General features: G+C 41.5%; 1 protein-coding gene across 2 annotated transcripts; it reads left to right on the top strand.

Annotated features, from left to right (window-relative positions):
* Positions 1–12,276: 12,276 nt before the first annotated feature.
* Positions 12,277–63,426, top strand: Cacul1 (CDK2 associated cullin domain 1). 2 transcript variants are annotated; one of them, XM_051146870.1, is made up of 9 exons: positions 12,277–12,742; positions 29,112–29,238; positions 30,063–30,165; positions 48,484–48,579; positions 50,679–50,781; positions 55,649–55,738; positions 58,975–59,113; positions 62,624–62,667; positions 63,036–63,426. In XM_051146870.1, exons 1-9 carry the CDS (start codon positions 12,388–12,390, stop codon positions 63,074–63,076), a joined length of 1,098 nt encoding a protein of 365 aa, XP_051002827.1. In that variant the 5' UTR covers positions 12,277–12,387; the 3' UTR covers positions 63,077–63,426. The 2 variants fall into 2 exon arrangements, with proteins under 2 accessions (XP_051002827.1, XP_051002828.1); XM_051146871.1 differs by lacking the exon at positions 55,649–55,738.
* The last annotated feature ends 8,663 nt before the right edge of the window (positions 63,427–72,089 follow it).

Genomic DNA, 72,089 nt, shown 5'->3' with positions numbered 1-72,089 from the left:
TTTGCTAATGTTATCATTGTTTTTACAATTACCCACAGTTTTCTACCTAGAGAAGCTGCCATGTCTGGCCAGCTCACAACTGACATCCTCTCCGTGCTAGCTTCAAGGGTTAAGGGCACTGGCTGTTCTTTCAGAGGACTGAGGTTCAAATCCCAGCATCCACATGGCAGCTCACAACTGTCTGTAACTTCCAAGATCTGATACTCTTACATAGACACACATGTGGGCAAAACACCCCAGCATATAAAATAAAGGTTAAAAAACAAAACAAAAGTGGGGGCTGGAGAGATGGCTCAGAGGTTAAGAGCACTGGCTGCTCTTTCAGAGGTCCTGTGTTCAATTTCCAGCATCCACATGGTGGCTCACAACCATCTATAATGTGATCTGATGCCTTCTTCTGTCATGGAGATGTACATGCAGATAGAACATTCAAGTATATTAAATAAACAAACAAATAAATAAATCTTTAAAAATAATATTTAAAAAAAAGAATAATTGAGTCCAGAGGAGAGGCAGCTCCCATTAGATTACAAAACCATTGGTGTATGCCTGGTACACAGCAGATAGACAGTGACTATTGTAACAGGCCCCCAGACCTCAGAACTGACTCCATGATGGAAGGACCATTCAGGCCATAAAACTCAGCATGTAGACAGCACCACCTGCCAAAACGAAAACAAAGACCCTAACCCATCAAAGTGTATAGTTCTGGAAAAGTCTCTAAACAGACTAACTTTGCTTTTTTGCTTCTGTAGTCCTGCTTCTGGCTAACTATTTTTGTTAACTGAACTATGTCAACCCAGGACATGGGTTTTTTGTTTGTTTGTTTGTTTTAAATTTAAGACGCTCACCCTGAGAAAGGATCAGCGTTACACTGGAATCCTGAACACCCAGTGTAGTCACCGGATGGCTAACAAAGATTTTCTGTTCGCTTAAACCTACATCTGAGCAGTCTTCTCTGGCAACTACTCCACAACAACTATTAGTCACTTTCTACGTCTATGTCTGAGCAGTCTTCTCTGGCGACTATGCCACAACAACTATTAGTCACTTTCTACGTCTACGTCTACGTCTGAGCAGTCTTCTCTGGCGACTACGCCACAACAACTATTAGTCACTTTCTACGTCTACGTCTATGTCTGAGCAGTCTTCTCTGGCGACTACGCCACAACAACTATTAGTCACTTTCTACGTCTACGTCTACGTCTGAGCAGTCTTCTCTGGCGACTACGCCACAACAACTATTAGTCACTTTCTTGACTTGAAACACCCAGGCACGTTTATGACATCTCCATTCTCTTTCCAGTCAAGCCTCAGAGATACTACAGCTGTCATCTTGGAGGCATGGTACTCCAGGACAGAGGTCACCATTTGGAAGCTCTGTAGACCTCCTTAAAACATAGGTTCCTCAAAATTTTGGGCCACATGAAGCACAGAAGTTGAATGATAAAACCACATGGCCATAAGAGGCCGAGAGAGAAAGCTAAGAATATTACAAAATCTACAATTAACAACAGTCCTTCTGACAATCACTGGCAGTGCTTTATTGTCCCTCCCCTGCCCTCTTTTTGAGACCCGGTCTCACTCTGTAGTTCAGGCTAATCTGGAACTCATTATGTAACCCAAGATGGGCTCCAACTCCTGGAAATACTGCCACATACCCATAAATGCTGGAATTGCAAGTGTCACTGTGCCTGGCAAAATGACACAACTGAGTTTTTAAAGAAACCAGAAACTTCCACTTCATGTCAGGCAGCTCAAAATGGTCTTAACTCCAGCTCCAGGACATCTGACACCCTGTTCTGAACTCTGCAGGCACCTGCACATGCATCTCTCTCTCTCTCTCTCTCTCTCTCTCTCTCTCTCTCTCTCTCACACACATACACACACACACACACACAGGAGCATACCTTCTTATACACAAATAATAAATGAACAAGGAGGGAAACATGGAATTTTATCTACATGTACTAGTAGTAGATGGTGGTATATAGCACTGAGGCTGCCAGTGCTGACCTGCATTCCGGCAGGAACAGTACTGCGCTGCAGTTGGGAATGTCTGGGGTTAGAGTACAGGAGGCAGTTTCAGGTGTGTGTAAGATGCACTGACTGTCTGAAACACACAGAAACCGGGATACATTTGTATGGGCCTCCCCTTCCCAGTGACAAGACAGAAACAATCCCTCCCAAGATTATCAGCATGCTCATGAAAGGAACTCCGGTTTCTCCAGGGTTACTCTCCGGGGAGTGTTGGTGCCAAGCCCACAAAGAATCTTGGTAAACAGCTGCGCTGCTGAGGAGAATTGCATGGATGGACTCGCCATGAAAAGTCAGGTGCTTTGTGCTCAGTGATGCCAATCATGGCTACTGTGGTACCTGCTGTGCTGACTGATGGCAGAAGACCAGTCTGGCATTTCAGCTCCATCAGATCAGACCTAGCAGGGCCACAGTCGAGCTGCAGTTGGTTTGGGTACCCTCTCCCACTGAAACGCACCGGGGACAGGCATGCTGTGTCACTCTGGCTTGCAATTACCCAGAATTTCAACAACCCTGAAAACACTTCTCATTTCTCACCTCAAAGCTCCCTGTAACCCTCCCATACAAGTTTTCATTCTTCTTCTCTTGCAAGTTCTATCCCTTTTATTGTGATTATTTAAAAAAACTTTTGCATCATAGTAAGTTTATTCCTTTATTTAGAAATATTTATTTATTTTATTTTATGCATGAATGTTATGCCTGCATGTGTACTTGTGCACCGTGTGTGTGCAATTTGTACAGAGGCTAGAGGGGAGTGTCAGATCTCCTGGAACCAGAGTTACAGGCGTGACTTACTGTGTAGGTGCTCTGTAACTGCTGACCCATCTCCCCAGCTCTCCCACCCATTTTTATCCATTTTTTCAATTACTTCTCCCAGCCCCCATCTTACTTTCAACTTAACAGTTCTTTTAGTGTTGCCTTCATTGTTACCATCTGAAGACATACTGTACTCCCCCAGCAGGAAAGGTGTGATGTGGCCTCCTTGCTGCCATTCCCTTCTTTCTGTTCCTTTCCCTAAAGCTTAACCTACAGGGTTACTGTAGTATTGTAGTACTGTGGTACATTTACACTATGGAATACTACTCAGCTATTAAAAACAAGGAATTCCAGAAATTTGTGGCAAATGGATTGAACTAGAAATGATCATAATGAGTGAATTAACCCAGAAGCAGAAAGAGTCAAATGGCATATACTCACTTATATCTGGACACTAGCCCAAGGGGCATGTCCCATGAAAGTCTTCACTTACCAGGAAAGTGGGACAGACGGGAAGACTTCCTATTGGGACTCTCAGTGAGAGAAGCAAGGGAGAATGGGGAAATAGAAGGATCCAGAGAGTCCTAGAAACCTACAAGAAGAGCATTATGATGGGCGGACCTGGGCCCAGGGGTCCTGCTCAAACTATGGCACCAGCCAAGGACAATACGTGCAGTAAACTTCGAACCCCTACCCAGATCTAGTCAATGGACAGGACATTCTCCACAGTTGAGTGGAGAGTGAGGACTGACTTTCACATGAACTCTGGTACCCCATATTTGACCACGTCCCCTGGAAGGGGAGGCCTGGTGGCCCTCGCTCCTAAGGGTGACATCACCTTTATCTCTGCGCCAGTCTGACTGGTCTCATGAGGGATGCTCCAGGATCCATATGCAAAGCCCTTTTCTTTCTCGGGTCCTTTCCCGGGTCCCTTTCTGATCAGTGCAAGCAACAATCACAGTAGAGGCTCATCTGTATGGTTAAATATTTAGATCTTAAACATTCAGCCAACACACTGTTAATAGCACTTTTCCTCCCTTGATAAATAGACTTTTTATGACAAAATAAAAATAGGGGTGAAAAAAATAGGGGTGAAATATATGATTAGCTGTAACTTATGGATCACATCTGGGTGCACTTTTGATAGGCCAGGTAAGTAAAAGAGTCGTACATAACATTGTTAGTTCACAAGAGTTTTCTTGCCTAAAGTAAATTACTAATTATTTTGAAATCAAGACTTTTTACTAGCTGGTGTTTTAGTAAGAGTAATGACAAATTAGGCATCTTATCTAGCGACACTGATTTTTTGGATGATTTCCACTAATTTCAAAATGGTGAAACTTCATTTTTCTGACATCAGAGCAAATGGAATTGTGAATTAAATTGTTAAAGCAATGCTTAAATCAGAAATGAACCATAGATTTAACATAAAGTTTTTGAAAGGCAATATAAACATTTTTTAACTAATCATAATTTATAGTTTTTAGATGTTGTTTTTGTCAATTATTAAGGGCTAAAATAAGTTTCTGTCTCTAAAAATAGTAAATGCTTTGCAGGGATCCCTGCAAGTGTCATAGCAAGTAGGGAATGAACCTTGAAGAGATAAAAATATAAACTAGCAAAGTGACAGCCTACAGACTGGGAAAAGATCTTCACCAACCGTACATCTGACAAAGGTCTGATTTCCAAAATATATAAAGAACTCAAGAAATTATACACCACCAAACCAAATAACCCAGTTAAGAAATGGGGCTCAGAACTAAACAGAGAATTCTCAACAGAGGAATATTGAATGGCTGAAAAACAATTAAAGAAATGCTCAATGTCATTAGTCATCAGAGAAATGCAAATCAAAATGACACTGAGATTCCAACTTATACCCATCAGAATGGCTAAGATCAAAAATTCAAGTGATACCACATTCTGGTGAGGATGTGAAGAAAGAGGAACACTCCTTCATTGCTGGTGGGAATGCAAACTGGTACAACCACTTTGAAAATCTATCTGGCGCTTTCTCAGAAAAATGGGAATAGGACTTCCTCAAGACATAGCTATTCCACTTGTTGGAATATACCCAGGAAATGCTCCACCACACAACAGGGACATATGCTCAACCATGTTCATAATAGCCAGAACATGGAAACAGCCTAAGTGTCCCTCAGTAGAAGAATGGATAAAGAAACTGTGGTACATATACACTATGGAATACTACTCAGCTATTAAAAACAAGGAATTCTCGAAATTTGTGGACAAACGGATTGAACTAGAAATGATCATAACGAGTGAGTTCACCCAGAAGCAGAAAGAGTCAAATGGTATATACTCACTTATATTTGGACACTAGCCCAAGGGGAATGTCCCATGAAAGTCTTCACTTACCAGGAAAGTAGGACAGAGGGGAGGACATCCTATTGGGACTCTAGGTGAGAGAAGCATGGAAGAATGGGGAAATAGAAGGATCCAGAGGGTCCTAGAAACCTACAAGAAGAACATTATGATGGGCGGATCTGGGCCCAGGGGTCCTGCTCAAATTATGGCACCAGCCAAGGACAATACATGCAGTAAACTTCAAACCCCTACCCAGATCTAGTCAATGGACAGGACATTCTCCACAGGAGAGTGGGGACTGACTTTCACAGGAACTCTGGTGCCCCATGTCCCCTGGAAGGGGAGGCCTGGTGGCACTCAGAGGAAGGATAGCAGGCTATCAAGAAGAGACTTGATACCCTATGAGCATATACAGGGGGAGGAGGTCCCCCTCAGTCACAGTCATAGGGGAGGGGAGTAAGGGGAAAATGGGAGAGAAGGAGGAATGGGAGGATACAAGGGATGAGATAACAATTGAGATGTAATATGAATGAATTAATAAAATATTAAAAAAAGAATATAAACTAGCTCCAGTCCAACTTAGTTGGTATGGAATTAAACTTCTTTTTTTTCTTAATTAATTAATCAATTAATTAATTCACTTTACATTCCGATCTTAGCCCTTTCCCTCCTCTCCTCCTGGTCCCACCCTCCCTCCCTCCCTCCTTCCTGTATCCCCCCTCCCCTCCCCCTCAGAAAAGGGGAGCCCTCCTCCCGCCAGTCTCAGAACGTCAAGTTACATCAGGACAGAGAGCATCCCTGTACCACAGTGGACTGGCAAGGGAGTCATGCCAGGGGGAGGTGATTGAAAGCATGCAAGAAAATCCTTGTCAAAAAAAAAAAAAAATCCTTGCCGGGCGTGGTGGTGCACGCCTTTAATCCCAGCACTCGGGAGGCAGAGGCAGGCAGATCGTTGGGAGTTCGAGGCCAGCCTGGTCTACAAAGTGAGTCCAGGATGGCCAAGGCTACACAGAGAAACCCTGTCTCGAAAAACCAAAAAAAAAAACCTTGTCAGAGACAGCCTTGGCTCACCTTACTAGGGGACCCACATGAAGACCACGCTGCCCAATGGGTATATACATATACAGGGCCTAAATCTAGTCCATACATGGTCTTTGGTTGGTGTTTCAGTCTCTGCAAGCCTCCCTGGGCCCAGGTTAATTGGCTCTGTTGGTCTTGTGGAGCTCCTGTTCCCTCCATGTCCTTCTATCCCACTCTTCCACAAGGATCGCACTCTGCCAGTGTTTGGCTGTGAGTCTCAGTATCCTTTTCAATCTGTTGCTGGGTGGAGCCTTTCAGAGGACAGCTATGCTAGGCTCCTGTCTGCAAGCATAGCAGTGTTGTTAGTAGGGTCAGGGGTTGGCTCTCTTGCATGGTGTGGCCAGGCATTGGTTGGACATTCTCTCAGTCTCTGCTCTTTATTTATCCCTGCACATCTTGTAGGCAGGATAAAACTTGGGCTGAAGTTTTTGTGGGTGGGTTGGTGTTCCCCTCCTTCTACTAGGAGTCCTGTCTGGTTAGAGGACGTCCTCTTCAGTCTCCATGTCCGCTGCTGGGTCTCAGCTGGAGCCACCCCCATATTCTCCCAGGAGCCTACCCTGTCATTGGTCTCCAGCCTGTCTCAGAGGTGCCCCAACTATGTCCATAGCAACTTTATTTGTAATTGCCAGAAACTGGGAATAACCCAAATGTTCCTCAACTAAAGAACAGATAAAGAAATTGTGGTACATTTGCACAAGGGAAGACTACTCAGCTATTAAAAACAAGGAAAGCATGGATGGATGGATGGAACTAGAAAAGACCATCCTGAGTGAGGTAACCCAGACCCAGAAAAACACACATCGTATGTACTCAGTTATAAGTGGATACTAGTGTTGGCTCTGTTTCTTAACAATTAAACTTTATTATACAACCCAACTAGCTTACACAAGAAGGATAAAAGGTTAAAGGGAAAAAAGAGTGACCTTTCCGGTATCCATTCCACGGGACAGGTCCCTAGGTGTCTCTGGCCTGCGTGCTGGTCCGGCCTGTTCGCTGATCTTCCTTCTGATCCATGTGCGCTCAAGCCCGGTCTGAACCTGCTGCTCCCCTCTCCTGTCCGCCTGCCTGTCTCATGTGTGAAGGGCGGTCTCCTTCTCCCATTGAGGGTCGATTAGAAAAACAATAGTCCAAGTGGAGTCCCCAGGTCCGCTTCATGAATTCCAGGCCCAGGATGGCTCCCCTGAGTCTATCTCAAGGTTAATCTCAGAGAGTATCCATGGTGTGTCCAAGGATAAAGCCTGCCAAGACTGCTTTCACCTGTGACAAAGCTTACAGTCTTTCCCACATATTAGCCATATAGTACAGGATAACCATACTATAATTCACAGACCCAAAGATGTTAAATAACAAGGAGGGCCCAGGGCAGATGCATGAATCCCACTCAGAAGGGGAAATAGAACAGATAGGAAGTGCTTGGCGAGCAGCAACAGGATAGGAGAGGGGGTGCTTAGGGAAATGGGGGTAGGGGATCTGATGTGGGGAGGTGGGGGGGGCAGAGGGCTTGCAGAGAGAAATGGATCAGACTTCTGAAGAGTCTGATGCCAGGTGGTTTATTAAAAGCATATTTAAACAGGCAACAATCATTCCAATTCCAGATGCAGGATAAAGCTTAAGGCATGACTACATACAGACTCCTTTGCAAAAATACATGTAACCATGAAGATGGGTTCTTTTTCTTTTTAAAAATATTTATTTATTATGTGTACAGTGCTCTGCCTGCAGGCCAGAAGAGGGCATCAGATCTCATTATAGATGGTTGTGAGCTGCCATGTGGTTGCTGGGAATTGAACTCAGGACCTTTGGAAGAGCAGTCAGTGCTCTTAATCTCTGAGCCATCTCTCCAGGGCCCCTGAAGGTGGGTTCCATAGCTTAAGGCCTAAGATCCAGTGTGGTCTCTGACACAGATGACATAGAGATCAGCAGGCTATAAAGTACATGTGACATCTCCCCTAACAATGGGTTCTATTGAGGAGGCCTCATTAAATCTAGCTGACTCCATGACAGGCTTTAGTTTCTTGTTAGTTCAGAACAGGCCTGAGCCTCCATTCCTCTGAAATGAGCTCAGCAGTCACTGGAAGTACTGCAGAAAGATGGGCAGCCAACCAGAGATGGTGTAGCTATCTGGCCAGAGAAAGATAAGTTTGCTTAAAGGATGGCTATCCTGACTGCTTTAGAAAGATTTACTTCTGGTCTGGAAATCTCTTGTGTTATGATTAACTCATGACCACTGACTAAATTCATCTGCATTTTTTAGTTTAAATGCTCCATTCATGTTGAAGATTACCTAACCCCTTTTGGAATTCCCTGAGATGCCCTTAAAAAGAGCCTGCAAGCTCACCTTGGGGTCACCATTGTGCCTAAGTGGTGACGCCAGCATGATGGATTTCTGCAGAATAAACACTCTTCATTGCTAGCATACTATTTGAGTCTGGGTCTTTTCATCAGAGCATTCAGGACCCTAAACTATTATCTGGGAGCTAAAGATAAAGGTCTAATGGAGGGAGAGTCTGGGATAATTTTTCTGGATGATTTGGGTGAGGCCTGGCTCTACAAATAGCAAAAGGTCACCAGGATGTAAACAACATCCACCAGGTTGTAAACAACGTCCACTCCTAGCTTTCTGGGTGAAGTGCAGGTATTTTATCTCCTTCTTGAGAAGACATCCCTGTGTATGTAACACTCCTGGTTTCCCTGGTGCTCTGTATGGGAAAGGACCTTTGTGCACGCAACGGTGCTTGTTGTAGAGACAAATAATTAATTAAAAGACACATAGAAGATTAAAGAATCCATGGTCATCTCCTACCGCAGACAAACTACTATGGATGTTTTAAATTAGTGATGTCTTGAAGTGTACAACTTTGGATACTCCGTGGGTTGCTGTACCCTTGTCCACCCCTCTTCTTCCACTTTTTCAAGCCCCTAACACTAGATAAGGAAGAAAAAGGGATAGAGAGAAAACTAAAGAGACACCTATAATAAGGGAATAAAGTCAGTGGAAGAAAGGGGGTGACAACAACAACAAGAAGCTGTGCGAGGTGGCACACGCCTATAATCCAAGTACTCAGGGAGGCAGAGGCAGGCAGATCGCTGTGAGTTCAAAGCCATCCTGGTTTACAGAGTGATTCCAGGAAAGCCAAGGCCACACAGAGAAACTCTGTCTCAACACACACACACACACACACACACACCAAAAACAAAAACAAAACAAAACAAAAAAACCCTGAAAAGGGGTGACCTTGTCTTTAGACTTCTTCCTGCAGGTTAGGCATGTCAAGTTCCTTGGTGCAAGTTTGATCTTTCCCATTAGAATACCTAATTTCTTTTTCTTCTTTGCACACGACTAGTTAACAAACCGTGTTCAATAACAACCACAATAACCAACAACCCACCCACCTCTTGGGACTGTAGCATTTATATCCCCTCTGAAAAATCCCCACAATTCCAAACGTCACACAGTAGCAGAAACTATCTGTAGCTGGCAAAACCATGTCCCCGCGAGAGCCAATCACAGTCAGCTGATGTGGACAATCTGAAGCTGTCTCATGTCCCACACCTGGGATTAAAACAAAAACATATTCTGTGTTTTAAAAAAACCAAACTCCAAAATTGTCACCAAATACAGACTTGAAAATATAATTTACAGGTATATATGTTCTGCTTTAATAAAACTCACACCATAGAGGGAAACAGAAACACACAAAAAGGTTAACTTCTGGGACAACGGAAAGGTATAATAGTTATTAGCCCAGGCCCACTGTTCCTGATATTGTTATAACTTTCTCTAAATACAAAACAAACCAGCAATGGTTTTAAGTTAATAACTACTAAAGAGTAATATACCTGTATTAGTCAGGGTTCTTTAGAGTCACAGAACTTATGGAATGAATGCTCCCCTCCCCATCTATACACACACACACACACACACACACACACATATATACACACACACACACATATACACACACGGAATTTATTGGAATGACTTACAGACTGCAGTCCAACTAATCTAAGAATGGCTACCTGTGAATGGAAAGTGCAAGACTCTAGAAGCTACTTGGTCCCACAAGGCTGGGTATCTGAGCTCCATCTTCTGTATATGCTAATCCTGTGCTAGCAAGGCAAGGGAAGCAGGCAACGAACATATCCTTCCTTCTTCCATCCTCTATATAGGCTTCTAGCAGAAGGTGTGGCCTGAATAAAGGTGTGTCTTCCCACCTCAGTCCGATCACCAGTGTGCCCACATATCTGGATTGCAGTTCATCCCAGATATAGTCAAGTTGACAACCAGGAACAGCCAGCACAACACCTGTAACTTAACAGTGTCACTTTCCCTTCAGTGTTTCTTACCCACGATCCACCCATTACCCATGACCACCTATAAACGCTATCAAGGATTTCTTTGGTCCAACCTGTTGTTAGTTTTTTCCATAATGTTTAAACAATGAAACCATTATTATTTTTGTTGTTGTTTTGTTTTTCAAGACAGAGGTTTTTCTGTGTAGCCTTGGCTATTCTGAACTGGCTTTGTAGACCAGGCTGGCCTTGAGCTCACAGAGATCTGACCACCTCTGCCTCTCAAGTGCTGGGATTACAGGCTGGTACCACAGAACCTGGCTGAAACCATTATTATGTTATTTGAGTATTTTAACAAACTACACATGAAAAGTTCAGTATTTACCAGGGTGCTGGGAAAAAATTCTTTGAACAGAGCCTTACTAGAAAAGTTTACTATAATTGTACCAATCTCATCGGTTCTAAAGGTTTTCATTATGACTTTCAGATTGATGAGTTGATCAAATAAATACAACAGGGACATGCCGGGCGTGGTGGCACACGTCTTTAATCCCAGCACTAGGAGGCAGAGGCAGGTAGGTGTATCACTGTGAGTTTGAGGACAGCCTGGTCTACAAAGGTAGTCCAGGACAGCCAAGACTACACACAGAGAAACCCTGTCTCGAAAAATCAAAACCAAAACCAAACCAAAAAACCCAACGGGTACGTACTAGTGCTTGTTCAGTTAATGGTTTCTAACTTGCACAACGGTCAGAGAATGTGGTTGTTATGTCAGTCCTCAGACACAGACACTTGCTAAGGGACACTGTTTATCTTTTGCAAATGTTTTACACATTCTTGGAAGGAATATGTATTGAGCAATTTTTGAAGCAATATTCTGTACTTCTCAGTTTGGCGCACCCAGGGCTAAAAAAAAAAAAAGGCACACATCAGTAGTCTAGCCCAGTTAAGAGTCTGTACCCAGGGCCTACTGCGATCCTGTACTTTCATCTCCAAAGGCTGGGGTTGTGGGGTCAAGGCCTGAGTGGCAAAAAGCACGCGTCGGTGGTGGTGGTGGTGGGGGAACCTCGCTATGGAAAGGCTAGTCAGCAATGGGGCACGATGGGACACTGGAGGCAAAGGAGGGCCGCCTTGAGTTGGAGGCTAGTTTAAGGTACAGAGTTGAGACTTTTTTGTTTTGTTGTGTTTTTTTTTTTTTTGAGAGACAGGGTTTCTCTGTGTAGCGGCTGTCCTGGAACAAGCTCTGTAGACCAGGCAGGACTCGAATTTAAGAGATCCGCCTGCCTCTGCCTCCAGAACGCTGGGATCAAAGGCGTGTGCCACCACCGCCCGACTTCTGAGACTTTTTTGAAAAAAAAAAAAAAAAAAAAAGGAGGGAGAAAGAAAAGGGAGGAAAACAAAAGATGGGGGGAAAAAAAAGACAGAAAAGGGCGGACACACCCAGCCCTGCTCCGGGCAACAAGTTGGAGAGCGCGCGTGCGCAGACCAAAGTCCTTTATCGCGTAAGGCTGGCCGGGGGCGGGGCCTAAGCCGACGCGGGGGCGGGGCGCGCGCAGCCGGGCGGGCCGGCCCTCGCACCACGTGCCTCCCGGGCCGCTCCCCTGAGCCCCTTCCGAACGCCTGTCGAGGCTGCTGTAAAATGTCGTGAGGGACGTCGTCGCTTTGCGGCCGCCTCTCTCAGAACCGGAGCCTGGGAGTGCCCACCTCAAGTCCCTCCGCGCGGTTCCTCTGGGGGTCCTTCTGACGGAGGGCGGAAGCTGCCCGGCGCGCCGCCGCCTCTTCGCCGCGCCCGCGAGGGCCCCGGGCGATGTGAACTCGAGGCGGCTGCTGTGCTCCCAGGCCCCGGGCGCTGAGGTGGGCGGGCAGGTGCCTGGGAGGCCGCGGCGCGGCGGGATGGAGGAGCTCATGGAGGAGCTCCTGGAGGAGGAAGAGATGCTCACCTACGAGGCGATGATGGACGACCAGAACCACAACAACTGGGAGGCCGCCGCAGACAGCTTCCGGCAGCCGCCGCCGCCGCCCTCGCCGTCCATCGCGGATCCTGGCCGAGACTCGCCCCCGCGGGCGGGCTCCGTGGACAGGAAGGGCCCCAAGGAGGGGCTCCCGATGGCGCCTCCGCCCTTGCCTGAGCCCAACGGGGTGATCATGATGTTGAAGAGCAGCGACGCGGCCGCCGCGGTGGCCAAGGCGGTCCCCGCCCCCACCCCCAGCTCCACCATCAACATCAACACCTCCACCTCCAAGTTCCGTGAGTTTGGCCTTTTCCCCCCATTCCTGGCCTCGCCGAATCCCCCCGCCCTGGGAGCTGCTCCGCCTCCTTTGTTCCAGGCATAGGTGTCTCCGTCTCTCCCTCTCTCTCCCTCTCTCTCTCTCCCTCTCTCTCTCCCTCTCTCTTCCCCCTCTCTCCCTCTCTCCCTCTCTCCCTCTCCCTCTCTCTCTCTTCCCCCTCTTCTTTCTTTCCCACCCATGTTCCGAGTCTGCGGCCAGTGCCCGGCCTACGGGCCTGGGCTGCTTGTTAGACCTGCGCACGCATCCCTAGATGATGCTTCGGACAACATCTTTATACATTAGCAAGCTTCTGGGAAAATAAGGCAGCCTTACATTTCGTTAGCGAGAGGTCTTTCGCCCTTTTTCCCCCCTCCAGCCAGAGAGCAAAGTAATCTGACAACTTGTGTTATTGTATTCTTAGCCGCCTGTACTTTAAACAATTCATGAATCTGGACGTTGGACTAAATCAACACTTTGTTCTCTGTGACATTTTTGCATCCTGTCACGAAACTTTGAGTCGCTTCTTAATAGGGACTGCTGATGTATACAGTCACTTTCCAGAGAAGCAATTCAGCAAGTGGCCATACCCAGGGCCCTGCCGAATGTGAAGTTTGTATCGGTCTGCCTTAACACTCATTTGCAGGCAGAAGACAAAAAGTAACCCCAAAATGTTCACAGTTAGTGTGCTTCCATAGCTAGGAAGTGAATAACGTGGGTGCTTTTTAACCTGGGGGCAGGGGTTGTAAAAGGAAGTGACCATTACTGGTAGCTAGGTCCTTGTTAACTGCAAGTTGAAAATGACATCTGTTCATGTAACTGGAGATTTTATTTCTAGTTAACCAATTTTATAATAATATATAACAGCTATAACAGTAATTGCCCTCCTAGCTGTGAGGAGAAAATTATTTGTTCTGATTCAAGTGTGTAGTCATAACCTTAGGAAGAAAGAATTATGGGGATAGCATGCAGCCTTTCTTGCCTTCAAGATACTGCTTTAGGCAGGGACACTTTCGTGTGGGTGTAGATAGGAGGTTTGTACGTGGCATATTTCTTCATGTGCATACACAAGACAGTCCTTTACAAAATGCAGTTTGTGTGTTGGCAGTTATATTGTGTAACTAGACCTTATAAGGCAGCGTGACTTACCTTAAATACTGAAGGAAGTTTGGATTAATGCTTAAGTAAAACTTCTTAGATGAGTTAAGAAATGAGCATTAAGAGTAGAGACTATCAGCCAAACCAAAAGATTCTTTCTTGAGAAGATTAATAACCTTGGGGTTTAGGAATGCAGCCCAGTTGAGGGTGCTTGCCTAGCACCCTGGGCGCCCTGGGGTTGGTCCTGACCTGGTGGCTCACAACTGCAATCCCAGAGCTCTGGAGGTAGAGGCAGGAGGATTAACATTTTCATTTTCCTTAGCTGCATATCCTGTTAGCCTGTGTGTGATACATATGAGAACCTGTCACAAAACAAAAAGGTTGGCAAGCTGTGCAGACCTATTAAGTTGGTCAAGGAGAAAAGTTGCAAATAAATGAAAAATAAAAAGACTATTAGAGTTTAAAAGGTTACTATATGGTAATAAATTAGAAAAGGCAAATGAAATATGTCATTGTTAGGGAACAGTTATCAGAAGAAAGTGTGTGCTGACCTTAGGCTTGTAGTAATAGTGATGAGGACTTTCCCTTTCAAATCTCTGAGTCCAGATAGTCTTGTACACAAACCCCATCAGGCTTCAGTAGCCTTTCCTTTCTATACAGTGTAGAACATAGGGCACAGAAGCAAGACAGAACTAAATCCTCGAGACCATTTTACGGAGTTAGTTCTGAAGCAGGATAAGATTATTAACGTGTGCTAACCTGTTAGCATAGAAATAAAAATCCTGCATGCTGTTAGCTCCTTAGCGCTAACCATGAATCATGATTCACCGTTTGTCCTAGTGTTTTGTTTTTTCATATAAATATATTGCGGTAATTTATCTCAGTAGATTGGGGGGAAAATCATGACTTGATGACTTTAAAATGCCAATCAGCCAGCACCTACTTATGATAAAAACTCCGGCCTGGCATGGTGGCACGCGCCTTTAATCCCAGCATTTGGGAGGCAGAGGCAGGCAGATCCCTGTGAGTTCAAGGCCAGCCTGGTCTACAAAATGAGTCCAGGACAACCAGAGCTACACAGAGAAGCCCTCTCTCAGTAAACCAAAAACAACAAAACAAAACCCCAAAAACAAAGACCTGTAGCTAATAGTAATAATAATAATGGGAGAAAATTTCAATATATATCACTCCCCATGGATGCCCCGTATTTCTATTATTCTTTAACATGTTAAGAAAAGTCCTGGGTGCTGGCATGGTGGCCCACACCTTTAATAACCCCCACAGGGGAATCTTTATGAGTTCTAGGTCAGCCAGGGTGGCATAGTGTGAGACCCCTCTCTCAAAAGCAAAAACAACAAACCCTTTACAGTAATATCCTTTATCAAGAACCATTGAAACCAATAGAAACTCAGGGCAGATAGATTTAGGTGGAAGATAATATTTATACTAGTAGCAATAGTGTCAAAAAATAAATGTCTACATAATAGTTCAACAAAATTAAAGTGTCTGTAACTAAAATAACCCCAAAATACACAAGACTTTTAAAGTGAGACAGTGAAATTTTAATAAGGTACTAAGGAGGCATCTAGCTAAATGGTTCAAATTTCCATGTTCTTGAATCAAATTATTATAGGAATACCCCTTTTCTCTGTTTGAATCTAGAAATTCAATTTAAATACCACCAATATTATGTTTGATTTGTTGACAAACTAAGTATTGTTGGCTCTAGGACTTGTGACAGCACTGGCTCTGTATTGTCAGTCTTAAAAGTTTAACCTGTGTCTTTCATTTACATGTGTCTTTGGCTTTTTCAGGTGCTTTCTAGTCTTATGAAACTGTTCAGAGCTGATGCTTGTTTCTTAGGTTGTTTGTTTTGCTGTGTTTAAAGATATCCCTGTGAACTTTGGACATGCATTCTGAATTTTCTCTCCCTATGCTTAGTGTTTTCTGACGGGTAGATGTTTTTAGTTCTGATGTTAACTGATTTTTATCAGTTTTTTCTTCTATGGCCTGTGCTTTTTCTATACTGAGAAATACTTGTGTAAGTCAAGGCCAGGAAGATTTTTTTTCCTGTATTTGTGGGTTGAGTTTCTAATCTGTGGCCTGAAGTGTGTGTAGTGTGAAAATGGCATTCTTTTTCCTCATACATGTTCGGTTGTGCCAGAAATATTTGTTAAAAAACTACCCTTGTTATTTTGGCTTTTGTAGGAAAGTAACTGACAGTATATGTATGGATTTCAGTTCTGTTTACAAACCCCTTATATGGTATATCATGTTGAGGGTTGTTGTGTGAGGAGCTAGGTGTTTTTATATGGTGGAGTGCCTGTCTTTATCCTTGGTGGTGTCCTGTATCTTGAGATTTCAAGGTTCATTGTATACTGTATCTTTTCCAGTTCATTTGTTTTTAACCTAAAGTGCTTTTAAAAATATTTACTTGTGGCAGCCTTCATCCTACCTTCTTTCCTTCCATCATTTCTCCCCATCCCCTTTCTGTTTTCTTTCTTTCCTTTGTTTTGTTTTATATTGTCCCCCCCCCCCCCACAGAAAAGGTTTCTCTTGACTGTCCTGGACTCAATTTGTGTTTGATAGGCCTCTAACTCAGAGATTCACCTGCCTCTGCCTCCCCCTGTGCTGGGATTATGGATGTCTAGCCTTTTCTGGTTTTTGGAGATGAGGGTTTCTTTTTAGCCATGGCTGTACTGGAACTCATAGACCCTGAACTCAAGAGATCCATCTACCTCTGCCTTTGAGATTTAAGGAATGACCATTCTGCCCAGCACGATTTTCTCATTAGCATGGGGACAGGTCATGAGCCCCCTCCCTCCAGTGTCTTTGTTTCTTTTCTTTTCTTTTTTTTTTTTTTCTTTCTGGTTTTTCAAAACAGGGTTTCTTTGTGTAGTCTTGGCTGTCCTGGACTTGCTTTGTGGATAGGCTAGCCTCGAACTCACATTGATCCACCTGCTGGGATTAAAGGCTTGGGCCACCACACCCGGCATGTGTCTTTGTTTCTTATCTTGACTGTCCTGAGTTGTTCTCTCTGTGATATTTCCCTCTTTTTTGGATACTTTTAAAACTTCCCATTTACTTACTTATTTATTCATTCATTCATTCATTCTGACAGGATCTTTTTTGGCCCACACTGTCTTTGTACTCACTTTGTAACCAAGGATGACCTTGAACTTCTCATCCTACTGTCTCCACCCAGAGAGGTCTGGGAGTGTGCCCAGTTTATGCCTGCTGATTGTCTAACCCAGGCCTTCTGAAGCACTCTGCCAGCTGAGCCACATCTCTGGCCCTGCTTTATCTTTCTCAGTGTCAGCAATTTGACTGTGATGTTCCTTGGTTTTTCTGAGCTTTTTGGGTTTAGAATTTGTCAGATTGCCTCCCTTACCCCCCCAATCCCAGTTCCACTTGGTGGATTACTTCTGCCTTATGAATAGTGAAACACTTCACTTCCTTTTTTTGTTAGCTCTTTGTACAAAGATAGTTCTCTAAAAACTCTGTGTGTGTGTGTGTGTGTGTGTGTGTGTGTGTGTGTGTGTGTGTTTTCTAGAGGATGATGACTTTATGGAATTATTTCTCTGACTTTATGTGGTCCTGTAGACTGAATTCAGGATGCCAGGCTTACAGGGCAAGTTTATGTGCTGAGCTATCTGGTCAGCCCACAAAGATAGTTTTCTGTTTTGTTTTGTTTTGTTTTTTCTGTTTGTTTTTGGTTTTTCGAGACAGGGTTTCTCTGTGTAGCCTTGGCTATCCTGGACTCACTTTGTAGACGAGGCTGGCCTTGAACTCACAGCGATCCACCTGCCTCTGCCTCCCTAGTGCTGGGATTAAAGGTGTGCGTCATCACCATGCACAGCATACCACAAAGATAGTTTTTGTTTTTGTGAGACAGGGTTTCTCTGTGTAGCCTTGGCTGTCCTGGACTTGCTTTGTAGACCAGGCTGGCCTTGAATTTGCACAGATCCTCCTGCCTCTGCCTCTTGAGTGCTGGGATTAAAGGTGTGCGCCACCACTGCCTGGCTACTTACTGATCTTTTAATTTTTTGTATCTGATCTGTTCATATAGATTTATATGGGAATTCTGACTGGTGAAGGCTGACATCAAGTCTAGGTGTTGTTAATTGAGCAAATCTTAGGTGGTATGGTGAGCAGAAACTCTTCAGAAAGCTCACCTCTAAGGACTTTGATGCACAGTTAGCTCCCTTGGTGTTCGGCACTCTTAGGATCCATTCCCACATGGGTTCCCAGGTGTCTGTCAGTATCGGTGTTGAAGTCCTGTAGGTTCTTACGGAATGTTACTCACCTCTTTTTCATTACTTCTGGGGAGACACTGAGACAGGTGGACATAGAGTTAGCAATTTGGGGTCAGTCAGACTGGTGACTGACTTCTTTTCCTTGGTTCGGAGTTAGTCAGTGACTAACGTCTTTCTCTCGTTTGGAGTCAGCTGGTCTTTTCATTTTATACCTAAATTCAAAAACTTTTTAAATTCAGAGACTGCAAGAGGCAGCCAGTAAGGACAGGGGAGGGAGACAAGAGTTTCTTCTCTAGACGCTCAGGGCTGGCTTCACTACCGCTGAATTTTTAAAGGAAAGCTTAAAATGACTCCCCCCCCCCCCCCCCCCTTCTGTAGTCAGGGCTGTAGAGTGATTTCCTTTGATCAAGGAATCAGCTTACATGCAGATAGGCTGGCCTCCTTTGGAAATCTCTATAAGCTGAAGTATGTCTGTTTATCTGAGAGATCTGATGTTGGAGCCCTAAGACTGTTAACTTATTTGTGAATATACAGGGGAATAAGAAATTAGAGAGGGAATGGATGAGGCAAATGGCCTCAACAAACTTTAATGCCCTGGTTACACTTCTTATACCCTGAGCAAAAGCTAAGTCAAAGAAAGAATTACCTTATAGTCCAAAGGATTTGTCACAGAGACAGATAAACCGTTACAGTGGGAGGGATATTAGTGATTACATGTTTCAGTGGTAAGCTAAACATTTCTATATATAGCTTACATTCCAAGATGCAAAATAGATTTAAAACAACAGTATTTTATGTCATAAACTGAAAAGGCATAAGTGATTACAATGAAACAGTTTGTATTTTTTGACATTAAGGTTTGTACTTAATTTAGACATTTCTTGGTAGCCCCACTATTTTCTGAGTTCATAGGAAGTTCAAACCAATTTGTATATACTTAAGGTACATACCAGGATTCGTTGTGCCATTTCTAGAGTGAAAGCTTATCTGAAGCCACAAATCTGTCTCAAGCCTGTCTCCTAGTGAGGCATCTGGAGGTCCACAAATGTATTTATTGCAGCTATAAACTTTCAATCGACTATTTGACTTTTTACCTTCTAAAATAGTTTGAATCAAATCAAGATTTCTATTATCAGGAATTAATTCATCTGGATAGCAGTACATCTTCATAAAGATCCTGTAGGAAGTTTGTTCAGTCATTTGTTCATTCATAAATACCATGACAGATTTTTGAGAGATACAGCAGCACAGAAAGAAGGTGTCAGAGGCTGGAAGCAGTTCTGGGGTGTGTTCTAGTACAGACCTTGCAAATACTGGACTACCTTCCAGAAAGCCCGCATAACTACTGAACCCCCTTTTTTTCCTGAATGGCTTCTAACAATGTATGAATACATTTGGCTCCCGACATTGACATGCATGTGCACATATATGAGTGTATATGTGTAGAGGCCAGAGAAACAACCTTGGCCATCATTGATCTGAGGAGACTTAGTGACCACAGCACTAATAATTCTTGCCCCTAGGTGAGCAGATAACTCATAATATTTCAAATGGAACCTAATGAGATTACTCTTTTTGTTTGTTTATTTGGTTTTTCTTTCTTTCTTTCTTTTTTTTATTTTTTTGGTTTTTCGAGACAGGGTTTCTCTGTGTAGCCTTGGCTGTCTTGGACTCACTTTGTAGACCAGGCTGGCCTTGAACTCACAGTGATCCACCTGCCTCTGCCTCCCTAGTGCTGGGATTAAAGGCGTGCACCACTGCGCCCCGGCTATGAAATTACTCTTTTTTTCAAGTATTATCTAGAATTTAACTTTTGAATTAAAGCTGGGTGTAGTAGTACACACCTTTAATTCTAGCACTTGGGAGACAGGGCCAGGCAGATCGCTGTGAGTTCAAGTCCAGCCTGGTGTACAAAGTGAGTTCAGGACAGCCAGAGCAACATAGAGAAACCCTGTCTCCAAAAAACCAACCAACCAAACAAAAAGACTTTTGAATTGATTTTAAGTATTAGCTGATTTTACTAAATCTAACATTTGCTTTTTGGTTGTGAGGGCCTTTTCTTTCTTGAGACAGGGTTTCTCTGTGTAGTCTTGACTGTCTTAGACTCACTTGTAGACCAGGCTGGCCTGGTACTCACAGTGATTCGCCTGCCTCCACCTCCCAAGTGCTGGGACTAAAGGTGTGCGCCACCAGGCCTAGCTTAGTTTCAAATCTTTTATAAACCAACTGAGTTGTAAACTGTGCAAATTGCACACTGTAGGTTGTTAGGCACTTTATAAAGTTGTCCTTATCCCTTTGCAGTGTGTCTCAGTACTATAAACTGGCCTCCTGGTTTTGCTGACATTTGGCTGTTAGCCTTTGTAGATCTATAATACAGTTACAGATGTTATAATTAGACATTTGTATGGTATTTTATTCAGCAAGTGTTTATTGTATGGCCAAGTAGTGTTTCAGCTTCTGAGGTAGACAGATGATCCTGAATGAACAATTAAAGCTTTGGAGATGGGGTTTCAGATTTTTAGAAGTCTTTAGAGAGTCTACAGCATTTTGGGTTGAGGAAGGGAGAATGAATACTCAAGATTGATGGTTTGAACTCCTGACCTTCTTCATCTCTCCTGTCTTAGAGTATTATTGAAAATCCTGAAACAGCAGTTTCATTAAAGATTTTTTGCTGTTATTAAAATGAATACAAGTTTATGGGGGTGGTGGTGGTAGAGACAGCTTAGTGGTTAAGAGCACTTACTGCTGTTGTAGAAGACCTGGCTTCAGTTCTCAGCACCTACATTGAGTGGCTCATCATCACTTGTAACTACAGTTCCAGGGAATCTAATACCCTTCTTTTGGTCTCTGTGGACATCTGCATGAATGTGTCCTACATAAACACATGCAGGCACACACAAATATGCACACACAAATACAGACACACACACACACACACACACACACACACACATTTATTTATTGTCTCCCTGAGTCCTGGAATTACAGGCATATGCCAGTGTGCCCGGCTCACAATAAAATTTTAAAATACGGTTTTACACTTGAAACACACAATTGTGTGGGAAGATAGAATCAGAAGTCTGGAGCAGTGCCCTTATCCTGTTCCTAGAGTTGTTTTCCAAGAGTCAGTTCTTTGATAGAATCAACATATGTTGTGATATTTACCCACACATATATTCATGTGTTATGCTATTGTTGCTTGACGTCTCATGATTAAGGTATTTTGTCTCTGCAGTCCTTTAATACTACAATTTTTGGTTTAATTAAAGACTGTATTTACTGAAGTGCCAAAAATGTACCCAGATTAATCTCTTTGATCTAGAACTTTGACATACTTGTTGAACCTACTCTATTTTTATTTTTATTTTTTAAGACAGGGTCTCATTGTAGCCCTGAATACCCTGGAACTTAATGAGATCTGCCTGTCTTTGCCTTTCAAGTGCTGGAATTAAAAGCATGTGCTAACATGGGTGGCCTGAGCACACCCTTGTAACTTTTCAACAGCTTCATTCAATCCAACAGTTAGTGACTTAGTTTTTGCTTATGAAGCTGTCGGTTCTTTTTCCTTTTGGCTCCTTAGGGTTGAGGTATACTTGTCACTCAGCAGCTGCAGCTTCTTAAGTAGGCATAATGACTGCATATACTTTGCCTTTCTCCTCTCTCTTGTCTTGTCTGTCTGTCTCTCTGTCTCTGTCTGTCTCTGTCTCTCTGTCTCTCTCTCTGTCTCTCTCTCTTTCTCTCTCTCTCTGTCTCTCTCTGTCTCTCTCTCTTTGTGATAGTAAAGACAAACCTAGGACATGCATGTGTGCTCTCTAACCTTGGCCTCTGTCCTCACATGACTTCCGTTCTGTGTGTGTGTGTGTGTGTGTGTGTGTGTGTGTGTGTGTGTGTGTGTGTGTGTGTGTGTCTTCTAAGACATGCATGTGCAGGCAAGGCCCCTGCTGCTCAGATACATCTAACCTTCAGCCCCTATGGTTGCATCTGCATTCTTTCTTGGTACATTCCTGTGTGGGTATGCACGCATGTCAGAAGTCTTCCAGTAGGTTCCTCATAAAGTGTTAGATCTTGCCTGGGTTTTTTAAAAAAAGAGCTGCATTAGTGTAGAGTCATCTCCCCCCCCCCCCCCCATCTGCCCCCCTCCCCCTGGGTCTCACTATGTAGCTCTGGCTGTCCTGGAACTCACTATGTAGACATACTGGCCTTAAACTATAGAAATTTGTCTGCTTCTGCTTCCTGAGTATTGAGCTTAAAGGCTTGTGCCACAGAATTCTTAAGTGAAATTTGCTCTGGAACTTTTAAAATGTTGCACCCTGGCTTTAAGCTTGCTGCCTGTATTGTGGTATCAGATGCTGCTTTGACTTTAGTTCTTTTTTTTTGTTTTGTTTTGTTTTTGGTTTTTTGAGATAGGGTTTCTCTGTGTAGCCTTGACTGTTCTGGACTCCCTTTGTAGACCAGGCAGGCCTCAAACTCATAGCGATCCACCTGCCCCTGCCTCCCAAGTGCTGGGATTAAAGGCGTACACCACCACTGCCCCACTTTGACTTTTGTTCTTGTGGAGGTTTCTGGGATACTTTCTGTTGTAATATGTCAGTATTTATTTTCTTTTACATTTTTCCTGTTCTCTTCATTCTCTTGGATTATTGGTAGACATATAGAATTTCCTGTTAGTGTTGTGGGTTTTTTGTTTTTGTTTTTGTTTTTTTGTCAGCGAGATTCTGCTGTCTTCCGTTTCTCTTAATGATCTGGGAAAGTTCCCTGATGATTTCTTTATTTTTCTATTAGATTTTGGCTGTATTTTTAATTTTAGAAATGCCTGGATTGCTTCTTTGTCACAGCAGTTTTTAATTATCTTTTTAAGATCATACTTATTATTGTGTGTTTTGGTGTTCGTGTTAGCATGCTCTTGTGTATGCAGAGCACACGTGGAAGTCAGAGGACAGCTTGCAGGAATTGGTTTTCTTCTTCCACCACATTGGTTTCAGGGTTGAATGCAGGTGAGTCTCAGACATGTTGGTGAGCACTTTGAGCCTTTTGCCAGCTCTGTTTGCATTTGCTTGACAATAGTTAGACACTTAAAAAAGTTTCTCCTATTTTTTGAATTATCTTTGGCTTTAGCTTGTCATTTTTTGTTCTGTTTTTCATATCAGTGAAATTTGATCATCCTTCACTGTCCATTCTTATTCAAACTTGAAAAAGACTATTTGGTAGGTCTGTGTTTGCATAGACTCATCAGATGGCAAGCTGCTGTTTTGTTGAAGAGCTGCCAAGTGTGAGTATATGAGTGTCTTTCTTTGGGGTGTTTGGTTTCCAAGAAAAGGATCTTCACTCTGAGAAAAAGAAGAGATGGGTAGGTGGAGTAGGAAGTAGGATATTTCTCTTGGCTGAGGCTCTCACAAGTACAGAGTTAGTGTACAGAGATAGTGGACAGTTATGACCTCTGCGTGGTCTACCAACTCTGGGCTTCACAAGCCCCTGTCCGTGCATGCATCTGCATAGGTCTTCAGTCCTAAGACTGTTCTCCAGGTTCCAAACTCTCCTCTAACTTTTCACTGTTAACCCAAAGTTGCCTAGCCTCAAGTCTTGAATGTTTATAGGGCTCCCCCTCAGCACCTGTCTTTGTTCCATTTTCAGAGCTCAGACAATTTTGGTTTCAAAGCCAAAGCGTAATCAACCTGTTGAAATGTTAGGAGACAGTAAAAATTTTAATGTGGTGGCATACTTGGAATTAGTCTAATTGAGAGCAGATTTTCTATTTTAGATGTGTATACTTTGGTGAGAGTTTGAATTAGATGGACTTGTTACCCACTAGATGTCATAGCCCTGACCATTTTATACATGTACTGTCATGTGGATTTTTGTTTATAGCCGTGTCTCAGGTTCAGATGAGATGGTAGAATTATAGAGCAGTGTTGGTCAGTGCCTTTTAGAAACAGATTTCCATTTTACCAGTAGCCACTGCATCAAGTGCTGGTTTCCTTTCTTTGTTTTTTTTCTTGAGACAGGGTTTCTCTTTGTAGCTTTGGCTATCCTGGATTTGCGTTGTAGAACAGGCTGGCCTTGAACTCACAGAGATCCGCCTGCCTCTGCCTCCCCAAGGACTGGGATTACAGGGCCCAGCATAAGTGTTGGTTTCTTAAACCATCTTCTGTTGAAGGCAATTCTACTATCCTAGTCTGCTCCTCAGGAAGAAAGTGGGTTCTAAGCAGTAGAGCAGTAATGATGTAATTATCTTACAAGCTTTACAACCTTTCAGTGTCTGGGAAGAGGCACTTCATTTGAAGTAAAAGTATGTTAGATAGCAGCAGGTAGTTGGCTTGTTAGAAACAGACCACAGTGTGTCTTTGGGGGCAATTGAGTAGCATAGAATTCCTAAGGAACATGTTAATGAGGACCTGAGTAAAACCAAGATGTCAGTGTTATCTGGTGTATGCTTATGTCAGTGTAACTCTAGAACTTACAGAAGAGTGACTTTATAGTAATCGCAGTAGACATTTTAAGTTCTCTATAGTGTCTCCAAACCCTGAATTTAGATGTCCCTAAATACTCAAAACCTTTATATAGAATTTGGCCAAGCAGAAATATAGCTTCACTAGGTTTCATATAGTTGCCCTCTTCTCTTGGCAAAGTGTGTGGTGCAGAGTTGGATTTTTCTCTACCCACAAGAACATGCTATTTATAGTGGGCAGTTTTTGTTTTTATTTTAACTTTATTTTGTTTTTTTGAGATGAGATTTCTCTGTGTAACAGACCTGGCTGTCCTGGACTCAGTTTGTAGACCAGGCTGGCCTTGAACTCACAGAGATCCACCAGCCTCTGCCTGCCAAGTGCTGGGATTAAAGGTGTGCCACCACACCCGGCCTCAGTTTTTGTTTTTAAATTGGCCTGTTCTCCAGTAACAACTAATGGTCACTGTTCTGTGTTGCTTTATTTTCTTTTTGTTTCTATTTTGCGATGATTCTCCTACTTCTGCTTCTGCAGTGCTGAGGCTGCAGGAATGCCTCCACATCTAGTTATGCTTTATGTGGTGCTGGGGGTCAACCCAGTGGTTTGTGTCTGCTTGGCAAGTGCTCTACCAACTAACCTACACCCTAGCCAAGTTATTTTCCTTTTCATCTAGGGATTTTAAATACTTCCATTTGTTTATTAGATATATCATCTTGTTTTTATATATTATCTTGTTTTTGTTCTGACCATTTGCTCCCCTTGTATTTCCTTCCCACTCTAAAGATTTTATCCTTGGCTGTTAGCTCCTCTGACCAGTACTTTAAAGACTTCATTCAACCCTGCTTGATGGAGGGAGCAGAACGTTCCGCCTGATGTAATGATGACTGACTGGCTTGTTATACTGAGATGAGCATGCTGTGATAGCAAGTGATAATTTTGTTTTAGAAAGCATCCATTTCTCCCTGGTCCATCCCCTCTATACCTAGTCATTAGTTACAGTTAATTTAAAAAGCTATATTTCAGATGCAGTTTAGCTTGTTTTATTTTAAAATCACTAAGTTGAAAGTCAATACTAGTTAAGGTGACTTTCCTGGTGGAGAATAGGCTACCAAATGGAACTTTGGTGAGTTTGCATGAAAGCACTTCCTGGCTGCTCTTTTAATATTGTCTTCGATATACTTATTTCTACATTTAATTGACCACAGTGCAAGATGACAACAGACCACTTACTAGCAATCCAGAGAAGAAAATAGATGTGATCTTCCCTGGCTAGAGTGAGTTGTGTTTGATACAGGGCAGTGGTTCTCAGACTTGAGCAATCTTTTTTTTTTTTTTTTAAGATTTCTTTATTTATTATGTATACAATATCCTGCCTATAAGCCAGAAGAGGACACCAGATCTCATTATAGATGGTTGTGAGCCACCATGTGGTTGCTGGGAATTGAACTTGTGACCTTTGGAAGAGCAGTCGGTGCTCTTAACCTCTGAGCCATCTCTCCAGCCCTGACTTGAGCAATCTTGAGAGTCATCATGGAAGGACATGTTGAACAGATTCCAGGGTCTCTTGACTATGGCCTAGGGTGGAGTCTGACACTTTCTATGACAACCTTCCTTCCCCATGATGCTCCTGCTCTGGCCATCAGGCTTTGGGAGCCACTGTTGGAGTGGAATCATCAGTCTGCATCCGATAGACCAGCCTGGTGAAAACACAATGAGGAAATGCAAAAAGACTGTAGAGTAGGACCAAATTGATGTACAGCAAGCAGCCCATGTGAGAGTGAATCCCAGACAGCAAATCGTGTGCCTGGGATTGTCTTCCTGTGAGCTTTGTTTTGTTTCACTAAGTTAGTCCACTTCACAGACTACCTATCAGCAGTTCAGAGTTGTGCCTCTAGCTTTTAATTTCTTTCCTATGGTGCTGTTTCAAAACCCCCTTACCTTCCCCAGGAAGGGTTACTCTGTAGACCAGGCTGGCCTGGAACTTAGATCCACCTACCTCTGTCTCCCAAGAGTGCTGTGATTAAAAGGCATCAGCCACCATGCCTGCCCAGCCTATGTTATTTTAATAAGTTATTTGGTTAGTGAAAGTGCCTGCCTTGAGTGGCACATCTCTAATTAGTTTCCTAGTTTTTTGCAGCCGTATAGTATCTTCCAAGTCCTAGGTTCCAGCAATTTGTGTTTTAGATTTAGTTTCATTTTGTTGTAGCAGTGGTCAATTTAATTAATTTTGCAGTAGGATTCAGGTTGTTTTGCTATCTTTCCCATATGTATTTTGAAGTATCAGCTTTGTGGCAGCTGTTTATTTTGAACTGGAATGTCTCTTTGTGGACTCACATGTTTTAGTTCATTGCCTTTTCCTTCCCTCCCCCCCATCTCTCTTCTCTCTCTTTCTCTCTCTCTCTCTCTCTCTCTCTTTTGAGACAGGGTTTTTTTTTCATGCATTCCGGGTTGGCCTTGCACTTATTGTGTAATTCAGCCATCCTTTCTCACCTTCAGTGTTTCAAGTGCTAGTATTACAAGTGTACAACCATATTAGGCTATAAAAGACACTTAAAAAAAAAAACAAAAGTAATAGGGATTGCACTTGGGGTTTCACACATGCTAGGTGAAGTCTCAGCCACTGAGCTTAAATTTCCTAAATAGAGGTTTAGAATGTTAAGTCTGTAGGAGAGTTGCCTTTCCCCCTCCATTCAGTGTTAGGGAGAGTCAAACCCATGATCTCCTACATGCCAGACAAATGCTGTATAATTGAGCTATATATATCTCCTCAGCCCTCTTTTAGCTTTGTGTTGTCAGAACTCTTCCTGCCCATTCTCTCAGTGTTGGCTCTGTGATTCATTTGTCAGACTTGTCACAGTTCCATTTCATCTTTGCCTCTGTATCCTACAGCTGATTTATTGTATGGCCTTACAGTTTTGTTGGTTCTGACACTAATAGCGTGGTATATTATTTCAGCTTCATATAAGGCTTCTCATTGCTCTGAAGATCTCCTGTTAGCCTTTTATAGATACGCCTTTTCTTTATTGACTCCTTGGCAATCGCTGATATGTTTTTATCCTTAAAGTTTTGCCTATGTTTATTATATACATGGAACTCTTACAAGTATGGAGACCTTTGGATCTGATTTCTTTCATTTAGCACCCCTCCCCCACCATAGTGTTGCTAACAGGACCCAGAGCGTCTCATATACTAGGCAGTAGTCTACTGAGCTACAGCCCCAGCCCTTGCAGAATGAACTTAAGATTATGCTGTGCTGAAGCTCAAGGTGTTGGCACACAGCTGGAGCCTCAGCCTTCGGGAGACAGAGACAGGAAGATCAGGAGTTGATGGTCATCCTTGGCTACATAAAGAGTTTGAGGGCTACATGAGACCCTGTCTCACTGGGGGAAAAATCTACTGACTCATGTTGTTTCCTGAGTCAATAAATCATTCTTCAAATGCTCTTTAGCATACATTTTATAGCAGTTAAAGTAAATTGATTTAGAGGAAATTGATAATGATAGCAGCGGATTAAAAAAAAAATCTCGACCCTTAATGGCTAAAGGTTAGATGTTAGGAATGTACTAGTAAGGCTTTTCCTGACCTGGCCTCTCTGTTCACATATTCTGGAAGAAGCCACTTACTTAACCTCCCTGCTTCCCGGTTTTTGGTATGATTATACCGAAGATGCCTGGTCTGAAAGTTGTTAAGCTTTTATCTACCTAGGTATATAGGGATCCCTTTAACATGAGCATCTTGCTCTAAAGCACTTGACACCCCTGGACTTAGGAACAGCTTACTAAGGCTTTGGAAGGACCTGTCCACTGGAATGAGATGAGCTTTCAGTGCAAGGTTTCTACGTCATGTCTTTTTACTTAGGCTTGTCATATCCTAGGTCTTGGAGTACAATTTAGTGTGCCTGAGTGGGACTGGTGACACCATAAATCTCAGCATATTTTGTGGAAGCTTCTTTTGGGACTACAGCATTACTTAAATCCAGTCATTAGGTAGATTTCTCCCAGGGATATCTATAAAGACTAACTTTGGAAGGCCATAGTTCGTGGAATCTTCTTGTGGTTCAATAATGGCTCATTATGACACATAATAGCAATAATATGTATTTGAAAGTCAGAGTATATTTGAGAGTGCTTTACTGATGATCGAAATGTACAGCAAACTGGGAAGCAACCAATGGCTGCTTAACATTCCTGCCCAGATTCTTTGTGCATTATGCTCTCACTCTTCTGCTCATTCTGTCTGCACAGTCTCATATTCTCTCTCTCTCTCCCTCCCCGTCTCTTTCTCTCTCTCCCTCTCTCTCGCTCCCTCCCCCCTCTCCTCCTTTTCTTTTTTGACACAGTGTCATGAGTTGTCTCAGAGCTCACTATGTATATCAGACTGTCCCAGAACTCAGAAAGACCTGCCTGCCTCTGCCTCTGCCTTTTAAATTTCTCTTTTTAAAAACTGAAATGGGATGGGTAAGTAATGGAACAAGGATTTTGAATGAGTATATATTTACTGTAAATTTGTATTTCCATGTGGAACATAGTAATGTTTATTTTACTTTTCCTTATAGTAATGAATGTTATAACAATTGAAGATTATAAGAGCACATACTGGCCAAAATTAGATGGTGCCATAGATCAACTTTTAACCCAGAGTCCTGGTGACTATATACCTATATCCTATGAACAGATTTACAGGTAAGTCACTTTAATTTTTCTGAGTTTGAATGGGATTTGATTACTGACAACACAAATGTGATGTATAGAGTGTGTAAGATGAAGTTGGTTCTATCTATTCTCCATACTGCTGTATTGGAGGTTTGCTTCAGACGCGGTTATCAAATCAAGACACTCTGCTAACTTCTGCCTCTGTCATATGCAATGAAAAACCTCAAAACAAACAAACAAACAAACACACAACACACACACACACACACACACACACACAAAAGAAAAGAAAAGAAAGAAAGAAAAAAAAGAAAAACTCTGAGGCCAATGAGAAAAACTAGAAGAGTTTCTGCGGTAAAAACACATGGTTTTTAGGGAGATCTTCGTTAGCTCTGTCGCTATGTACTGACATGCAGTTGTAATTCTCTTTGATGTTTTGTTACTTGCTTCTGGTAAATGGAAGCAGCTAATTAGGAACTGATGAGTGCTGAACAGTGATGGAGGAAGAGACAGCTCTGTTTTCCCCATAACTGGTGTACAGGAGTATGTATTGCTAACAGCTTCCTCACTGTTGGCTATGACTCTTATCTTGACATGTGTTTTTTAAAAAATGAGAGAGGAGCTGGTTTATAAGGAGTTACCATGTTCAGACGGTAGGTCCTCCCTCAGTTATGCCTATCTAATGTGTACCACTCAGGTCATTTGACATGACTGTGAGGGTAGACTGTTCTTAGTTTCTCGTTTATCTCCTGTTTGAGGCTGGTGATTTGTATTTTGAATTTATGCTTTAACATGGGGTTGTGCGGAATGCTTCTTCATTGACTTGGTTTCTGCGCCCTTGTTCCCTCTTGCAGTTGTGTGTACAAGTGTGTGTGCCAGCAGCACTCAGAACAGATGTACAGTGACCTGATTAAAAAGATAACCAGCCACTTAGAGCGAGTCTCCAAGGAGCTGCAGGTAAGGGGCTGAGTGTTAGGGCTGGCTGGCTCGAGGGTTTCTGACAGGGTGGGACTAAGCTGTCATGAACAGTTGGCATCTTGTCAATGTGGTTTAACACACGAGTCTATACTTTGAAGTTGGATACTGACTGAATGATCTAATCTTTAAAGTAGATTGAAAATTTGACATAAATTATGGACCTTTTTACTCGGAATAGATTTTTGTTCCTAACTGATCCCACTTATCACCATGTCAGCGGTTCTTTTACTTAAAACCCTGTTTTTCTCTGTTTACTTTACCATTTGGTGAAATGTTTAAAGAGAAGTTTTAATATATCTTCCTTTTTGAATTTATGTTATCTTTCAAGAATGAGTGTTTTGCCTCCTAGTTTCTAAAACTCTCAGGGTGAACAACTGAAGGCAGCTATTGGCAAACCCTTGTAGATGATTTTAATATCTGGGCAACAGCAGAAACCCCCAGTGGGCTGCCTGGCCTTCTGGTCTTCCCCTCAGACACTAGCTTTGTGCCAGAGCAGATCCCACTTGGATGCTGGTGTAGAAGTAACAGGATCTAAAAACTCACAGTAGGTGACCAGGGTTCACTCCAAGGTCAGGGATGGTCCCACAGTAGGATTTGCGTTTGATGTGTTTGTTTTTGTTTTCATTTGATCTTGTGTGTCTGAGGAGGTTGTGTACATATGTGCCACATGCCCTTCTTGCTGCAGTTGGTTTTCTCCTTCCACTGCGTGGGCCTAGGGCAAACTGAGGTCCTTAGGCTTCGCATCAAGTATCCCATGTTTACATGCTGGGCCGCTTCAATGGCCCAAGGGTTTTGTTTTTTGTTTTTCCTTTTTTTTCCCTCAATTATAGCCAGAGCTACATTTTCTTTTCTTTTTTTTTCCTTTTTCTTTTTTCTTCTTTTCATTTTATATGTGTTGGTATGTAGGTGTTAGATCCCTCAGAACTGGAGTTATAGACAGTTGTGAGCTGCCATGTGGATGCTGGGGATTGAACCCAGGTCCTTTGGAAGAGCAAACAGTGCTCTTAACCACTGAGACATCTCTGCAGCTCCCACATTTTCTAAAATATACAACTCCACCTATTAAATTGTTTTTGTCATCTTTTTGTAACTGAATACAACATATTCATTAACACATGTATTTATATTATTTATATGTATGTATTGTATATAAGTTGTAGATGAAACCCAAAGCTATTTATTATGCTTTAAATAGTTTGCTTTTTGATTCTTGACTCCTTTCTCCCTGAGTTCTCACCTACTGGCAGCTCTGTCTGTCTTGTGTACTTGTCAGTCCTTTGGTCTCTGTCACTGTCCTTTTACAAGTGCTTTGCTGATTGTTCTCCCTACTTCAGGACCTAAGTTTATTTAGCCAGATTTTGATTGATTGGTCTTTATTAGTTAGAAAGCTTTTAAAATAATAACATTTTGATGAACAGTCAATCTGGTAAGTAATGTTGTCTGGCTGTTCAAAGAGGTACCAGGTTACCTGACTCACAAGTTTTAGTCATATCTGTGTCAGTCTGTGTTTCCTCAGCTAATACAGCATTTTATAAAACTAAATTTTAACTTCCTATTAGAACGGACTTATTAAAGATTAAAACAAGTTAGCTCCCATCTCTTTTAAATGTCATAAGGAAATTCAAATTGTTTTGCTTTGCTTTTTTTTTTTTTCTGTATCTCCAGAGTATTCGAATTCTTAGATTTTGATTCACAAATGCATGGAAATAGCTACATACAGAAACTTGTACCAGTTTAGCAAGTTATATGCTAGTTTTTATTTTTGTTTTTTGTTTCTGAGATAGGATTTTAGTATGTAGCTCTGGCTGATCCAGCTGCTTAGTTTTCCAAAGTTCTGTTTAAATTTGTTGAAATCGCCATACTTGGGCTGAGGGCTTGGACTAGGACTTGCAACATGCCTGCTGAGTTTGAATTCCTTCTAATGGGTAGGTCACATGCACAGCCAGGTTGGACTGCCTCAGGCTGGATATCCCACGTTCATGTTGGCTCCTCTCTTCTCTCTTTCCTTTTGCTTCTGAGAGATGGTCAGTTAGTAGACTCTCATACCAGCTGTTGCTAGCCCTCTGCTCTCACCCTGCTGACATGTGCTCCAATGCAGGCTTTTCTTGTTTGCCTCTACATACTTCCTTCAGTGGCCATGCTATGTATGTGTGTGCCTGTGTGAGGGGGTGGGTGGGTGACAGGGCCTCACTATGTAATTTTAGCTGGTCTCAAACTTAGAGAAATTTACCTGTCTTTGGTTCCAGAATTCTGGGATCAAAGCTGTGTGCTGTCATGCCTAGCTTGTCACATATTCTTGTTCAGAAACTTAAAAGATACTACCACCTGCTTCAATTGATCATAGTTGAATTCTTTGTCATTATTTTAAAAAGGACAAAATACAACAACAGGGAAAAAAAACCCTCTAAAATGAAAACAGCTGAGTTGTTGGGCACGGTGGCTCACCTTTAATTCTAGCACTCAGGGTTAGGGTTAGGGTTAGGGTTGGGCAGATCTCTTGAGTTCGAGCCAGCCTGGTCTATAGGACAGGACAGCCAGAGCTACACAGAAACCCTGTCTTGAAAAAACAAACAAGAAAACAAAACAAAACAAAACAAAACCCAAAACAACAACAAAAACAGCTAAGTTGGTTTATTTGTTACAAGTGTTTCTGGTGAGAACTTGGATGTAGCTAGCACTTTCTGTCCAAGTATGCAGGCATTCTGTTAGTGCTGTGGTGTGCCCTTGATAAGAGGTGATTTGGTTCACTCCTGCTGAGAACATGTTTGGGGTGTTTTTGTTTTTGTTTTTGTTTTTTTATTTTGTTTAAAAAACAAAAACAAAACAAAACAAAACAACAACAAAAACAAAAACAAGGCCAGAATGCAACAGAGAAGTAAGGAAAACTTCAGATTGAGTGTAGCTTGACATTTGAACCACCAGCCTGCTAGGGCTAGGGCCTCTTCTGGAAAGGGAGGAGGCCACTGTACCCTGAAACATGCATGTGCTCTCCTGTTGAGCTGCTTCCCCAGCTCCGGACCATGCAGTCTACCACAGCTCTGATAGACTTGAGTGACAGAAATAACATTGATCATCGCCTCATCAAACTGAAGGGATAGATCCCAGCAACAGTAAGAAGGGCAAGCTGTGGACTGACCTTCCTCTCAGAAACTCCTATCATCTGGTAGATTATAACGATCTTGGCTGAATGACACTGTTAGCCATGAGGAACAAAAGTAGATTCTCTATGGAGAAGATATTTTTCTAGGCATGAATTGTGAATTTTTCACAATCATGGTCTGGCATTCTATCAGAAATAACCAGAGTGTGAGATTTAGGTGATTGTAAAGTCTTGAGAAATATCAGACAAGAATTGAGAATTCATCATTAGCAGTCTTTTAAAGAAATAATATAAAATCTTCTTCTGATAGAAAGATGTCTCAATATGATGGTTTTTGATTTATCTTTATTTTCTATCATGTTTGGTTATTATGTCTTAGAAGCATCTTTAATAATGAGAAAAAGAAAGGGACTAGATCCAGAGGGGAGGGAAGGGGAAAGGAACTGAGGGAGTAGAGGATGGGGAAATGTAATCAGGCTATATTGTATGAGAAAACAATATATTTTTTTTCTTTTCTTTGTTTGGTTGGTTCTTCAGCATTTCTCTGGGCAGCCTCGGCTGTCCTGGACTCACTTTGTAGACCAGGTTGCCCTCGAACTCACAGAATCCGCCTGCCTCTGCCTCTCAAGTGCTGGGATTAAAGGTGTGTGCCACCACGCCCAGCTATATTTTCAATAAAAGGAAAAAAAGTATTCTTTTAATAGAAAGTTGTTTATAGGTGAAGACTTGGTGATTCAGGTTAGAGTTGAAGGAGAGTAACAAAAAGATAAAACAGATAGTTTATATAAATTGCAAGAATCTCATTTTAAAATTATTTATTTGTGTATGTGTTTCTGATATAAAGGCACCTGGGGTGGGGGCAGGAGGCGAGGAGACTCTCACACACCACAGTGCACATGTGGAAATTAGAGGACAGTTTGTAGGGGTTGATCATCTTCACCATGGCAGTCGTAGGGCTTGAACTTAAGGTGCCTTACCCACTCAGCCATCACTAACCCAAAAGATGGTAATTATTTCTTAGAGGGTATAAAAGATACATGTAACCAGAGCTCATGGCAGTAGTATATCAGGGTTTGGGAGCAAACTGATTTAAGATCTTTTAAGGACCCTGTATTATTCAAAAAGTAGTAAAGTACTAATTTAGACTAAGGCAGAGTTACTGTTGGGATTTGCGATGGTTCCACAAAGTCACTCCAGGCAGTAGTTTCAGGTCCCATGTGGGAGATTTTATTAGGGAGAGGTTACAAAGACTGTTTCTGGGTGAGGCGGAGAGGAGAGAGGGTCGGGGAAGGGGATGAATCCTCTTCTAACGTGACATGCACAGACATGCGCAGGGAGAGCACATGTGGCTTATGTGGTGGGGACGGGGGACGATGGACTGGGACAGTCGGAAACGTGTCACATCTTTCTGGCTAGTGATGACCTGTCCTGCTGTCGCTGAGCTTCTGGGGCTGGCTGTGGAAATACCTGTTGTCCTGCTGTTGTCAGATCCCCTGGGGCTGCCCGTAGACATGACCGATGATTAATAGTACACTCTGTAATCTTGAGCTAACCTCTGAAGGCATGGTAAAAGTAAATGTAACATGATAACGGGAAGAAAATGTAGTGAGTCAAAACAATCAAGCCAAGAAAGGGAGGAAAAGGGCACAAGAACTGATGAGGCACAGAATAGAAGTAACTTAAACTTTGGCCTCTTTATTGTTCATGAAATGCTAAAAGCTGAGTGCTGCATTAAGAAGAAGCAGTAGTCAGGCATCATGGACTCCTGCAGCTCAGTCAACCTCAGCCTAGTTCAGGCAGTGAAGAAGATGGCAGCACCAACAAAGGTTTGTCATGGAGAAGGGACATGGAGAGGACTTTATGGGCAGAGGTTTCTCTGGAGACGTGTGGGCTTACCCAGGTCTTAAGTAGTAGTCATGTGAAGAAGACTGAGAAGGATATTCCAGTGGGGTTGGAAGGGAAAGAAGCCGAAAAAGGCCGATCAGATTGACATGGTAGAAGCCATTGGATGACAGGGATTGCATCTTAGAGCATCAGTGTCACAAGCATCTGTGATCCATTGGAGTAGGCAGGAATGTGTGGAAATGCTGACTGTGCTGGGCTAACAGGCCATCTGCAGTCCCAGAATCTAATGAAAAACTCTGGAAGGTAGGAGAGGTGGTTCAGTGGTTAAGAGCCCTTGTTGCTCTTGCAGCGGACCTAGGTTCTATTCTCAGCACCCACATGGTGGCTTCCATCATCTGTAAGTCCCAGGGATCAGAGGCTTTCTGATTGCTCTGAGCATCAGGCTTGCATGTGGTACACACATACATGCAGGCAAAACACTTATACACATAAAAACAAAACAGCCCAAACCTGGAACAATTTTAGACTTTCCCCCAGAAACAACATTGTATGGGGCCAGTCCCCACTGATGTTCGAGGTGTCCTGGTGAAAAAAGGCTGGCCATATTGGCACATGCCTTTAATCCAGCACCCAGGGAGCAGAGGCAGGTAGATTTCTGTGACTTGAAGGTTGGCCTGGTCTCATAGTGAGTTCTAGGCTGTCCAGGGCTGTAACAGTGAGAATAACTTTGGCGCTTAGAAATGGCATAGCTGCAGAACCCAGACAGATCATCATTTCTGTTTAAAGAAAATGTTAGGTGCTCAAGACAGTGTTTAGACTACTTGATTTGACTAATACTTAGTGTCTGTATGCTAGGCTTTGCTATGCAGTGCTTAGTGCTAGGGTTATAGGAAAATTACAGTATGGCTTTATTCTTTAGCACTTTTTATGGAAAGGTATAATGATCATTTTAATATTCTGAACCGTCAAGTGACAGGGCTAGTTTTCTCTACTGTAAACCTTCTCAAATAGGTCTCTGCCACTTTCTGTCCCCTTAATTTAAGCCCTCTTGGATGCTTGACTAGACAATAAGAAACGGTGTCTTGTGTCTTGGCTTCATACTTGACCTGGTCCACTTTGATTCTCAGACTTTTCATGCCACACCTCTTCTTAGTCCTGCTAACTCCATCCCCTCAAGAGCCAGGCAGCAGCCTTTGAGGAGGGATCAGGGCTCCTTATGCACATGCGACATGCACAGCAGGGTTTTTTCTTGTGAGTTTGGGCGAATTGCACCTTTACCCAGTCAGATCTTTTTCCATCTGGTTTCTTTGCCAGTAGCTCCTTCCTCCTGCCAAGGAAGCATTCTGTTGGCCTGCTGGGGTTGGTTCCACTTTGAATCCACTCTTGTTGGCAGACTATAATGTGCTTTCTTTACCTGTGTGGTGGTTTATGTTGCCACTGCCATGCGTACTATTGTGCAGGTGGGTGTGTTTAACTACCCATCGGGATGCCATCTTTGAAACAATGTGTGTTTTGAGAGCAACCATGCTAAATTACTCATGCTGGTGTCTGCCAGCCTAGCATGGTCTTGAATTAGGACTCAGGAGGTGAATGCCCCAGTTGTAGTGCTGCTGACCTTGCTCACAGTCCCCCCCCCCCCCCTTGTTTTTTTTGGAGATATAGTAGAGTTGTACTCATTTACTGCCTTGAAATTAGGCCCCAAGTGACTTCCTTTGGCACATGAGTTGTGACTGAAAGTAGTGTGTATGTGAACACAGGGTACACTGAGGGTTGGCTCTGCCGTTCCCTGTGTTGCTGCGTCCTGCTCCTTTTAACCCTGGTCTTCATGTAAGGATAATGTGGACCAGACTCTCAGCACAGGTATATAGCATGAGTGAGCAAGAAAGCTGCATTTAATTTTATTGTCTCTCTCTCCCCCGTGCCCCCTCCCTTCTGTGTGTGTGTGTGCGCGCATGCGCGCGCCAGACTTTACTTGCTTGGTTATTGGGTGTTTTTGTTTGTTTTGTTTTGGTCCTTTGTTGTTGTTGTTGAGACTGGGTGGGTTTCATTGTGTAGCAGTGTAGACCAGGCTGACTTCACAGAAATTCACCTGTCTCTGCATTCCAAGTGCTAGGATTAAAGATATGCACCACCATGCCTGGCCCATGTTTTGCTTTTTACTTGGGTCTTCATGCTTGTGCAGTAAGTACTTACTGAGCTGTCTTCCCAGACCTTACAACTCATTTTTTATTAAGATAAATGTCACACACTCTAAAATCTACTTGCTAGCACATACAGTTCAGTGGGGCTTTTGTATAGTCATAGAGTTGTCCAGCCATTACCACTAATTTCAGACATGTTATCCCCACTGAAAGGGATCGATTACCTTTTAGTGGTCACTCCTCTCTCCTCCTCCACCCTTGGTAGGCACTGAACTTGTCCTATAGATTTGCCTGTTCTGGGCTCTTTAAGCAAATAGATGGCACACTGTGTGGCCTTCTTGTTTTCAAGGGTTAGAACTATATGATTAGTGCCCATTCCTTTTTATGGTCAAGTGACACTCCATTGTATACAGAACACAATTTGTTTAAGCTTTAATGTAAGTGACTAGGATTTTGGTTTTGTTTTAACCCTTGCTTTGAATGATAGACAACATTTAAGATGAGTTGTACAATTTGGCTATGTAACTGAATTTAATGAGTATAACATTCTTTATTCATAGAACTATCTTAAATGATGCTTACACATTGGACGTGTGTGTGTACGCGTGCGCACGCACACGCGTGCACCCAGAGTCCACTGGAACAATTGCGAAGTACTTTTCTCCAAGCACTAAAGCTTAGGGTACTTATCGAATTGCAGTGCATCTTCACTTTAACCTCCTGAGCATTGTGGCTTTTGATGTAGGTCATACTCACTGACCATTAACAGTTGGTCATTGTCAGTACTTTGGAGCTTATACTGTGTAATGTCCATTGAGGTTTTTAAAGCAGAGACTGGAAAGACAATAAAATGGGGGACTAGCGTGGTATTTGTTTTTATTTTATATTCATTGGTGTTTTGCTTGCAAGTATGTCTGTGTGAGGGTTACAGACAGTTGTGGGGTACCATGTGGATGATGGGAATTGGAACTTGGGGTCCTCTGGAAGAGCAGTTAGTGCTCTTAACTGCCAAGCCATCTTCACTGCCCCTACTAGCTGTTTTAACTAAAAGGAAGTTGACCGGGCACACTTAAAATACCTTAATAAAATTAGTCATTTTGGTATCTTTTAAAAATTTAAAAAATTTTTATATATACATTTATATTATTACACACATATAAAATAAACTACATACAGCAAGAAGAACCACGAAACAATCAGGAATTAAATTAATGTTACATTCATAGTGTTTTGGCTATTTGTATTTGGCAACCTTGAAGAAGACATCTTTCCTATCTTGGTGCGTCTAAATTTCTGAATGTAAATCAATATTTATTATATCTCATCTCTACCAACTTAGAACATCTATCTAGACCTAAAAACTAATCTTAAACCTTAAACAACTAAGTTTAATTGTAGAACTAAACTATCTGGTCTTCAACCATTGGAGACTTCAGAAGGAATAAAAATTAAGTACCTCAGTAAACAGGAAGTGCAGGCTAGCAGCTTCCAAAGTGAAAAAAATGACAGAGGCAGTTTGCTGCCTGAACATTCACCCAAAACAATAATGTTGGAGCATCATCTTCAGCCTTCTGGCCCAGTATATCTGACAGACATATTTGTGAGGCCACAACTATTGAGGACTTGCTTACCCTGTCTTGACAGAGTTTGGCCATCCACTCTGCCTTCATCCAAGCTTGCCCATTTTTAGGCAGAATTCTGTCAGTGGCCAAAACGACATTTGCCCCAGTGGCTGGTCTGCCACATTGATGCCATCGCTATAAGGAGGTTCCTGATGCTCATCCTCTCTGTGGTAGGCTGGGTGTTGCAAGGAGTTAACTTGTCTTATTGTCAATGAATCTTTAAAATACATCTAAACCTTAAAAAAAAAATCTTTAAATGCCATATTCCATAGGTCTCTGAGGATTTAGACGGTTTTACTATTTTACTGTATCTATCTATAGAATCATACCTAACTGTTAAACCTAGGATGTATATTCTTGTAATATAAATAGATTAGTAATTGACCATTATTTGATCAACTAACAATTAATTTGTATAACTTACTTTATCCTAAACAGCCTTCAATAGCACTTTCAAAGTATTGGAGGTAAACCTTGTATTCTACATGAGTTGTGTGGGCACAGTACCTCATGTTAGAGTAGAAATATACATAATGTGTGAAGAATAATCTTAAATTTGAATTCTATATCAACATATCAAAATTAAAGCTTATTTTACATCAACATACAAAATTCTATACCAACAAGTTAAAAGGCAATTAAGGCCTTAAGTTGAGGAGTAGAGTCAATATTCTACTTTCTGTCCTATGATCCCTACATTTATCTATATTCCTCCTTTATTTTCAACCCCTGTCTCCAAACATAAAAAAGAAAGATAAAGGAAAAGAGAGCTATCTCTGAGTCCAACCTTGTTTTCTCTCTGAATAAGACCAATAGTAACTTGTGACCAACTCTCAGGGCTGGGGAGATGGCTCAGCCGTTAAAGGCTAGGCTCACAAATATATTTGTGTACGTACGTGTGTACACACACACACACACACACACACACACACACACACACACGATCTTTTAAGCTAAATATATCTTGGGCTGCCAGTCACTATAATTGACAAGCCAATCAATAATGAAATTAGTTTAAACTAAGCCATAACTAGTCTCTTTTACTTAATTTTACCTAGTCTGTACAAACTGCCTGTAAAAGCTGGCCATGGTGGCACATGCACTCGGGAGGCAGAGGCAGGCGGTTTCTGTGAGTTTGAGGCTTGCCTGGTCTACAAAGTAAGTGCAGGAGGGCCAGGGCTCTGTGTAACAGAGGAAATCCTATCATGAAAACCCAAACAAAAACAAACAAAACCTCAAAAAACAAAAATTAATTACCTATAAAGGGCCAGCCTTGTTAAGATCTGGGCAGATAGTGTTGCATTGCTATTTGCTTTTTGCCCAGTGGGTGGCAGTACAATCCAGCTGGTTGCTTACAGTTGTCTTAGCAAAAATAAATAAATAAAAATAAAGGCTTTAAACTTTAAAAATCTTTTGAAGTACAAATTGTGTCTTAAAAAACCAACCACACAAACACCTCTTTACTTCCCTCAGTATACTATTTTCTCCTTACTGGACTGAAGGTTTTAGGTAATAAAAGTATTAGGCTGGAGAAATGATTTAGTGCTTAAGCGTGCTTGTAGCTCTTGTGCAGGACTGGAATTTGGTCTCAACTATATTGGGGAGCTCATAAAATCCTGTAACTCCACCTCCAAGAGTATTTGATACATTCTTCTGTACTGTGAGCACTCATGCACATGTAGTTGCAGGCACAGGCACATTCTCTCTCGCTTATACACAGACATTTTAACATACACTCACACATGCTTAAACACTCATATACACACACATACCCTCACACATGCAAACACACATGCTCAAACACAAACACCCTTCCTACCTTAAAAGAAAATTGCCTGGTACCTTTTCTTCCTAGATCAATATCTCCCCCCCCCCTCGCCCTCTCACTTTGGGTTTCCCTGTGTAGCCCTGGTTGTCCTGGTCTACAAAGTGAGTCCAGGACTCACCAAATAAATAAAGACTCACTGGCCTTGAACTCACAGGGATCCGCCTCCCTTTGCCTCCCAAATGCTGGGGTTAAAGGTGTGCACCACCACCACCCAGCTACTCACTGATCTTTTATTTTCAGACAGTGATTTTAATGTTCACCATCAGCCTTTGAGGGCTACCCTGTTCCTTCGTAGGTTTAGCATGATTTTAGGTCCCAAAAAGATTCAGAAGTGACATTGTAACACACCTGCTATAGAGCTGAGATTTTTGAGGCATCTGTTTATTTAAGTTGAGGCAAATTCTGAACTTGAAACTTAGACAAGCAGATTATCAGTGTGTAGAACATATTTATAAATTGTATTATTTATTTATTTATTTTAAGATTTATTATTTTAAAAAAAGTTTTGTGTATATGTTGTGTATCTGCGGAAATATGTGCATATATGTGTTGGTACCTTCAGAGGTCAGATAGGTTGGATTCCTTGGAGCTGGAGTTGTAAGCCATGTAACGTCGGTGCTGGAAACCAAAGTGTGGGTCTTTTGCAAGAAGAATTTATGTTCTTTATTTCTGAGGCATCTCTTTAACTCCATAGATTGTAGATTGTATGTTTTTTTTAATGTTTGTTTTGAGACAGCTATGTACGTGTCTGAAAAGATAGAGGAAATGTTTTCTTTAAAAAATAAATACTTAAGCCGGGTATGGTGGCACACACCTTTAATCCCAGCACTTGGGAGGCGGAGGTTGGCAGATCTCTGTGAGTTCAATACCAGTCTGGTGTACAAATCGAGTCTAAGACAGCCAAGGCTACACAGAGAAAACTCTGTCTCAGAAAACCAAATAAATAAGTAAATAAATTCTTAGGAACTGGAACAATGGTCCAGCAGTTCATAGTGCTTGCAGCTCTTTCAGAGGACCTAGGTTTGATTCGTAGCACCTGCATAGTGGTCTGCAATTTTCTGTAATTCCAGTTGTAGGGGACCCACATTCATAGTGGATACGCAGACATACACACAGGCAAAACACCCATCCACACGACAAGCCATGGGTCCTCAGGTAGCTGTCATGCTCTCAGGCTCTCTCTGAACTCGGGGGGGGGGGGGGGGGGATTGGGGGGGGAGGACTGGTGGGGGGGGTGAGGGAGGGTTGGGGGAGGGGTGAGGGAGGGTTGGTGGGGGGAGGATTGGTGGGGGGTGAGGGAGGGTTGGTGGGGGGGTGAGGGAGGGGAGCTCTTAGAAAGGGAGTGCAGAGCAGTGCATTGCACAGTGGGAGCCGTGAGGACTTCCATGCTGTTGTCACCGTGGTCTGTAGTGACTCCCTGTACCCTTCTTCTCTACCTGCATCTGTGGCTGCCACTATTAAAGGAGAAGCAGTCTGTGTGCTTATTGTCTTATTGCTTATGCTGTGGAATTTGCCAGTCGTTGGAATTCAGTTCACCTAGAGTGCTTGCTAGTTTATATCACCTGACACACGCTCAGAGCTGTTTGGAAATAGGGAATCTCAGGTGAGAGATTTTCTTAATCAGTGGTTAGGGGAGGGCCCAGCCCATTGTGGGCGGTGCCACCCCTGACTGATGGTCCTGAGTTCTATAAGAAGGCAGGCTGAGCAAGTCATGATGATAATCCATTAAGCTGCACCCCCCATGGCCTTTGCGTCAGCTTCTGCCTCCAGGGTCCTGCCCCGCTTGAGTTCCTGCCCTGACTTTTCTCAATGATTGACTATTAGCTGGAAGTCTAAGTGAAATAAACCTTTTCCTCCCCAAATTGTATTTACAAAAATAGAAATTCTTAAAAGTATGTAACCTTTGAGTACCTCTGGGGGCCCTGAAACTTGTTCAGGGGTTCTGCTAAATAAATGAAAGCTTGTTTTCTATTTTGTATTATTTCTCCTGTAATTTTGTTGACATTTACAGTGACAGTGTGAGCAGTGGTGGGTCAGATTGCTGGAGCCTTCTTCACTGTATGAATTAGAAAACAAAACAACCACTCTCACTTAAGAATTCCTGTTATGGTAGGGTGTTATTGACACATGCTGTAATCCTACTACTGGGGAGCCAGAGGCAGAAGGGTCAGTGAATGTTTCAGGACAGCTGGTCTGTGTAACATGATCCAGTCTTCAAAAAGTACATCTAAGACTGTAAAAATTACTCACTTTATTGAATTGTTACTTTGTGTACTAAAATACTCTTCACTGAAAGGTATATAGTTTAAGAACAGTGTCTGAACGTACTATCTACTTCTTCAGACCCCATACTAATAGTCTAAAAGATGGAAGAAGACAGGTTTATGTCCACAAGAAGGGGCTGCGCAGAACACTGCTCTCCACATCTCCTTTGTGTTATCTCCATAGTAGCTGTGGTTGAATAAGAATGGCCTCCATATATTCATATATTTGAATGGTTAGCTGAATACCAAACTGCAGTCTTGAGTCTTGAGAAAACTACCCTTCCCTGTAGTACACCATATTCACTTGAAGAACAGGCTGATTATTGAGACATAGGTACTTGAAATGAGTCCGCCATTATTACATCTGTGTAACTCATTGTTTTCCAGTGACCAGTGCACGGGTGTAGCAATAATGTGGACTAAAGACTCATTCAAAGTAGAAGATAAGCCAGAGCTCCATGTAATACTTATTTTTCCATGTAATATTTAATGCATCCATTGGTAGTTTCAGGGGTTTGAGTTCACATTGCAGCAGATTTTCAAGAAACTACGATTTGTGAACCTTGGGAAAGAGTATTTATTGTGGCATGGAAAGGCATTTATCTTCTCCCCACCTCCATTTACAAACTTTCAAGGTGAAAATTTATTCCTTTACTTCAAAACACATAATAATTGATTAAATATTGAAGCAAATGCAAGAATCTAGCTACCTTCTATTAAGAGATTTGCTAAAATGTCAAAATAATTACTAAAGTTACTTAAATTTGTATTTGTTTTGGAAGATTATTTTTCATAAAAGTATGTTTAGATGTAATGACTTTATTGTCATGCTAAAAAATTTAATATAAATATGTAAATTGTCAAGAGTTTCCATTTTATTTTCAGTATAGAACATTCAAATACAAGGAATGAAAATTATATTCCTCAGACCATTAAAATGTTAGCATTAAAATGTCCAGGACTACTAGGGCACTAATGCTTATATTACTTGAAAAATGAAATATCAGCTTTTTATACATTTAGGGTTCAGATGTTCATAGTTTTATTTCTAAGAAAATTTTTAATTAAAAGTTATTTAACTTTGTCTTCTCCCTAAAAACCAGAATTTTAAACAAATGTGTACCATATCCCATGAGCACTATATAATAGACCTTTGTTCAAAGATGGTTTAACTTTTTAGTTATCATAGCAATATGCCAACTTCCTAAGACACTTTGAAGCAAAAAGGTTATGTTAGCAATTGGATAGTTTCATCAAAAAGCTCTCTATGTTGATTTTAAGTATTGCAAAGCATACTCCTTCATTTTCTTGTTTATTATATAGCAAAGAAAATCCATCCTGGAGTAAAATGCTTTCTTTCAGCTGCTTATTATATGAAGCAGCTGTGGTTTCAGGAGCACTGAGCCTCTGTTCCTTACAGCACAGAAAGGGGTGAGACTGATAGCGGGAAAAGTGTGCTGGTGAACTGCGCGCGCGCACACACACACACGCACACACACGGTTTTTCTGTGTAGCCCGGGATATCCTGGACTTACTTTGTAGACCAGGCTGGCCTCAGACTCACAGTGATCACCTGTCTCTGCCTCCTGAGTGCTGGGTTCAAAGGCCTGTGCCACCATGCCCGGCCAGTGGAGTCCTTCTGAAGACCTTAGGGATGAGAAAAAAATAAAACATTTTGGAAGTTCTTGAACAGCCTGAGCTACTCTGGGACTTTGTGTTTCACAAAGCTGAATTTCTTCTGGTCCTCATCCTTAGCTTTGCTACCCGATGCCTGGAATAGCTGAGAGAGTAGCTCGCTCTCTAGAGCTTCTACCAAAAACTCTCCAAGTCTCATTTTTCTTGGTGGATTCTTTTAGCTTCTTTCAGAATGGCTCCTTCCCCTGATTTGCTCTACAAACATCTTGCTTCATCTGTTCTTCCTCTTAACAAACCATGTAATTCACATCCCTTGGATTTATGTCTCTTAAAACTGAGCGACTGGATCTCTGGACTGTTGTCTGTGAAGACCATTCCCTCTAGTCTGCAGTGCCTGTGAAGCTCATTGTGTCTAGTGTGGTCTGCTCCTGCACACCTCCAAGTTTGCACAAATGAGTATTTCCTGTTCTGCTTCAGTCACATTAAGTTATCCTTAATCAGCAAATGGCAAACGTTCATTTGTTCCAGCCTTGAGATTGAGTTGTTACGTGTTGAACTGGTATACCTGTCTAAACACCATTGCTGACCATGCCGCTCACCTTAAACTGCCTGTGACTCGGCTTTAGGAACTGTGTATGACGCGGTGCGTGGGAGTGTAATTCTTACTGAATCCTCCTTGCTGTCTGGGCCCTTACGGTTAAGAGGTGGAGTGTCCCCAGGGAGTGCTCTGTTGGTAAAGCCGAGCTTTTTGTTTGTTTGTCTGTCGGCTGCATATTCTCACTGTGTTGCCCAGGCTGTTCTCAAACTCCTAGACTCAAGAGATTCAGCCTCCTGGAGAGTATAGGTATTTCTCACTGTATTTTCATTAATTCCAGATAGAAAAAATATTTGATAGAACCCACATAAAAATAAAGGCTTTTTGGAGCCTTCAGTGTTAAAGATTTATCATTTGTTGTTTTTATGTGTATTTGTACATCCACATGAGTTTATATGTGGGTCATATGGGTCTTGTGGAGGCGACAAGAGCATTGGATCCTTGTGAACTGCCATGTATACCTGTGTTGGAAACCAAACCTGGGTTCCTCCTAAGAGTAATAAGCGCTCTTAATGCTGAGTCATCTTTTGGGCATAATTTTAAATAGTGCAAATGGTTCAGAGACCAAAGTGTTTAAGAAGCAGTGGAATAACCCTACTCCAAGATAGATGGTGAGAGAAAGTATAGATTGGCATTAGAATAACTTTACATTTGTGTCAAGAGCTGTTAAACTCTTTATTTCTACAAGCAACATATTTCAGAAGGATAGAAAAGAAGTAAGTGGCAGTTGTTTCAGGGAGGAAGAAGTTAAAGTAAAATTCTAAACCCATTTGAACTTACGGGTTTTAAACTAAATGAAGAAGGGTTAGGGTTAGGGTGAGGCTGTGGTGGAGCACCTTTGTCTGGCACTGGGTTCCGTCCACGCACTTGTACCACTTCCCCTGAAGGCTGGGAGAACTTTAGAATAATAATCACTTTTTCTGCAGCTTGTTTCCTCTTGTTTGATGTCAGGGATTCCCCCCCCCCCCCCCCCATTAATGTCCAAGTCAAATGCTGTCGTTTTGGAATAGTGGCACTCAGTGAGGCATCATTTTCCCAATGGGACCAGAGTATGTGGTGTAAAGTTTAAGGAGGAACAGTTTGAGGATTTTCAAAATGACAGTTATTTCTAGGTTCCTGGAATAGATGGAGTTTATTTTCTCAGACTGTCATAATTTATAGTCTTGTCATTTCAAAGGTTCTGAGTAAGTGCTGCATGAAATGTAGAAGTAAAAAAGTTAAGTGTTCTGACATTTGATTTAGCACAAAAAGTACTTTTTAATACTAACCTTTGAGGCTTGGGGACTTTGTTCAGGAATAAGTTGTACAATTTTACTTATTCTCTGTGCTGTTAAATGTGCCTTTGATCAATGTTCATGTTTTTAACTCTTAGATGAAGTTCCTTTCATGAAAAGGAAAAAGTGCTTTAATGTAACAGCTTCTCAGATTTTTTTCCTCTATACGTATAAAATTTACTTCTTTGAATGCTGAATATCATTTCTTGGGTTCTTTGAAGTTGCTTTGAGGAAGATGGTGTGTGCCAGTCTGTTCATTAAGGGAAGTTAGGCTCACCTGTAACGCTGAGCCTATTTTTCGTTTCTCCCAAGTTCTCTGATTGACAATGATTGCTTTTAAAAATATTAATGGGCTTTTCTAAGTGTTAGGCCCAGGGTTACCATTCACCTTTACTCATAGATGTTTATAGGATGTGTCTTTTTCAAAATGGTTCCAGGTTTTCTCTGATTCTTGGCATATCTCTAGAAACAGTGTGATTTGGGTATTACTCCTTAGTATGAACTTGAAATTCAGAGGGATGAATTAGTTTACTCAGTACCACAGAGCCTTGCGAATACCAAAATATAAATTAGATTTTAGTGCTAGGTTACATTTAGATGTAAAGTTTAGATTTCAAAAGACTCTGTCCTTGAAAACGACATCTCTCTGTGTCTCCTGTGTTCTAGGCGGTCTGGTCAGATTGAAGAGGAACAGGTAAGGCACAGATCTTGCCTCAGGGGCTTTCAGCTAGTGGCAGAGATTACTCAGTGTGAGCAGTAGGTGGGTTGCCCCCTCTAAAGAACCGTGGAACTCAGATGTTTTGAGAAAGTGACGAATCTGGTGAGGGCTGGGGAGAGAGACATTTGGGCAGACAGAAGAACACGGATACTGTGTATTGGCTAGTTGGTCCACGTGCTGGGTTAAGCTGTGTGTAAGAAGGGGTAGGCTATGGAAGCTACTGTGCCCTAAATTGAGAAGTCTGAACTTAAAAAAAAAAAAAAGGTGGTGGTTTCAGAGTACTAAAAAGAATTTAGGTGCAGAGTAACTCAGTCACCAGAGTCTGAGTGACTGAGCTCATTAGCTTGGGAGCACACTCAAGTGGTTAAATATTTCTGAGCTGTTTACCTCCTATGTATGATGGAGATAACCTTTATTCGACAGGCAGTTAGGAGGACTGGGAGCACCAGACCTGTAAGTACTCTGTAATGAAAGATGAAGGAAAGACAGTTCCCAGCAAGTATTCTAAGCTCTTAGGGAGAAGTGAGAACATTATGGGTGACTCTTTTAGAGTATTAGGGCATTCAGCATTTCCTAAAGTTTAAGACACCGCTTTTATAAATTCAGTGTGTGTGTGTGCGCGCGCGCGCGCGTGTACACGTGCGCGTGCGCCTGAGGTGACCTGAGAAGGCTGAGATCCTGGGTGCTAGTTTACAGTGGTTGTGAGCTGCTTGAACGGGGTTCTGGGAAACAAACGCAGGTCCTCTGGAAGAGCAGTAAGAACTCTTGACCACTGAGCTTTTCTCCAGCCCTCTCATTTCATGTGGCTGGACTTAGGAGACTTAGTGTGGCAGAACTTGAAAGCAAGATGTTGTCTTTAAGGTCTAGTTGTCAGATGATGAGATTTCCAAAGGACAAATCTTATGTGGAATTTGTTCTGATTTTGTATTTTATGCATTCCCATTTCACAGTACTTTGGCACAGGAATTAACTTTGAGTTGAACATGTGTATCTTATCACTTGGTAATATTTTAATCTTTTAAATTGCTATTTCATTAGGCTCCTTTAAATTAGCTTAAAGAATAAAATAAAATAGAACATGGATATATTTTTGTAAATTAAAAAAAAAGTGTTATATAATAGAATTTGGAACAAAGAACTACCGCCCTGCCTCCCCCCTCCCCCCCGCCCAACCAACTCCAACCTTAGATTCTAAGTTGGTTTATATTCCAGGGGATTGAAGAAGGACTTTGACCTGGTTTCCCAGAATGCTTATGTTGATGTTCTTTCTCACAGGCCAGCCCTCCAGACCTCTATATTGAAAGATTTAATATAGCTCTGGGACAGTATATGGGAGCATTGCAGAGCATCGTGCCTCTTTTCATATATATGGTAAGTTAAGAGCTGTGTCTCCCTTTACCAAACCATGCAGGGTTAATTGTGTGCAGTCTTCTCTTACTATATTTTGTAATTTTCATTCCTGAGTCAGATTACAGATGGATGTGTTAATGAGTTTGGAGTTGAGAGTAGGAACTCTAATCACCACATTATTTACCACACATGTAAGTGAAATGAGCCTAAACTGAAGGTAAGAGAGCGAGAAGAAATCGTGCCCAATTTTGGTAACGAAGAAGGGCATTTTTCTTTCCCCTCTCACAGTTTTCTTTTATTAAATTTGTTCTTTAACAGTTTCGTACATATATATAGTACATTCTATTTGCTTTTCCTCCAATCCTCTCGTGTTTCCTCTGCGCTGCCGCCCTCTGGCCCCCACCATTCCCACAGCTCCCATTTCTATGTTTGCTGAGAGTAGAGAGTCAGCCTTTAAGTCCTGTCAGGAAAAAGAATATTAGATGGTGTGAAATTGAAACACATTTTTTTTTTCAGTAAAATACCAAAGACTAAAGTAGGTCAGTAAGATTTCAGGAACTTTGCAAAACACTAGACACAGGCTTATTGTCTCTGATGACTAGTTTTCATGGGTTACTTAGAAAAAAGGTCAGCAGTACTATTTTTGACAAAGGGTATGAATTAGGTAATTGACTGAAAATATATCCAACATCATTGTTAAATATAACTTAAAATTACATTCCTTTTGAAAAATGCTTGGAAATACTCATTTTTGATCAATCTGTAGGAAAACAGGCCTAAAATTTAGAGTAGACATGTAAATTAGTAAAATTGCCTTGGAAGACTCAAGTTTTATCTAGAATTTCTCAAGCTTACAAATACCAATACTAAGAGATGTTTTTGGTTGGTTTGGTTTGTTTTTTGAGACAGGATTTCGCTGTGTATCCTTGGCTGTCCTGGATTTGCTTTGCAGACAAAGCTGGCCTCTAACTCACAGTGACCTGATCTGCCTGCCTCTGCCTCCCAAAGTGCTGGGATTACAGGCATGCACCACTGTGCCCAGCTTTTGTTTTGTTTTGTTTTTAAATAGCAGAACGTTGGACATATTTGTATTGTCATTAGTTGGGACTGTTTGAACAATTTATGGAAAATATACAGTTAATATAATGCTATGTTTATATGTTTTTGTGGAGAAAAGTTTCCTGGATCCTAACATTAGGGTAAATGAGCCACTATCAAGGTCTCATTAGTAGACCTAAAACACAGGATCAGCTCTGGGAGGCTTTAGATTGCACACTCACTGGCACAGCTGTAGTTTTTAACCAACCTTGTACTTCGTATTTTTAGTTTAGTTTTTTCTTTTTTTTTTTTAAAGCAGAGAGGAAAACACTGTTCAGACCTAGGGGAGCGAGTGAAAAGCTTGCTTTCATTCCCTTTTGTGTTTTCTACTCTTTGGCATTGAGCAAGCCTGAACAGATTTAATGATTTTAGATTTTTGTTTGTGTTTCCTAGTCATCCTTAAAGTGACTTGGGTAAACATGGAATGTCAGTCTGTCTTGTAGCAGACCTTGAGAGTAGGCAGTTCCCAGGGGCGTTGGAGTAGGGTTCTGTTTTATCCCTTGCTGTGCACTGTATAGTTCATCTTGTTCTTGGATCTTGGGTGAACCACGTTTCCTTCAAGTACTGCTTGCTCTCAGCCCGGTTAGGACGCCTGCCTCTGAGCAGATGTGTTATCTGGAATTTGGTATGGCGACCACTCCTGAAGGGCATGTGTACAGGAATGTTCCTGGTGGCTCCCACTGCCTGCCCTAAGCCTGGATGCTGAGGAGTGCCTTTCCTGAGCGTCCCAGCATTGCCTTTTGATGTTGCTGCTGAACACTAGACCATGGCACACAGTGTGGCTCCATGCTGTCTGCTTATTGCTGTGAAGTTAATGTTTGGATTGTCCGGCCTTTCAACTTCTTGTCAAAAAAAGAGCTGTGAATAGGAATGGTGGGTTTTGCTGTTTGCTGAGCTTTTTCAGTTATTATTTTAAATTGATACAATTATGCATTGTTCCCTACAGCAGTATTTAGCTCTCCTGTTGATGATTATGTTCCCCCATTGATATATAAACACTTAACTTTTTTTTTTTTTTTCAGAATAAGTTTTACATAGAAACTAAACTTAACAGAGACTTAAAAGATGATCTTATAAAGTTGTTTACGGAACACGTTGCAGAAAAGCACATTTACAGCCTGATGCGTAAGTATGCTTCTGCATCTTGTTGGGGGTGAGGCAGCACTAGCCATGGTCTCCTTCCTTTCTCCTCTCCCTTCCTTCTCCAGCTCATCTTACTCTTTCCTTTTATCTGAAAACATTGTCTTCTAAACTCCAATATTGACATCTTTAGAACCAGAGAGCAAGAAGTTGTGAAGCCTACCTTTGTCTATAGAGACACCTAGGGACTGAAACTGACTTAAGTCACCTACTGTTCTGGGCCACTTAGGCAGGACATTTATTGGACAGTGTCTTGTGCCTGGCCTGATCTGTGTTGTGGGCCTGAGTGGGAGTATGATTAGGAGGGTCCACGTGCATTACCAGTTACTCTCGAAGGAACGCTGGGTGTCTGTGAAGGCGACACAGGCACTATCTGGTTTCTACTGTTAGTCTAGTGTGCCTGCCTTTACCATGTTAACAAGCTGCTAGCCTCCTGTGGATTTGCATTTGTAAAGCATGTACAGTGGATGTTTAGGCAGCTAAGTAGGATCCAGGTGCAACACCCAGTCAGTCTTTCTCTATCACTGACTCAAAATAGGTGGCATTGTTTCCTTTTTATCTAAAGAAGGCTGGTGTGGAACTTTAACCAGTCCTTCTCCCTGAGCCTCCTAAGTGCTGGGATCGTAGCAGTAACTGCACCAGCTTCTAGCCATTGGTTAGAGCCTTGGATAATGACACTTTAACTTTTAAAAGCATGTTTTCTTCTTTGTTAAAGTTCCATATTGCACTTACATTGGATGAGTCTAGGTCTTTCATGAAATTGATATTTAAAGTTAAACATCCTTTTCCCAGCAATGGGGAAAGCTCTTTTAAGTTTTTATAAGTTTGATAAAGCTAAACTTACTAGATATTTATTGAACAGTTACTAGAGACTGTACTTATGGCAGAGGACATAGAAAGTGACTACTGGTCACACTGGTTTGGGTCCTAGGGCAGGAAGCTCTAGAAGTGTTTTAACAGTTGCACAGGTGATTGTCACAAGGGTGGTTGAACAGGTGCACACACAATTTATATGTAGTAGCTCCTGTTCTAGCTACGTCACTAGTACTTAAAGTATTCAACTCCATGATACTATAGGTAGGTGGTCATTACTACAGAAATTGAGGCAGAGAGGTAAAAAATAAAGTCAAAATAATAGTGATTCAGGGCTGGTGTCTTGACTCAGGTAGCTGCAGCAAAACAAGAACCCTCAGTTTCTGTAATTTTCTAAAAATCTGAGCATTAAGTTTCCTTCTTTTGGCTTCTAACAGATTTAGATGTGCTACTATTCCATTTACTGTCACATGGAAACAGTGGCTTCTGCCAGCAACATCTTTTAATTTGCTGTGTAATCTAGAGAGGTCTTGGTGAAGCCATTTATCTGCTCTGCTCCATCCTAGCTGATGTGACCCAACTGGGGCTTCCCATTGCTGCCTTACATGACTTTGAAGTTAGTGTGGTTTTTAGTTTCTCAGGTTTTCTCCAACAGTGAATGTTCTAAGATTCAGAAAGTAGAAAGAAACTAGGAAACTGTCTAAACTCCTAGGCTCAGAAAAAAATTCTTGCATTCTATTGGGTGAGCAGTCACAGAGCCTAGACTCCTAGGGGGAGATCACAGACCCCCTCCCGTCTCTCAATGGGAGGTGTTTCAAACTAGTGTGGAGTCCATATCTTGAACAAATGGTACTCCATATTCTCATGTTCATGAGTCTTGTGACTATGACAGTGAGTGTTTTCATTGTAGGTGAGTCTCTTTCTCCATCAGTGCTGTGTATGATCACGTCCTTACAAAGGAACTGATTTAAGGTTCTGACTGATAATAAAATCACTTTCCCTGGAAATCACTTTTCACTTTGAATTAAACTGAAAGCAGAGCTAGGAGTTTACATTAACTGAAGTATTTCATGGTGTTGTATTGAACAGATGTGACAAAAATAGCAGGTTGGGCATTTCTATAGAAAGTGCAATGTGGTAACTTTTGCTGTCAAAGATAGAGTTTACTTTGCAGAGAGTTTCAAATGATTGTACTTAAATTTTCTCAGTCTACATTTTAGTAGTAGTTTGACACTTTTTGAATTCATGTAGTTTTAGTTTTCATTTCTAGAACAGATGAGTAAAAGAATCACTTGAAAAATGAAGACAGTAAGATGGCTCATAGGTTAGGTTGCTTTCTGCCAGGCCGGACAATCTTAGTCTTTGGAACCAGTAGAGTAAAAGGAGACAGGTGGTTCTTACAAGTTGTCTTCTGACCTCCACACATGCACTGTGGTATTCATGCATGTGTGTGCAACACACACATGCATACATACACACACACTCTATAATGAAAGATTAAAAAAAAAGGAAAACCCTGTGCAAGATCACAGCACCAAGGAACATTTGAAACATGAGAAGAGCTCAGAACCCACCAAGATACTTAAGACTTTAATGTCATAGCATGGAAAGAGAGATCAGAACTAGAGGTCTGCCCCTGGGCTTAACACCCTGTGATTGATGTCCATCTTGGAGTACCAGGACTGTTGAAGGACCCTGTTCTTTAATACATGCCTTTCAGAAGAAGCTGGTTACTAAGAATAGCACTTTACTAGTACCAGGACATGTAATACCACTGTCTCAGCTAGCTCTGTGATTTTAGAAAGGGGTGTTTGTGGGGCACATGTGTATTGGGGGTGCTGCTCATCTAGTCTGCAACCAGAGACAACAAAGGCCAGCCCTTGCTGGGTGCAGTAAACAGTATCCTGTCGCCCCCATCCTCAACAAGTTCCAGTTTCTTAGGGGGGAAAGCAGGAAAATCTTTTAAACACTTCCTCCAAGAGGTTAGATAAGAAAGGATGTTATCACATTATTAGGGTCTTAACAATCTTTTTATTTTTATTTTTTAACTAGTTGAAGGTTTTGCTTTATTGAGATAGAGTCTGTATAGCTCAGGCTGGCCTGAAACTAGCTCTCTCTTTTTTATTTATTTATTATGTATACAGTGTTCTGCCCGCATCTGTGCCTGCCCACCAGAAGAGGGCACCAAATCTCATTATAGATGGTTATGAGCCACCATGTGGTTGCTGGGAATTGAACTCAAGACCTCTGGAAGAGCAAGTAATGCTCTTAACCTCTGAGCCATCTCTCCTGCCCCTTAGCCTGAAGCTCTTAAAGATGACCTTGAACTTCTGATCCTCCTGCTTTCACATTCCTGGTTTATGTGGTGCTAGGAATCAAACCCAGGACTTTGTACATAATAGGGGAACACAGCCAAAGTGAACTACACCCCAGTCTCTAGTAATACTCTTGAACATAATTATTTGAAGTTAGTTCAGCCTAAATTATTCATACACATTTCATAAGTCACATGTGTCTTTAGAGTTTGCTGCTTCTTCATAGCTGTCAGGTTGACGTAGAAATTATGGTAGGGGCCAAAAACTAGGAACATGGATTGGGGAAAACAGCACTTACATTTGGGGTACATGCTGAGTACCTAAGACTTTCCAGAACATAACATTTTGAATTTCAGTGTTTGAACATTATATTTTAAAGTATCATAATTTATAACAGTTTACATTTATCATCCTTAAAATTTGTCATTCAAAATTGAAACTATCTGGATGATAAGATGGGAAGGAAAAAAAAAAAAAAACCTCCTTTAGTGCTCTGCCTTAGTAAGTTCTATGGAAAGTCATATACTGTATGAAGTTACCAAATCATCAGAGTAGGTATTTCCATTTTTAAAAAGACATGGATAATGGAAAACAGTTAACTACAAACATGGCTTACATAAAATCCCACCATTTAGTTGTCTTCTTTGTCCCCTCCCCCTTTGATTTGGTTAGTAAGTGAGTTTGTTTTGCTTTTTTAATCTTTGAGAGAAAAATTAAAAATTAGTTTGTTTAGGGCAATAACATTTGCTCTGTCTAATAAACAGTGGAGTATCTGTTAATGATATATTCTAGAAGTGTTATTGAATTAGTTACTTGTTTTAAAAATAGGGGAAATGTAGTAGGCAATATAAAAGGAAGCTGACTCTCTGTCTATAGTCAAAAGTCAAGCTGAGTTTCATTGTTACCAAAGTTGCTAAAATAAGGTGAGTTGTCATTGTCTCTGCTTTTGCAAGGGAGAGTTTTTGCGAGAAGATGGAACTATGGCATTTGCAAAAGTAGGCTTTGATACAGTTACTAAAATTGCTGTTGGTTGAGTATCCCTAGTCTGCTGGTCCAGTATGTAGATCTACCTGCCTCTCCCTCGTGAGTGCTGGGATTAAAGGCATGAGCCACCATTCCCAGCTGAAATTTGTAGCCTTTTGAGCATGACAGAAATTGGAGTATTTCAGGTTTGTTCCATTAGGGATGCTCAGCCAATAAAATCCAAAATGACTTCTGATCCCAAGCATTTTAGATGAGGGTGATTTGAAGAAAGGTCACGTGCCATTGTGTTCCCGCACAGGCACCCTGAGGTGAGGTGCTTAATGAGTTCTCCCAGCGTTGCTTTTAGAAGGCTTTTCCTTCTCCCAGACTCTTCTCTTCTGCTTTGCTTACTCTGCTGCAGCAAACCAGGGCAGATGCCTGTTCTATTGAGTGCTGTGCTGAAGGCTTTTGTAACCTTGTGTGTGTGTGTGTAAGCTCTTGCTCTGTCTTGTGCTGCTCCTCTCATGGGTTTACCCATTCAGCCTTAGAAATACTAATAGAGAGAAACTTTTACTGTTAGCAAGTGTTACATGCTTTTTTTCTTTCTTTTTTTTTTTTTCCTTTTATTATTTTTCCTTTGTGTTTATTTTTCTTTTTTTTCTTTTTCTTTTTTTCTTCCTTTTCTTTCTTTCTTTTTTCTTTCTTTCTTTCTTTTTCTTTTTTTTTTTTTTTTTTTTACCTGTTTTTTCTTCTTATTCCAGCTTTACTTTTAGAAGCCCAGTCAACACCATTTCAGGTCACACCTTCAACTATGGCAAATATTGTGAAAGGCCTGTACACTCTCAGACCAGGTAAACACCTGTCATTTCTGTTGGGATTGGGCCTGTGTTTCTATTTATTACAGCCTTATCCAAGAGGCCAATGGTCTTTACATGCTTTGTGAGGCCAAATGATGTTTGGGTTTACTATAGCAAAAATTCGGAAACTTGAATCAGTGTGAAATGTTGATTTAGGACTTGTCTTTACCAGTGAAAAGCAGCTGCTTTGCTGGGTGCGTCTAATGGGTGTGTTGGTGCCATTGAGGCAGGAGAACAGTCAGTCTAAGGCCAGCCTGAACACTGCATAGATAGATGGTTGCAAAACAAAGCGAGAAAAACAAATCTCGTGTTTGGTCTTAGTTTTGTCCTTGATGTTACGGAGTTTCTCCTTTATTTCACATTGTAAATGTGTGTAGGAATACACACAGATTACATTTTCTAGTCTAGTACATACTGGCAAGAGATCTAGAGCAGTTGATAAAGTTGCAGTCATGACAATTTAAGGAAAAATACATAAATGACGCCTTTATTCACAAGCAAGGCCTGTAAGTGACCTTAGTGTGCCTATTTTATAGTAGGAACAATAAAAGAGCCTTGTAGTTGCCTTCTGTTTGTAAGCCAGAGCCTCAAGCTGCCACCAAGTTATCTAGCCGTTTACAACATACCCACAAGAGAGAGAAGCTTTAGAAACCTCAGGGTAAAGTGTTGTCCTATTGTCAGTAAACACAAAAGATGATTTTTTGACAGAAATTACTGTCTTATGAACTTCTGCTATCTGAAGATTCAAAGAAATAAAATCTAAACAGTTTAGCCTGAAACCAGTAATAAACATTTTTAGCTGTAGCTACCACTTGAATTTAATAATTATTTTATAATTCATGGTTGATTATTTTGAAAGACACTTTATATTTTCGATTGCTAAAATAAGAACTAAGCAAAACTGGTATCCAAGAAGCAGATTAAAGAAGTATTCTTTCTCAGGCTGCTGTAGAGCACTTAGACTTGTAGAGTACTTGTGTTCATGTAACTTTGGCTTTGGTCTTAAGCTCTATTTGTCACTTTTAACAAATCATTCGTATAAAGTAATTGGTTGTATAAAGTTAAAAAAATAATCTTATTACATGTTCTAGTAAGCTGATATTTTCTTCCAGTTTTTCTGGTATTTGAATTTCATTTTCTTATAGTGTTATTAAAATATCCCATGAATATTTGTATACTAGTTTATAAATGTTTCTCTTTTATGTTGGAAGTATTTCCAGTGCAGTTTGACAAATTCTGCCTCCTAAGTAGGCAGGTTTGTCAGCCATGGCCTTTTATATATGCAACAAAATTGCAGAATAAAGCTATTATCACTATGAGTAGAAAAAAAAGGTAGATGCCTGTTTATCTAAATGCTATTTTATCCAGATTGAGCTCTTGTAATAGGATTTATACTCCTTGTGAGGAGAATTCTGTATTTGAGAATTGTCCTTTTCAAAAGATGAATTTCATCACAGGCTAACCTTTTGCTACTGTAGACGTTTTCAGAATGTTATTAAACATGTTTTGACATTTCCATGTCTTGGCAGTACCCATTGTGTTCCTGGTGCAGTAAAATTCTAGTCACCTGAAAGATTAAAGTTGGAATTTTTCAAAAGCTGCATTTTAAACATAGAAGCATCTTCTGCCACAGGTGTCCTCTATAATGTTGGTCTCTCTGTGGCACATTTGAGTCACCTTGGGAGGTTTTCAACCTCCCCACCCACGACAATTTGGAGAATGTAGCATTGGTGGTTAGTTTTAAAATCTCCTTGCTTCTTTCATCTAATATACACACCTTTGTTTATTTTAATGACTACATGAAGCTGGTGGAAGGATTTGGCTTCTGCCACTTTTGATTGATTGGCTAGTCATTACACAGAACACCTTAATGACTCTTCCTAAAACCACATGGCAGCAGGGCACACCACCAAGATTATTTGCCACAATATTGCAAGGAAGGTATAGGCTGGCCTGCTACTCCTGGCACTTGCATATTTCCTCTGTTTAGCTCTTCTCCAGTTGGACAATGGCTTCCCCCCCTACTTTTTACTTGCCATTGGCTCACCACCACCCAGCATCAAAATGTGGCCATTCAAGATGGCAGCTTTTAAAGTGGGCTTACTATCTTTACAGAGCACTGGAATGTTGTGGTTTTTGGTACTAACAGCCACCAAGGAGTCTTAAAAGCCTTACGCTGAAGCACTTGGAAAAGGCTGAACAGTGGTTATGGAAGACCCTGTCAGGAAGGCCAGATAGCAGTGCCCTTCCTGAGTAGAGGACCAGTGTGTATCTGTTAATCTTGAATAGTTATTTTATTTTATTTTATTTTATTTTTTATTTTTTGGTTTTTCGAGACAGGGTTTCTCTGTGTAGCCTTGGCCATCATGGACTCGCTTTGTAGACCAGGCTGGCCTCGAACTCACAGCGATCCGCCTGCCTCTGCCTCCCGAGTGCTGGGATTAAAGGCGTGCACCACCACGCCCGGCTTTTGAATAGTTATTTTAGTATTAACAGATCCACTTAATTCTGTGTGTTTTTTTTTTTCAAATAATTCATTTTACTCATCTAAACCTGATTTGTACACACACTCTTAATACACATTTTTGTCATATTTGGTGAGAATATTCCTCTGACCTCTCTTTGCTTTTGTATTTTCTATAGATTATTGTTCTTTTGGTCTTTTTCTTGATAAACATGCAATTTTTTAAATTTTATTTTTTAATTTTATTTTTTTACTGTTTTGCTTCCCTTTCCACATGAAATTGTAATTTAACAGGGATGGAAAAAGATTTTTATTTCTAGAGCACCAACAGGCTTTCCGCCTCCCTGCCCCATTTGGCTTGCTTCCTCCTGGGCTATACTGACCACTGAAGTGTCTGCTGGGGCTGCACTACTGTGTGAATTTGTGGCTCCTACAACTGGGACTGTCACCAGGCTGCTTCTCTCCACGTCTCTTCCACTTGGATTTGCCTAGAAATCTCATTTGTGTTTTACTACATCTTTAGGAATTATTTTTACAATATTTACTTAAAAGTTGTAGATTTTTATTTAATTTTCTTGAGTCAACAATGTAAAAATGTCCCTTTTCTTTATACTTTTGGGAAGAAAAATATATTTTTTGTGTGTTCAACAAAATAGGGCTGCACTAGGTTCTATTAGTTGGTTTAATAGATATTTTTGTTGTTTAAATAAGAAACTTAATTGTTTTGTTAGTACTTCCTTGATGAATCATCTGTTTTCCTTCACAGAGTGGGTTCAGATGGCTCCAACTTTGTTTTCTAAGTTTATTCCAAACATTCTGCCTCCAGCTCTGGAGTGTGAGCTTCCTGAGTACGCCGCTCAAGATCAGAAGCTGCAAAGGGAACTTGTACAGAACGGTTTTACCAGGCAAGTTGGCTTTTAGTGATGGCTTCCCATTTCCCTGGCTTCTGGCCTGGCCAGTGAGAGAAGTCACTGTGTAAGAGCCAGGGCAATGTCTGTGGAGATTCCCAGCTCCGTGCTGAGCTGGCAGAAGCTGCTAATTCCTGTGTGTGTTTTGAAGAAGGGTCGTTAGATGAGACAAGGTCTTTCCAGCTTGGAGTTTCTCACATTGATCCTGACCACAACAAAACCCAATAATAAACATTACAGTTACTATGCACTTTTATCACTAAACTATTTTTATGTTTTCTCTAAATCTAAATGTTCTTTTAAAAGTTTATCTCTTTATAATGTCCAGAAAATTCCCTTCCCTTGCTATTGGTTTATATGTCTATTTTTCTAAAAAGTTTGCAATTTTTTATTATTGTCATACCTCAGAAAAATCTTAGAAAGCACAGGTTTTTTTTTTTTTTTTTCTCTTTTTCTTTTTTAAAATTAGAGTGTATTACTATAAAAGTAAAAAAGTCATTCAAGGGCACACTAGTAACTTAGATTTTTATTTTACGTTTAGCTGTCCCACATATCTTCTGGTGTCTGAATACTTAATATTAAGGAAACTTGTGAAAGACAGGGGTAGCATTTCTCTTAAAATTCTGAATATCAGAAAAACAAAACAAAAAAGCACCCCCTCAAACAAACAAACAAAAAAACCCACAACAGACAACCAAAACAAAACAAAAGAACAACAAAAACAGCCTTTACCAGGATTGATTTACTTTAATCTGTTTCAGGTTAAGAAAGAAAGTTTGGTGGTTGTTGTTTGTTGTTCTTTGTCGGTCCACAGATTGAAGTGTGTGTGTGTGTGTGTGTGTGTGTGTGTGTGTGTGTGAGAGAGAGAGAGAGAGAGAGAGAGAGAGAGAGAGAGAGAGAGAGAGAGAGAGAGAGAGAGAGAGAGAGAGAATGCGTGTATGTGTGTGTGGAGTCTGGTGACATCTGTAGTCATGAGGAAGCAGTGAGAGGTCCACTGGCCATTTACTTCCCTCCTAGAAGTGTCAGTGCAGAGGGGTGGCCCTGCCCTGAATGTGATTAAATGACTTTTCTCTTTGAGGAATCAGATCTGCCCTGATATTATTACTTAGAGTATTTTGTGCATCGGGTGAAACCGTTAATGCCGTATTCTTTGACAATTTCACGGATGGCTGTAATGCATCTTAATCACACCTATCTTCTCATGATCGGGCGTATTCTTCAGTGTTCCCTCCCAACTTCATGTCTTTGTTTGTTTAGTACCACGGGTATAGGGTGACCTACTGGGTATGGACAGCCTGCCAGAAGCCACCCCTCCCCCCAAAAGAAAAGTGACCTTGATCTTCTAGCGTTCATCAGCTGCCAACAGCTCTTCAACTAGAGGCAGAGCCTTGGGAATTCTCCCTTCCCATATTCATCCTTAAATAATGAAAGAAGAAACTAAAAATTATGTAGCATTATTATTTTGTTTGTGTGTGTGTGATTCTTTTCCAGTTTTTTTTTAAAGCGGCACCACACCCAGTGTAAACATAAAGTCATCCCTTACTTTTATTTTCCCCTGCCCCATAATTCCATTGTGTGTCAATATTAGACTATTAAAGATTGTACTAACTTAACTAGTTACTTGACTAGGCTCCAGTGGCTGTTTGGTAATACAGAGAGACAGCGCTGCAATAGAAAACCAAAACCATGTGTCATGTTTTGTGCTTGTTGCATGTGTGTCTGAGAAGTAGCCTTGCTGGGTCAGGAATGGAGACTGTTGGAAATGTAACCAATACTGTCATTTTGCTAATGCTCATCATGGCCACTCGCATAACATGTATATGACTGTACTTTCAAAAAGTATAAAATCTTCTTAGAGTATGTTTAGCCTGCATTTCTCATATGAATAAAGCTGACCATATATTTGCATTTGTTTTTCTGCAAAATGTTTATGTCCTTTGTTGTTACTTTATTAGTCGCCCCCCCCCCCCACCTTGATTTCTAGGAGCTCTGTATGTAATATAGTGAAGAAATTGGCTCTTAAGTCCAAGATACATTCCTCAATTGGTCTTTGGCTTTGTTTTCTGTCATGAGAAAGTGGTTTTCTATTTTTGTGTAACTATATTAGGTTAAGGCTTACTTCAATAGTTGGAATTGTAATTAAATTTTGCCTTAGATGCTTTTATTCTTATTTCACTATTAAAAAGATTTATTTTAAACTTATGAAGTAAATTGGATCCCCTTAGTATTAGAGTTACAGGTTGGGCTGTGAGCTACCATGTGGGTGCTGGGAACTGAACCCAGGATCTCAGCAAGAGCCAAGTGCTTTTGACCACTGAACTGTCTCTTAGATACTTACAAATAAATGCATGATAATATGAATTTTAATTTTAGATATACATTTATTAATTTCTCCTTTTGAAAACCTGCTCTTGTACCTGTCTCTGAGCCCTTCAGGTTCATCCACAGGTGTTTCCTAGTCCTGTCTTGGGCATTAGAACAAGTCAACCTGGGTTGGCATGAGATGAGATGAGGTGACTGGACATAGTATCAGACAGTATTTCTTTCAGTTTGAAAGGACCACTGTAGTATCATGCTGCCAAGGTCTAGGGAGTCGAGGAACTGCCTTGGACTTTTGGTGTAAATTAGAATTTTTATTACTCATAGTGGGATTTTCTTCCACACATTTTTTAAAATGTATTTTGCACAATAAGGTATTTTAGTGGTCATTACCATTGCTCCAATTTAGAATGACAAAAAGAAGAATATATTGAATCTGGAATTTTTTTTTCCATTATAACATTTCTTTTTTTTTTTTTTTTTTTAATAATTTATTCTTGTTACATCTCAATGGTTATCCCATCCCTTGTATCCTCCCATTCTCCACAATTGAGTGGAGAGTGGGGTATGACTTTCACACGTACTCTGGTGCCTCATATTTGACCCCCTGGATGGGGAGGCCTGGTGGCACTCAGAGGAAGGATAGCAGGTTACCAAGAAGAGACTTGATACCCTATGAGCATATACAGGGGGAGGAGGTCCCCCTCAGTCACAGTCATAGAGCAGGGGAGTAAGGGGAAAGTGGGAGCAAGAGAGGAATGGGAGGATACAAGGGATGGGATAACCATTGAGATGTAATAAGAATAAATTAATAAAATAAAAAAAAACTTCCCTGTTTGATATTTAAAGTTTTGCTAGTATGTGCAGGTTACTGGGAGTGTTGTTAGCAGAATCCAGGGTTGTCTTCAAACACATATTTTAGTTTCCACCTGTTTTTAGTACTCAGTGCAGACCATCTTTATAGATGTCCTTCACTTAGTAACTTTGTATATTTAACAGACTACATACACCCCTAAGCTACGAATACTTGGAGTAAATGACTCTGCTGATGGTCAGTGTCTGTTTATGTTGGGTTGAACGTGAAGCATTTGCTGTTTGTACTATCACGTTCGTTGATTTATTTCTGCTGATTTTGTGTGTGAAGAAACCAATCAGTTTGTTGACTGCTTCCTCTTTTTTTATTCCTAGAGGTGACCAGTCCCGAAAGAGAGCTGGGGATGAGTTGACTTACAGTAAGTGATGATGCTTCTCCTGTTCTGATGGGTTTGTGATGAGTATGGAGACCTGTGAGTAGGGGTGGGAGTCTAGATGGGGTACCATGGCATGTGGAGCTGGGGTCATTCTGGCCTTGGGCTCAGGCAGGTGCCAACAAGCCATCAAGATATTCTTCATTATACAGAGGGAGGGATGATGCTCAAGACCAATTCCTGGAGATTGATATTGGCTCTTTTTCACTTCTCAGAACTGTGTTGTTTTAAAAAAAAATTTAGAATAAACACACCAGGGGCTAGGGATCAGGAGAGAAATAGCCTTGTGTGAGCATAGTGCTCTCTGTCCCTCATGGTTTTTTTTCCTGACTTTTTTTCCCTTCTTCTTCCAGACAGTCCATCGGCTTGTGCAAGTTCCAGGGGTTATAGATAGTGACTGTTGAATCCTTTTATCCCGGAGAGAAGACACTGGAGCTGCAGAAACTGTTCCAGGCACTGTGGGGCCTGCGCCACTCAGGGGCTCTGTCAGGCTGTTCTCAGAGAGAGAGGATGCCACACATTCTTTGATTTTCAGTTTTTACAAACAAGAACTAACAAAACAATTGCTGCTACACTTGGGGGTGACTTTGAAATGGGACAGTCTTTTAATGAGTTTATCTACAGAGCAAGTGTCTTGGAGAGTGGCCATTGCTAGTGGAGCCCAACATTTGAATCAGCTTCCTCCAAAAATATAAGAAGGAAAGAATCTTTCTCTTTCTTTCTTTTTTCTTTTTTCTTTTTTTTTTTTTTAAGCACTTGTCTTGTCCATTTGTGGATTTGGCATATGATGTCTCATGTCAAGATAACTTTGCTTTAAAACCAAGCAAATGTTACGATACAGTGTTTTTATCTATGCCCCAAATCTTTTTTAAGTTCGGAATTGGTCTCTGTTTAGCATTCGTCTTGCAAAAGAAAATGCTCACAACGGCTTTCACTGTAACTTTCCCCTCAGTTCACATCTTCAACTCTGTGCCTTGAGCTTTGTGCACTTCGCAACCATGTGACCACGTCATCAAACTCACAGTGCTTCCTGGAGAAGTTGGTATCCCAACTGGCCCACCAGGGCCTCTGTGTGGCTTTGTGTGTATAACAGGGCCTGACTGAGAAAGGAGGCACTAGAGGCTGGTCAGAGCTGCCCTGCTGTCCAGCTCTTCCTGCGTGCTTTCCTTCTGCTGTCACCTCACCTGATCCCAGCCTCTGGTGTGTGTGGAGCCCTGGTTCAGCGGTGATACAGTAGAGATTGCCAACAGAGAGAGCTGCTCCCTGGGTCCACCTCATTTTAATGGGTGCATTTAGTACTTAGAAAAGGTCAGCTCTGCCCTGCATCTTGTAAACACCGTGTTTGATATTTGAGTGCAGCAGGGAGTTGGCACTGGTGTTGAAGGCCCTTCAGCTGGGTTCTGTGTCGGTGCACCAGCAGTGCTGCTCAGTTCTTCACAAAGTCTGAAGCTTATTCTAGTTTTCCATTGGTAAATAGAAATAGACATGGCAAGGGAAAATATTTTTCTTCTCCATTTCGCTTGAATATGAAGTGAGCATTGACTTTGTGTTACCAGGCTCTATGTGACAGAAAGTGCCCCCACCCCCACCCCCAGGTTACTGCTGCCAACCCCTGGGCAGAAGAGTTAGAAGTGGAACACTGGGGACAAGGTCTTCACCCAGTAGCAGTCCTGGATTTGTAAACAGTGGTCTAGGGGAGGGATAGTTAAGAGCTGACAGCTTAGGTTTTCCAGGTGCTTCTCTGAAGTTGGTAGAGTTTGTGGGGGCTTTGATTGGCTTTGTTTCATTTGCGTTGTATAGAAGAACTCTAAAAAAGGGACAGGTGGGCTCTTATGGCCCACACAGCCTTTTCTGCTGTAATGTCAAGGGAAAATTTCATTTTATCAAGAAGCTCAAAAGTTTACTTTTCTGATAGAATGGTCACCACAAAGTTGTGACTATCACTTGGAGCTGGTTTCTTTTACATGGCTTTAATATTTTTGACAGTAGTAAAGTTGGAATATTTCTTGACATAGTAGGTAAATGGTCCAGTGTCTCAATTATACCCTCACCCTCCCTGGGAGAGAGTATTCTTTTTTTTCTGCCAGAGAACTTTGTCTATAAAAACATTATATTGCATATATTGACATTAACGTGGGTGCTTTTATGTTACTAAATTAATGGAGAGCTAGTCATACTCATTTTGTGTCAGCACAAAGTAGCAGATGAAAGCCTGTGACATTCTGAGCACACTGCTGGTACTGAAAGGCGTGTGGAAGTGTGTGCACTCCTGGTGTATAAAACTTACTGGAATGAAATTGGCTTTGGTTATTATTAATTGAAAAATTGACAGAATTCCTAGCCCCCAGCTATAAGGAAATAAAATCTGCTGTCTCGCATTTTGTATGTCCAGAAAATAATTACTTTTGTGTTCTTGCCAGTGTAATGTGCAGTTTTCTACCCATGCTGAGGATTGCTTTCTCAGTCAGATCCTTAAAGTAGATCAGTCGGCCAGTCAGTGTAATGTAGTTGATTTGTCTAAACTGGCTAGTGTATACATTTGCCTAAAAGTAGGCCTTTAAAAGAAAGCCAGGACAGTCATCTTGAAATAATGGTGCATCAAAGTAAACATGATTGTGTTGAGAGATGGTCTGCATTTTAAAGGTTGACCGCACTTGAGTAACCATATCCTCTGGTGACCTCCGATGCCATAACTACACCCGAGCTGACACGAATTACTTTCTTTGTGGCAGAAAGTAAGATATGGTGGTGTGACTGTTACCTAGTAGTTCCTAGGCAGGGTTAGCAAGAAGAAACTCACCAGGATACACAAATTGTGATTACTAAAGCTTCTGGAAAAGTCTTTCTGGTTCCCATTACAAGTCACTCATTCTCCCTTTTGCTAGCATGAAGTTGGTTTGTGTGTAGGCAAGACTGTGGGTGATGGGTGCCCTGGTCATGACACTGTATGTTTGTCTCCAGTACTCAGACCTCTCTAGCTGCTGCCCCGTTGTCGTTTGCTTTCTGTCTGGTTGCAAATTTGCACACATGAATGACTCCTCAGGAACAGTTTGCACACTCCCCACCGTGGTATACTCTGTATAGACCAAACAGCGTCAAAAGTTGTCAGCACAAAAGAATTCAGACACCTGCTAGCAAAGGCCATGGTAAGCTTGCAAACAGAACTGGCTTCTACAGGTGATGGGAAGCGGAGCACATAGTATTTATTTAAGTGATTCTCCCTGTAACCAGAGTAAAAACCCTTCCAGATTTCGTTGTCTTATTGATGCTGTGGGTTTTTCTTCTTTTCTCTTCTGTTGCCCCTCTCTCACAGTAGTTACTTATTTCCATGGTTAGTATGCAAGAGAAGTTGCCCTTGAGCTAAAATTTAATTACTAAGCAGCTATCATTAAACCAAGCATTATTCTATGAATATACACTAATCTGAGAGAATAAGAAACAACTAAAAAACAAAACAAAAAGCCTGCATTAGCTATTCATCTGTGTTTAGAGGTTGTTTTATTTGTTTTGTTTTGGTGTGATCTTTAGCTTTTTTAGCTTGTAATGTTAAATTTTCTTTTATCCAAGTGTAGGTCTCTTAAGGAGATGTTAAAATTCAAGGTTGGAATGTGACATCCTTAACTGACATCTGAAAGAAGTATACTGTTATGATTACTGCTTTCAGTAATACTGTGCAAAATGAAGTTCAGAAGTTGCAGGGCTTCATAGAGAAATGGCTTTCCTGTGCTTTCATTACCACATAAAGCCTTGCCTTGGTTTTTACCCTCAGAGCATTTGGAAGGAGGTACCTATTCTTCCCCAAAGGAACCGCTGCAGTCACTGACTCCTCCCTCCTGCCCTCCCTAAGATAACTTAAACCTTCTAGAGCTGTCTTTGGTCTGCCCCCTTGCTGCAGGACCTGCTGTTTATGGGATGGAGCTTGCTGTGAAGATTTTTATTTTAGGCTTGATGCCATTGTTAGAAGAATGCTGCTGGGTTACATCTCTGGGAAGTTGTCAGCATGGCTCTGGAGTGAAGAGCTGAGGGGTTTGGAAGAAACGCTTTGTGCTTGTTCTTCTGTGTCACTTAAATACTGTGTCTTTACTAAATTCAGTAAGAGTGAGTGTTCCAGGGTGTGTGTAGTTGAATGGATGCAGTGCTTCTTAGTCTTATTTGTCAATGTTACAGCCACGTATTTTCGGAGAAATTATTTAGATGTCAAGTCCTGGGAAATTGTGGCTCAAACAAGTACGTGCAGGCAGAAGGCTTTTGCCACCCACCAGCACAGCGAGGTGACTGAAGCAGCCGTTTGTCAAGGGCAGATCTGGCACTGTCCTTTGCCACATACTCATTCACAGAACATGACGGAGGCGCTTCCTGAGCTGGGCACAGAGCTGCTGGCCTGGGTGCTCTCCTTACAAACATTTGGTGGATTTTGAATCACTCCTCTGTATTAGATGTAAATTCTCACTCTAAAACATTGTGGTTAACAAAAAATAAACCTTGTACAGATGCCATTAAATGTGTTTTATTATAAGTTTTGTGCAGATGTTCCTGGCCCTGATAACCTGGTCACTACTGTAACATGGATGTTCAGTTCCTCTTCAGGGTGTCTGTAATATGGCAGCTATAGCTCAGGCACAGTCGGCCCTGATATCTATGTCAGTGACTACAAAACTGTTCACATATGCTAGAGGCATTATAGTGTGTGTATACACGTGTACTATGGGTGTAGTTTATATTTCTATATATACTATAGTTATATAGTGTATATGTGTGAATGTACTGTAGATGTCTGTGCATGCTACAGGTGATATGTGTACACACATATGTATGGGTACATATAGTGTATGTACATATGTACTGTAGAGGTAGTGTATAGTATACATGAAAGTACTTATGTTTAGTGTGTGCATGTGTGCTGTAGGCATACATGGTGTGTGTAAACCGTGTTTCGTGCATGCATAGTATGAGTGTACACATTTGCCATAGACATAGATAATGTGCATGGCTTACTTGGTGGAGGAACCCAGAATCTTATAAGCATTTGATAATACCATTTTGACTGTTGTAAACATGTCATTTCCTCTTGGATTAATACAAAGCCAGCCCAAAGACCAAAAACCAATACAAAACAATACCAAACCCTTGTTTTTAATATAATTTAAAGCCTCATGTAGAAGTGTAAAGATGAAAATAGAAAAATGCCTACTGAAAGAAAAAATAGAAGGAACTTGCTGTACCAAAAAAGATAAATAACATCACATTTTTTCAGAAGTGTGATTTAAAACCATTACAGTAGTGTAAACATAGATGGGTAATGGGAAATGAGTAAAAATAGGAATGGAGGCATACAGTAACACTGCCTTTTAAGAGTTATTTTGGCCATGATGAATTACTCATTGAAAACAGAAAATTTTATTGATTGCTCTCATACCATCATCAAAGAAAAGCCAGATATACTAAAAATTAAAATTAAAAGCATGGCACAAAAAAGACATGAGCCTCTACTCCCAGGAATGGAGAAGTTTCTTTTAAGGACAGCCATGAGACACAAATGCTGTATACGTGCTGTTATCTACTTTTGTGTTCCATGGAGTGTTAAGTTGTGTACTTACGGCTAATTTTTGTTCTGTTTTTTGTTTTTCTAGCCTTGGCTGTCCTGGACTCTTTGTAGACGAGGCTGGCCTCGAACTAACAGAGATCCTCCTGCCGCTGCCTCCCAGCTTTCTGGGAGCGCACTGTGTGCCTGACTTTTAATTTAATTTTTATTTATGTGTATGTGCATGCCTGCATGAATTTATATGTACCACATGTATGCAGTGCATCCGGAGGCCAGAAGAGGACCTCTAACCTAGAATTAGAGCACCAGTTCTCAGCGTGTACGCTGTGACCCCTTTGGGGTTGAGCGACCCTTTCACAGGGGTGGCATATCAAATATTTACACTATGGTTCACAACAGTAGCAAATGTACAGTTATGAAGTAGCAGCGAAAATAAATTCATGGTTATCACAATACAAGGTAAAGCATTGTAGAGTTAGGAAGGTTGAGAGCCAATGAGCTAGAATTACATTTACCTGCTGTGTATTCTGGGAACCAAACAGATCCTCTACAAAAGGAGTATGTACTCAATGCTGGCCCATCTATTCTGCCCCAAATAGTTTAAATTTAAACATGTATTCATATACTAGCATACACATGACAGGAAAAAGAGAAGAGTGTTTTAAACTATTGTGGGCAGCATTTGTATCTTTTAAAACTGTTCTCTAAAAAAGAATGGTTTTTTTTTTTTTTGTTTTTTTTACTTTGTTTTGTTTTGTTTTGTTTTTAATTAAAAAAAAATTTTTTTTTAATACAGGATTTTTCTGTGTAACCCCTGGCTACCCTAGAACTCTCTTTGTAAAGCAGGTTGGCCTCAAATTCAGAGTTCTGCCTGCCTCTGCCTCTCTAGTGCTGGGATTAAAAGAATGGGGGAAAACTTCTTAAAGTGAGAGACATGCAATTGGAAAGTGATTTGGGGCTGGGGAGATCGCCCAGTAGAGTTTGCTATGCATGTGTGGAGACCAGAGTTTGAATCCTAAGGGCCCGTGGAAACTGTGGGTAGCATCCGTACAGCACAATGGGAAGTGTAGACAGGAGAATACCTGGACTCTTGATGCCCCTCCTCAGCCTGGCATTGCAGTGGTAAACAAGAGACCATGTCTCAGAAATACAAGATGGAAGACAAGAAGCCACACCAGGGCTGTCCTCTAATAACTTTGAACTGTTGCCTGTGTTCATGGGAATTCATTTAGACACATACATAAAATACTTTATAACCTTTGTCTGAATGTTACTATCTGTGTCTAAAAGCAAATTGGTGATGTCTAACAAGTTTCCTCGGAGATGAAAGCATTCCACCCTGCAGGGAATCTCTTTAAACACAAAGGTAAACAACTCAAAACAGCCTTAGGAAGTCCCTAAAACTCACCAGATTCCCTAGGTCCCCCTCTGTCAGAGTCAACAAAGAACCCCCTGGGGGTGTGGGGTAGAGGAGATGGAGAGAAAGTTTAGCTGCAAGGATTGTGTCTGACCAGACCTGCTGCCTGGAAGACTTAGAAACCAGCTCAGTAGTCTCAAGGTTTAGACCAGGGTCACATGGAAAGGACTCTCCAGCCTGTTGTGCCTGGAGGCTGTGCAGTGCCCTCCAGGTTCCCTGTCTTGAGCTGTCACCTGTGCTGGCATGGGCCTTGGTGATGGAGCTGTCTGGGTCATTTCTGCTCCTGTAAGTAACTCCAATAAAACCCATTGGTTCACCAAGTTGGACTTGGATGGTATCCATACTTTTTGGTCTGTTGTGGGATCCCTGTGTGGGGTGCATCTCCCCAGAGAAAGTTTTGTAGTTAGGAAAGAGGTTATTTGACACGCCCAGTCAGCAGGACTTTAAACTGGGCAGGAGCTGATGCAGAGACCATAGAAGGGTGATACTGGACCTAGACCACCAATGTAGAACCTTAAAAGAACCTAGGGCCCATCAGCCCAGAGATGGCACCACCCACAATGTGCTGGGCCGTCCCTCACCCAAGTCACTAAGGTTTGCTTACAGACTGGCCTTAATAGGGGCATTTTTAAAATTGAGGTTCCATCTGCAAACTGAGTTGCCAAACTCAACACACTTTATTTCAAAAAATGGAAATAAAAACATTAAATCACAAAATCTTAAGGAGTTATTTTTGAGGGTTTTTTTGTTTTTAATGTAGTAGTGGGGACCCAGCCCTTAAAAATGTTTTACTTTGGGGCTAGAGAGATGGCTCAGTGGTTAAGAGTGCTGGGAGTTCTTTCAGAAGGCCCTGGTTTAATTCCCAGCGTCCACGTGGCAGCTTACAACTGTAACTCCAGTTCCATGGGATCTGACTCCCTCACAGACATACATGCAGGCAAAACGCCAAAGCACATAAAAATGTTTTATTTCTGAAACTTCTTTTGTCGCTTAGACAAAGACATAAATGTTTTTGTTCTACGGTGAGTTTATCATAAGGCTTAATTTTAGAGGCCACTTTAATGGCTTGTTTGATACTTGTAAACAGATATCTTATAACCTTCCTGTACAAAATACCTATGTTTTCTAGAAGAAATGTTCAGTTCCAACCACCTGGTTTGCTGAGATGTTTCTCAGACACTTAATATTTTTATCTTTCTTGGTGTCAGTATTCTGACCTTGCTAAGTAAATACATAGTTGCAGTCTTTACCACTGTTGACAGTAGCTTAAAAACAACATACATTTATTCTGGGGTTTTATTTTCTACCTTTAAAAGTACACTTTCTATGGGATATTTTTGACCACATATTGTGCTGGTTGGTTTTTGTTCAGTTTGACACAAATCTAGACCTATCTAGGAAGAGTGAATCTGTTTTTGTTTCGTTTTTGTTTTTTGAGACAAGGTCTCTCAGTGTAGCCTTGGCTGCCCTGGACTTGCTTTGTAGACCAAGCTGTCCTCGAATTCAGTGATCTGCCTGCTTCTGCCTCCCAAGTGCTGGGATTAAAGGCGTGTGCCGCCATTCCCAGCTGGAAGAGGAAATCTTAATTGAGAAAAATCTCTATAAAATCAGGTTCATTTGCCAGTCAATGGGGGTATTGTCTTGATTAATGAAGTGGCATGGCCCAGATCACTAGGGGTAATACCAACCCTGGCAGGCCCTTCTGGTGTGCTTAAGAAAGACTGAGCCAAGCATTCTGACATGGCCTCTTTCAGTTCCTGCCTCCTGTTCTCTGCCTTGAGTTCCTACCATGACTTCCTTTAGTGATGGACTGTAATGTAGAAGTACAAATTAAACACCCACTTCCCCCCCAACCCCCCCCCCCCCACCACAGTTGCTTTTGATCATGGTGGCTGTTGATAGGACCAGGAAAATAGGACACCATGGAAAGGCTGGTCAAGGGTTGCTGAGTGGAGAGTGGGAAGTACAAACCAAGGTCAGGTGTATTAGGGGAGGTGGACGCTATTGAAGGGAGGAGTTATTCTAGAATCAGGCTCACACTGGGACTCCTGGCTACACCAACCGTTCACTATGTAAATGAAGCCTTTCTGATCACCCATGTCTCTGTGCTGGAAGAGGAAGAAGAGAAGAGGAGAAGGAGGAGGAAGAAATATTAGTGGTAGAGGACACCAACATTGGGATGCAGTTGGCCTCCCCGTGCTATTCTTGACATTTGCTTGGCAGTACTGTTCAACATAAAGGGGACCTGTCTCCCTCAACCAACAGATGTTATCCTAGCCAGTTAGGCTTCTCTGTTGGAACTGCAGCTGTTGTTGAAGCTTCGATCTACCAGTGGCAGGAGCCAGCCCTTGCCAGAAGGGGACATTGTTGGACTCCTGCTGTTGGGGTTATGGTGGTGTCTGGTACTGGCACTCCTGTCCTTTGTGGCTGCCATTCCTCCTTAGCTCC

This window comes from Acomys russatus, chromosome 5 (assembly GCF_903995435.1).
Source record: "Acomys russatus chromosome 5, mAcoRus1.1, whole genome shotgun sequence".
Lineage (NCBI taxonomy): Eukaryota > Metazoa > Chordata > Mammalia > Rodentia > Muridae > Acomys > Acomys russatus.
This window is presented reverse-complemented; position numbering and strand designations above follow the sequence as displayed.

Bases quoted from the DNA above. Each gene is read 5' to 3' on its own strand.
- Cacul1 (XM_051146870.1), top strand. From the start codon at position 12,388: ATGGAGGAGCTCATGGAGGAGCTCCTGGAGGAGGAAGAGATGCTCACC. The intron at 48,580-50,678 runs GTAAGTTAAGAG...TTTTTTTTTCAG, and splicing joins TGCCTCTTTTCATATATATG to AATAAGTTTTACATAGAAAC. The intron at 62,668-63,035 runs GTAAGTGATGAT...TTCTTCTTCCAG, and splicing joins TGGGGATGAGTTGACTTACA to ACAGTCCATCGGCTTGTGCA.